The 72089-nt window shown below is 35.6% G+C and overlaps 4 protein-coding genes and 1 long non-coding RNA gene across 8 annotated transcripts; 3 read left to right on the top strand and 2 right to left on the bottom strand.

The window, feature by feature from the left end:
- The first annotated feature begins 357 nt into the window (after positions 1-357).
- LOC142615224 (uncharacterized) lies at positions 358-1038 on the top strand. The gene is made up of 2 exons (XM_075787942.1): positions 358-454; positions 539-1038. Exons 1-2 carry the CDS (start codon positions 380-382, stop codon positions 932-934), a joined length of 471 nt encoding a protein of 156 aa, XP_075644057.1. The 5' UTR covers positions 358-379; the 3' UTR covers positions 935-1038.
- A 5901-nt stretch (positions 1039-6939) lies between these two features.
- On the top strand, positions 6940-9215 carry LOC142614979 (uncharacterized). The gene is made up of 3 exons (XM_075787628.1): positions 6940-6985; positions 8699-8811; positions 8895-9215. The coding sequence occupies exons 2-3, from the start codon at positions 8725-8727 to the stop codon at positions 9111-9113; spliced, it is 306 nt and encodes a 101-aa protein (XP_075643743.1). The 5' UTR covers positions 6940-6985; positions 8699-8724; the 3' UTR covers positions 9114-9215.
- A 23872-nt stretch (positions 9216-33087) lies between these two features.
- Positions 33088-35937, top strand: LOC142617873 (uncharacterized). The gene is made up of 2 exons (XM_075790858.1): positions 33088-33468; positions 35293-35937. The coding sequence occupies exons 1-2, from the start codon at positions 33200-33202 to the stop codon at positions 35723-35725; spliced, it is 702 nt and encodes a 233-aa protein (XP_075646973.1). The 5' UTR covers positions 33088-33199; the 3' UTR covers positions 35726-35937.
- Positions 35938-37212: 1275 nt separating this feature from the next.
- Positions 37213-39757, bottom strand: LOC142614488 (uncharacterized). Its single transcript, XR_012840461.1, has 2 exons — positions 38868-39757; positions 37213-38611 (listed from the first exon to the last, which is right to left on the bottom strand). It is a non-coding gene; the product is annotated as an uncharacterized LOC142614488 (long non-coding RNA).
- A 2310-nt stretch (positions 39758-42067) lies between these two features.
- LOC142617273 (ubiquitin carboxyl-terminal hydrolase 15) lies at positions 42068-61816 on the bottom strand. Of its 4 annotated transcripts, none has more exons than XM_075790054.1 (14): positions 61717-61816; positions 59725-60155; positions 55906-56347; positions 55378-55825; positions 55143-55294; positions 54952-55040; positions 54450-54535; positions 54183-54345; positions 53844-53967; positions 53562-53719; positions 53256-53340; positions 52515-52727; positions 43960-44021; positions 42068-43367 (listed from the first exon to the last, which is right to left on the bottom strand). In XM_075790054.1, exons 2-14 carry the CDS (start codon positions 60009-60011, stop codon positions 42671-42673), a joined length of 3006 nt encoding a protein of 1001 aa, XP_075646169.1. In that variant the 5' UTR covers positions 60012-60155; positions 61717-61816; the 3' UTR covers positions 42068-42670. The 4 variants fall into 4 exon arrangements, with proteins under 4 accessions (XP_075646169.1, XP_075646166.1, XP_075646167.1 ...); XM_075790051.1 differs by having other exon boundaries at positions 42069-43367; positions 55369-55825; XM_075790052.1 differs by having other exon boundaries at positions 42069-43367; positions 55369-55825; positions 61721-61800.
- Positions 61817-72089: the final 10273 nt, after the last annotated feature.

Here is a 72089-nt window from a genome sequence, read left to right as displayed (position 1 = left end):
ATCAAAGCCAAGCCAAATAACTACCTCTTTTATCTTTTCTTAAACCTTGGGTTCTTTTTTATTTTTATTGTTAGAGAGTGTGTACAGTACATATTTCAACATGTCTCATTCTTTTCTTTATTTCTTTTCACAATATATGGCATTACTAACTCTTTGATTTCTGTACTTAGATGCAATTTAGTACAAATATGTATGAAATTCACCACGAAGAACTTCTTGATATTGGTCTGATTTTCATATTGAACATTTAGAATAATTAATTAACATTGAAGCCATTTTTTATTTTAAGATTTCGTGTGTTCTGCCATTTTATTCAATCATTATAAACAACAGCTTTGCTTATTTCTTTGAAGAATTAAAAGGAGACAGCAAACGCTCAATGGCAACAGAAAGTAATTTGTTAGATCTTGAGATTGAGAATGATGATGATGAGCATGAAGAACTTGAACTAGAAGTAAGTCTGTATCTTGCATAAATGCTTCATTATATCTTTTCCTATTCATATTTGGTTTCTTATTTTGTACTTTTTACAATTTAGAATAAATCAAAACAACTCAAAGAGCAAGCTGACTTTCTCAAAAGGGACTGTAAGAGCTTGGACTCTGGCCAGCCCTCATCTTCATCTGCTCCACCTTCATCTTCTTTTTCTAGAGTAGAGGCCACTCTAGCTACCATTCTTGACCAGCTCCAGCTTGTACGTAGTGACCTTGGTGAAATCTGGGAGACTCAGGCTATTCATGGTGATCGTCTTTACCATCTTATTGATGGAATGTGCCAGATGAACACTAGGATTGGACGCATTGCTTGCCATCAGTCTATACTTGATGGGTTTCCACCCTCTCCAGAGCGTGACTCTTCCGATGCCTCTTTAGAGAGTGGAGATGATGATGATACTTCTGACTCTTCCGGTGACTTGATGACTGCCTCACAATGATCCACCTTTGTCTATTGTGGCAAAAAAGGGGAGTAGTTTGAGAGTAGTTTGACCTAATTGATGGGGGGAGAGCTAGATAGTTAATTTTGAGGGATGTAGAGTGAGGGTTTTGATGTATAGTATAGGATTTTATATACATTAAGCTTATTGATATATATGATGATGTATGTTTCTTATCTATCTTTTCACATGTGTTGTTTCTTCTCTTCTCTCTTACACTTGTTTCTTGATTTATATAACTTGTCTATTTTTCACACATGATGTCTTGATGTATCTTGTTTAGTGATTCAATTTTAAGACAAATTGCAAAGTCTTATTCATACATTGATCTCTCTTCTTGCAAATTTTTTCAAGAGTTCAAGTATTAGAGTACACTTATTTTTTTAGTGTAATTCGCGAGTATAATGTAGTCTAGGACATTCATGTACTCTTATGGTTTTGTCACGAATTGCCAAAGAGGAGATTGTTAGGGTCATATTTTTAAGTAGTTGGCATATCTCTTGACAAAATGCACTTAACTTGTATATGGATAGTTTTAAGTGGATTCAAGAATATCATGCATTATGTTGATAAACTTTACAAGTGGTACTATTGAAGACTAAAGACATGAAGACTGCACAAAGAAACAAGTGTAAAAAATTGAAAAATGTGAACCTCGACACCTAGCTCGATACAAGTTGCTATCAAGAATTAATGAATCTTAATACCTTTCAATTTATCGAGTTTTGTAGATCCAAAATTTCTAGATCTGATTATCGGCCCATGATAACTTAGCTTTCTAAGGTTTCGTTCTCTAACCTACTAGATGATATAAAAGGATTGTATTATAGCCTTCAATACACAGAAAGACTCACACATAGAATTTATACACTTATTGTGAACTACTTCATTCTTATATGCCTTAGGGTTTTGTGACCAAGTTTCTTCCTCCTCTTTAAGTGTATTGAAAAACTTTGCATCCAACAGCAAGCTTTAAGTTTCTGGGAATCACGTACTTATTTTGGAATAAGCCAAGAGGGTAAGATTCTTTGTACATGTAATCTCTTGATTTTGATTAGTGATTCTTGGGAGTGGTTACCTAAAAATCACCCAGTGATTTTTTGCCTGAACATTTAGAATAATTAATTAACATTGAAGCCATTCTTGGTTTTAAGATTTCAAAATACGATTTCCTGTGTTCTGCCATTATATTCAAACGTCATTATAGACAACAGCTTTGCTTATTTCTTTGAAGAATCAAAAGGAGGTAGCAAACATTGAATGGCAACAAAAAGTAATTTATTAGATCTTGAGATAGAGTAAGATGATGATGAGCTTGATGAGCATGAAGAACTTGAACTAGAAGTAATTCTGTATCTTGCACAAATGCTCCATTATATCTTTTCCTATTCATATTTGGTTTTTTATTTTGTACTTTTTACTAAATGCTCCATTATATATTTTCCTATTCATATTTGGTTTTTTTATTTTGTACCTTTTACTATGTAGATTTGATGTTGCGGAAGCTACAAGAAAGAAACACATTGTTTTTAAAATGGAAAAAAGAAACTAAACACATTAGCTTCTGAATGAAAAACCCATATCCACGAGAGGTCCCTTGAATCTACAAGATGATAGTGTTCTAGAATCCACCAGAGAGAAATAAATAAAGTCCATATTTTTTATAAATCTAAAAACTAAATTGCCATAGAGATTACAGTATGTTTAAATAGTAAAAAGAAAACCTAGGGCAGCTAGGAAAATGCCCAGAAACCTTAATTCACGCTAATCACATTAGGTGGCAAATTATAATTTTTGCCAAAAATGGCAAAATCGAGATAGTTGCAAAAATTGAAAATACTATCTCTAAGAGACATCTTAAAATAAACGAGACCTTATACTGCCTTTTAAACTAAAAGTTATTAAAGGAAAAACAAATATTATTAAAAATAGCAAAAACACTGTTTTTGGGGCCTTAACGAAAGAATTCACCTAAATGTGGGCAACCCTCGAGACATGAGTCTAGATCAGAATGTTGTTTTCCTTCAACCTGCCAAACTTTATGCAATTCTGACATTGTCCCCCCGATAGACTCTATTAACACCCCCCTTGATCTTGTGCCATGACTTCTAGCACTCTTATTGCTCCAAGAAGGTATGTACTCATGGACAGACCCAATAGGGGGCCTAAGCCCCCCCTAGCCTAAAAAAATAAAAATTTTTGGGCCCCCCTTGGCCTAAAGATAAAAAGAAATTGGTTATATTATTTTATTTCTAGAGTTGCGCCCCTCTTTTTCCAAAAACTTAGACCCCTCCATTTTAATTAGCCTAACCCAACTAGCAACTATCAAACTCAAAAATTAATAAAAACAAAACTTTAAAATAAAAAAAAATAAAAAATCCTAGTCAGGAGAATATTCGAGTACTAGCATCAGGTGTTCTAAGGCATCACAAACATTACTATACGAGACATTTCAAATGCTATTAAAGTAGCAAAAGAAAATTTTGGTTTGTGATTTTCTTCTCTTTTTTTTTTGCAATAGTTGATGCTCTTAAGAAACAATATTACTTTGTGTTTTTTTTTTTTTTTTTTTTTGTCTTTGCTGGTAGATGATTGCATTTTAATGTATTAAGAAACAATAATTTTGTGTATTTATCTTGGTTGATATTTTGTTAGCATTATACAGATACCTATTTGGATTTTTTTTCCCCTTATGCTTCAGCCATCCTAGGTTAAAATCCTAGGTCGCCCCTATCTGTACTGTCTATTCTACATCAAGATTAAATCAAAACAACTCGAAGAGTAGGCTGAGATTCTCCAAAGGGGCTGTAAGGTTGGTACTTCAAATGGAGAAAGTTAAAGCTATAGATGCTAAAATCCTTGAAAGTAAGAATTCCGTTGAACTAGAAACTAAGGAAATGTTTGGTAAGGGAGTTTGAGTAAGGTTGTTTGGGTGTTTTTGATATACGTGTGTGTGAAAATGTGTGTTAGTGTATTTAAAATGTGTAGTTTTGTGTTTGAGTAGGGCTGCCAAACAGGCCCTAAGGCATTAAAACATCTTCTTTAGGCACATCAACTCTGGATCTACTTTAACAGAAATTGAAGGCATCACAAGATCTTCTTAGTTGGATCTAGACTAGAATCATGTAATAGTAGAATTTTTCTTAAGAGATACCTTCTGGGCTTTATAGATTTTGAGAAAAATGAGCATAAATGTGTCGTTTTCGTTTCAGTTTAATGGCTTTGTGCGTGTAGGATTTCTCTTGAAAATAACAGCTAACTTTTTTATGTCTTTTAATTAATATAATGTTTTGGTTAAAATACAAAACTCACTATTTAAGTTTCACCAAAATTTATTCCAATTTTCTAATTTTGCTTTCGTTTATTTGTCCTATAAATCTAATTAAATTAATATCTTGTGATCTTTCTACCTCACAATCATAATTTTATCGACATGGCATGAATTGTCCCTATTAGCAGAGAGAAGAACCAAGTCTTTGCCTTCCTTGTCGTTCATCTCTATTTTCAAATTTTGGTTTAATTTCTACCATTGACATCGCTAAATGGATAAAAGCAATGTTTCTCATCACATTTAAAATGTTCTAAACTTTAAATCTTTAATTATACATCACCAGGGACCTCAAAAAGGCTCATCTAAGGACCAACTAAGTCATATGATGCCCTCAACGCGCACCTCATTGATTAAGACCGTAAGCATCACTAGATTATTTATCTAGTTCCATCTTGAAGTATTTGAAAACTGATGATTCTAAAGAAGTTGGGGACGTGTTTCCTATCCATAATTCGTACTCCAATGGTTCAAAACTATGTCATTTTATGGATTATCCTCTGATTTCAAGTAGGAACTTGGACAATTGATCAATGCTTTCTTCGCTCCCATCTTCTTCAACCAAGCTCTCTCTCTAACCATATTCAACTTGTCCAAGTCATTCTTAGAATTATCTTGCACATTGGGATCAGCATGTCCAAGATTATCTTTTCCATTGATTCTCCTTTGTCCTCACTTTTATAGTTTCTTTACTGAACTTGTTCGAATGGGAAATTGCTTACAACTTTAGGATGCTAACCCATCAGCTTATTTGCCCTAAACATTTTGATCTGCTATAACACAAGAAATTCTAATTAATCTTTCTTACTTTATTAATATTATTTATTTCCATAGCAATAGAAAAAATATAAATTTTTTATGATCTTTTTCAGTATATGACCTTTTTAAAAAAATTGAAGTATTTTGTTTTTAAAAAAAAAATTAAGAAGGGAATTTTAGTGAATGGGCTTAAAGCCTTAAACCCTCCTGGTCTACCTTCTTCCCCCGTCCATATTCAACTCTTCTTTTGCTCACAGTGAAGTCACCATCCCCAATGAAATTTCAAGAAAATACTCCTAGATTCAGGCTCCACCATATAGTCATGTTTAGTTTCGAAATTCTTTACTTTTCTTGAATGTGGTTGCTAGACTTTTGTTATTGCTTGATGCGTTCACAGTGACTGGTTGAGAAAATATACTGAGATTTTGTGAAACCCAAAAATTGCTGAAATTTAATTGGGGATTGTTTAACAATATATATTATGGGTAATCTGAAAATAGGGGGCTGATTTATGGAATAGAAGGGAAAAGTGCATGGTTGTGTCGAAGAGTGTTGAATTTTGTGAGATGGAGGATTTTTGGAAAGGTTTCCCCTAGACCCCTCCCTTAATTTAGAAATGAAAGATGTTTTGAAATTCATTTACATATTTAAATCCACATTTAACCCTTTGGTTTAGTAGTTCCTAATTAAGGTCTCATAATATCTATAAGATTCTAAATTCGAAACCTCTTGTCAGCTTCTTGGGGCCACTTTATAGGGTTCTTCCCTGTAATAACCTAGTGTGTAGGAAAATGTTGTTAAAAGCACTGAGCACACTTAAGCGCAAAGGCCTCCTAGAGCCTAGGCACAAAGCACAAAGTACAAGCGCACGCCTGATCGATGTGAAGCGCACATTTAAAAAAAATTAATAAATTGAAAAAAAAATTAATAATGATTAATACAACAATCAAGTGATCAATTAATCATATAAATTACAATAAAACACTTTATATAATTTATATAACATTTATATAATTCTATTGTGATTTACAAAATATCTGCAACTATGATATTTGATGGTCATGATTACAAAACATGGTTGAATCAAAATAGAAGTATAGAACCCAGAATGTTAAGTAGTGTTATCTTTGTAAGTGTCTGATTTAGTGTTTGTGCGGTTATGGTTAAAAGTTCAAAAATCTCTAAAGAGATAGGCTTAAGTGTATGGTAACACACCACACTATTAGTTTTTATATATTAAATCAATGGTTATATCAAACATATTTAGATCTAATAGCTAAAAATCAAATCAGGATTTTTTTTTAAAAAAAAATTACAAAAAGCTCAAAAAACCATACTTTGCGCTTAATAAAAAAGCTCAAAAAAGCATTTTAAGCGCGCTTTTGTGAAGACACTTTGCTTTAGAGGGAAAAAGCCCCAAGGGCTCCGCGTTTTGCACTTAAGTGCGCTTTTAACAATACTGGTATAGGATGAGAGGGACTGCATACACTCAAAGAGAATAGTGAGATTCTCGAAGAGGTCTAAATATTTTTATTTGTCAAAAAAAAATCCACATTTATCATTTATTTTAAACAAAAACTAATATCATAATTAAAACTTTGAATTCTATAATGGACGCAAGCTAATACCATGAATATTCTTTAAAAAAAATTAAATAAAAAAGGTGGATAATAACTACCGGTTTGACTAAGGATTAATTTAATGTGAGATAGCAATGTGACTTAATCCTAGGTTGGATCCACAGAGATAAAATTAATGTGAAAGATAACAATGTGACTTAATCCCACCGTGGAATGACTTAAAGGCGGTTGGTTCCACTGAGAAACACCGACCTAGTTGCCTTGTAGTTCAAGAAAGGATTTTCTATATAACAAGTCTCAAACCATGGCTCTCTTTCCTCACAAACACATCAATCAGAGCAAAGCCAAAGCCCAAAGGTTTTCTTCATCTTCAACTTAAAACAGGTATATTAATTCTCAGATTAATTGTTGGGTGATCTCGTACTTGGATTCTTTTTTTTCTTTTTCTTTTTGTGTGTGTGTGTGTGTAAAGTACATAATTCAACATGTCTCATTCTTTTCCTTATTTCTTTTTCACAATGATGCTTTCCTAGTATTACAAACTCTTTGATTTCTCATAAACCACAGTTTTTATGTATTTATTTGTTTTCCTATGAGATCTGCTTTGTTGTGGAAGCAGCAAACTTGATTTAATGTAGTTTTCTTTTATTTATTTTATTTGCCTGTATAGCGTTTTAATTACTATAAAATTTATTGTAAACTAGTTCGGTTGTGAGTTCCTGTTTTTCAGTCTTTGTATTCTTACGTTCTTTTGAGAGCAACAAGCCTTTGTTTTTGTGGTACACAAATTCAAATTCACATAGAAAAACAATACTAGTTTAGTGGCAAAGATATTTAAATTGCTTTCACTAGGGTTTCCTTCCATTCATACCTTCATTGGATAAAGACATTGACCTTTGGTGGGTCTTAATTTTGAAGGGATATCATGAATTAATGGTAAATTAGATATAAGTTATTATTGTGTTCTTTTATTTTGTGCGGCTCCAAATTGGCTTATGTTTGAAATCTAAGTTACGTTAATTTAAAATATGAGTTATGTTTTTTTGTTTTTAAAAGGGCATATTGTAAAATTAACATAATAAATATGAGTTATGTTAATTTTACAATATGCCCTTTTCAAAAAAACAAAAAAAAAAACTTTTACAATATGCCCTTCAAAATTTTACAATATGAGTTATGTTAATTAGATATAAGTCAAAGAATTAATTAGGTTTTCAAATTTGTTGAAGGTCTACATCATCGCATTATTAGCTAGCTTCCTTATGTTTTGATTTTCAATTATCTCACGTCTTGCTACCACTGAAGACAGACAAAAACATGTGTTTCATTAAAGTAAACTATTAGTTTAGAAAACGGGTACTCTTGTCATCTGTGCTCATTAGATTTACAATATTTAATGTTTTTTCTTATGGGTATATGTTTTTGTAAGTGTCAATATGTTGTTCTATTGTATGTCTATGCTTTGTATTTGACATTTTATGTTCTTCGCATTTCAAAAATATTAGGTTAAGTTTCGTATTTCCGAACACCTTTTATTCTTTTAACGTAAGTTATACATGTCTTTTCTATGAGCTTTCACATATAATGTGTAGTTCATCCCTTAGCAACATGGTAAATTGTGTGCACTAAATCAGTAAATCTATAGATGGAATTGCCATGATGTGAGTAGAAGACAAACTCTCCGAAATGATCATTATGTCTAATAATTTCTCTCCTCTCTAAACTAATTGCACTGAAAATCAAAATATTACTTGCGGGTGTTTTTGTTTTCGGCAAAATTTGAACATTGAGATCTTAATTAACTAATCTCATCTTTCCCTTCTCAACGCTAATTGCCATGGTCGAAATAAAGGAAGCACTTGTTGATTTGGCTTATCATTTAAACAAATTTGTGTTGTTTATAAAGTTTACTTCACCTATTTTTTTAAATAGTTGATTTAAGAATAATAACAAAATAAAAAGGGAAAAGGGCATGGAAAACATAACATGGGAAATCACACACTTCTCTACATAGATGCAATTTAGTACATGTGAGTACATATTAGATAACTACCACAAACATCATTATATATAAAAGTTACCCTTATTTCTTTGAAGGATCCAACGGTGAAAGCAAACACTCAATGGCAACAGAAAAAAAATTGTCGGATGTTGAGATTGAGTCTGATGATGATTATGAGCTTGACGAGATTGAAGAGCATGAACTAGATGTAAGTTTATATCTTGCACAAATGCCTTAATATTCGTTTGCTATTCTTATTTGGTTTCTTATGTTGTACTTTCTACAACGTAGATTAAATTAAAACGACTACAAGAGGAGGCTGAGGCTCTCAAGAAGGAGTGTAAGAGGAAGGAACTTGAAATAGAGAAATTTACAGCTTCTAATGCTTTTTACATTGAGAGTACGAAATCCATTGAACAGGGAAATGAGGTACTAGAATCTCTTCTTCAAGCACTTGAACTTTATAGCTCCTTTTTAGGAGCAATTGAAGGCATCACAAGATCTTCTTAGTTGGATCTAGACTCGAATCATGTAATGGTAGAACTTTTCTTTAGATAAAAGTGCCCTTTGTTTTCGTTTTAGTTTAATGGCTTTGTGAGTGAAGGGTTTATCTTGAAGATTACTATTAATTTTTTAATGTCTTCTAATTAATATAATACCCTTTAAATATGATATCGCGATACAAGCTTAAAAGCATTAGTAAAAAAATACATTCATTGTGGTTTATGAGTCACGTTTGTGACTACTAGTGAGTGTCATTTTGACTCTACCACAAGAGAATCTTGATAGACGTTTGTGTGGGCAATTTCGCACTATATGCTCTAGAGTATCGAGAATGTTGAAAATTATAACTAAGATGTTGAAAACTTGATATGGGTTGTGCCTTACGAGAAGACCTATGAATCCTTTCGCCATGTCTTTTCCTCATCATTAGATTGTTTTTTCTTTTCTTTAATGGGTTTTTTTTTTTTTTAAATAGTTCCTCCAGCCCCTTGCCTACTATTTTACAAGACCATTCACATATAAGTTATGTACAAGAAAGTTTAGTTTTTTTTTTTTTTTGTTAGCAATTTTCTTTTCTTCATGGAAAAAAAAAATAGAGAGAAAACAACATGGCATTCTATATTAGCTGTGGGTAGATTGTAATGTTTGTAAGACTTTTGGGAATAAAAAATTATAATGACTAGTGAATTTTGTTATTTTATTGAGCCAACGGTACATTAATCCATGCAAGTATCAAACAGGACCAACACCATACCCAAAACCCAGAAAATAGATTTCCAACTTACATATCACTCAGATTTTATTCAAAAGCCCAACAGAAAGCAAATGGATTTATTTAAAGCACTGGAATAAAATAGGCAAGCTACCAATTGAGTTGATGTCAACTGCTGGTAGTATATGTTACGTAACATATATAACTAGATGCAAGAGATGCCTTCTATATTGGTATCTTCTTATTAAGTTCCACCACACCCACCACCACCACCATCATGGCCACCACCACCACCATCATGGTTACCACCATCATGGCCGCCTCCACCACCGAGATGGCCACCATGACCACCACCACCACCACCACCACCACCACCACATGTACTAGCTACTACTGCACAGCTGTATTATCATAAGTGGAATGCTGAGTTTCCTTCTTCGTTTTATTTCTTGTTCTAAAGAAAAGACAAGAAACTAGATAGACGGCCAAGACGATTTCCACAGGTGTTCCCATCCACGTTGGAGAAATGGAGCTATATAAATTTCTGTTTGATATAAGGAGTACAAATACTTGGTGCTAACTGTCTATCATCAAAGCAAATAAAAGCACAGAAACGAAATTTAGAATTTAGATGCAAGAATCACTTAGCTGTTGTAATGAATGCCGGTGGCATTGTCTTTGAAAGAATCAACAATAGCTCTATCAGTGTCTGTGTATTTATTGTGACAATGCCAAGGTTTAGCACATACAATTGGAGAGACACAGAGATCTTTATATGACTTGTGGAAAATATTACAACCCCATGTTCCTGTTCTTTAGAGAGACTTATCCAAAAGATACCAACAGATATAGGAGCAAAAATATCTAACTATTGTGTTGGTATAGTGGGGTGCTATTGGGCCACCACCATTAGAAGTTTCTGCAACTCCACCTTTCTTTGCTCAAAAAGGAGTCGGCATCAGCCCAGTAAAAGAGTTAGGAATGTTTTTTTTTTTGCTAAATATTCTTTAACCCTGGTTACGTCCATTATTTCACACACATATTATGTTCTCGCTCTAATATATAAATCCGTCACTTTTTTAAAGAGAGAGTGGAGTCTTGAGCTACACTATTTTGCAGATTACTCTCTGCACATTTCTCTGGTACTCCTTGTCTCGCTCTTTCTTTATCTTTTCACATGAGTATGTCTGTGATATTAATGGTGGAGAATTGGATTGAAATACTTGGTTTTCCAGACAAAAAATTTGCTATCCGTGTTTTTTATTCATTTTTTGAAGCACTAGATAAATCTTTGTTGGTTTTAGCTTTTGTTGAATTCGTTTGTGTACATGAGAATTTTTGTTGATCTTTATTAGCTAGATGCTAGTAAATGTGATTTCTATGTTTTGTAATTCACTCTATATGCTTCTTTTACATCTAATTTGAATTTTATATTTATTTTCTGGTAGTTATTTCTTTCAAATGTTTGAAATTCTAGCTCAAATGGTTAAACTTGTGCTGGAAGTTGAACTCGATTACATTTCTTTGGACTCATTAAGAATCTGTTTGGTTGCCAAGAAATCCTATGAAAATATGAGTTTGGAATGAATCTGTTTTATCTGGGATTTTTTTCTTCATTCGAATTTTAGTGTTGTCATTGCTTAAATTTCTAGCGCCAATTAATTGTTAACTTTTGCTAGAATTTGAGCCTGATTATATTTCTTTCATTCATTCAGAATCTGTTTGGTTAGCGAGAAATCGTAGGAAAATAGATGAATTTTGGATACAGTAAGCTTCTATCAAATTGGGAAAGGATAGAAAATTAGTGGTTGGACGTGGTTCAGGCTAGCATTGTTAATATTAGAGATGCTAAAATGGAAATAGTTCTAACAATTTTGTGATAAAAGTAACTGAATATGTATAGAGGTTAGGGCATACTCTGTGTTGAGCCAAATTTTTGATTTAGTAAGCTTTTAGTTTGACTTAATTTTTAATATGGAGATCTTTTTTACCAATATCCCAATTTCAGTTTTCTCCATCTTTTGCTGCAAATCTATTATGAGCTACTGATTATGTTAAATTGATGATAAATCTATTTGGATTCAATAAACAATGCTGGAAGCAGTTTGTTTACTAGAGTGTCAAGTGTCATTCAGGAATGGCATCGGAACTGGATGCCGGCCAGATCAAAGGCTCTAGTTGACATTCAGATCATAGTTCATCAGTTAGTGCTGGTTGAAAATGAAAATATGAAAAGATTTGTGAGAAACTTGGAATGCAATTAGGGAAAAAAAAACACGCACACACACACAAAACTGTAGTAGAGTTTGAAAATTAGAACAAACAAAGCTTCTTGGACACCTGAAACTTTTTTCTGTTCCCTGCTTCAGAGTGTAGGAATTGACACTGAAAAGGTAGCAGGTTTTTAACTATATAGCTACAAGCCTACAACACTATTAGCCTAAGCATTTCATCTAGATCTCAGGACCTTCCTAAGGGATCAGTTGGAGTCTGACTTCACACAAGGACCTCTGTAATCTGTATCCTTCAACAAGGATGAAAATACTATCTATACATGCATGTGTTTGCATACATACAAGAAGATGAAAATCGGATTTCTGTCTTCACCCTGAGTTTCAGTCCTGGATTAAAATGTGGTGTTAATAACACCAAAAATTTCATAACCACACCAAGAAAATAGTAATCAATTCTGTTTATAACACCCAAAATTATATACCCATGTAGTTGGGAGTAAGAACAAACAATCTTTAATGGTGGAATGACCTCAGAATTCATGACCCCTTGCCTATTTTTCTGGTTTTGCTTAACTTTGTTTATCCATAATGATAAGTTTGAAATTTCTCTTTTTAAGTTTATGAGAGCTTTTTGCTACAGCTACTTGAGCACATGTGCAGGTGTTCGATCAGTCAATTGATCGGTTTTGGAGTGTAAGTTTTTTGTATTGGGCGCTGAAATCTCTTTGTAGAATTGGCTGCTAATTGTCTCTTTTTTTTTCAGTATTATTACACAAAAATTATCTCCTTTTTTTCCCCTTAAAAAATTTCTTTTCTACATGACAATGAAATATAAAATTTTTAAAAAGAAAAAAAAAAATGAGAAGCCATCCTATGTTTGGAAGCAGCTCTCCATATATAAGCTACTTTTTTTTCTTTTTTCTTTTTTTTGTGAGAAACAAACACACACATTGAATGAGAATGAAATTTTAGCACAAAGGCATGTCACAAAATCCATTTATATGGTAAATTTTATACATTAATAACACTTTTGGTAATAAAGAAATGTAATAACTAAGGTGAAATTTTTACTCCCTCCGTCCCATTTAGTTTGTCCTCTATTCCATTTTGAGATATCCCAAAATATTGTCCTGTTTCTAATAATAGAAGTCATTAATTTATTAATGTTCCTATTATACCCCTATTTAATTTTCAAAACTACTCCATTTGAAAGGAAATTCAATTTTTTGATAAATTTATTTAAGGGTAGTTTTGGAAACTAATACATTTTTAAAAGTTAAACAAGATAATAAATGATGTTCCCTTAAAAAGTTTGACTTTTCAAACAGGACAAACTAAATGGGATGGAGGGAGTATTATTTAATAGAACCACTAATACATTTCCAACACCCTTGGTGCGGTAGTCACTCTACAAGTATAAATGTTTGTAGGGTATGGGAGGAAAGGACCGAGGTTCAAGTTTCTAAAAGGGAGCTTCACACACACACACACACACACACACACATATATATATATATATATATATATATATATATATATATATACACACACTTAGATTAGGCTAGAATAAAAATTCTATCTTATAAAAAATAAAAAAATAAAAAAATTTCCAACTCCAAACCCAAAAATAGGTTTCCAAATTAAAAAAGAAATACAATCTTCTATTAACAGCTAACAAATTCACATGCTTTATAACAGCTTACAATTCACTCTTATTTTATTCAAACCCCAACAGAATACATAAAAGCAGTATAATAATATAGGAAAGGTACCAGTTAATTTCAACTGCTAGTAGTAACATAACTAGATACAAGAGAAGACTTCTATATTAATGTCTTCTTATGAAGTTCCACAACCCCCTCCACCACCACCACACCCACCGCCACCACACCCTCCACCACCGAGATGGCCATCATCACCAGCACCATATGTACTAGCTACAACTGCAGCTGCAGCAACAGCAGCAGCTGCCCCCAAAACAACCATCCCACCATCATTTCCATCACTTCCTGCTGCATTAGTGAAATCTAGTTGCTGGGAAGCAGGACTCATATCTCTCTTGGCAGTGGAATGATTAGTTTCCTTCTCCCTTATTTTTCTTTTTCTAAAGAAAATACAAGCAAATAGATACACTACTAGAGTCCCTGCCAAGACGCCCATGATGATCACTGCAAGTGTTCCCATCTAAGTTGGAGCAATGGAGAGCTATATAAAGTTTGTTTGATATAAAGTTGGATATGTAGTACAATACTTGGGGCTAATTTTCTTTCATCAAAGCAAATAATTAACCACACTAGGCTTTGGAACAAATCATAGAAGCAAAGAGTCGAAATTAATTAGATGCAAGAGTGACTTAGCTGTTGAGGAATGCTGGCGGAATTGCACAGTGCAAATTCCAGTGTCCCAAAAGGCCAACAATTACTGTGATAGCTCCAAAAATTTAGCACAACAAATTGGACAAACTTGAAGGGCAGGTTGAAAATTTATAAGATGAAGCCAAGGTGCTGCAAGGAGAGAGAGAGAGAGAGAGAAAGCAAGAGGGGGAGAGAGATCATTATATGAGTGAGGAAATAGTACAACCAAATGTTGGTTTTGCTCTAGTGATGTACTTTCAAAGGGACACAAACTGATACAGGAGATATTGGGCCAGGATATGAGATAGTGGAGGATATTGAGGTACCAAAAATTCTAAGCCTACAAACTTTTACACATCTTTTGTCACAATCATCCTATCTAGTTTATTGTGATGTGTGAGTCATAAAGAAAAAGTATTAAGTTCATATAAAAGTGTCAAACAGCCAATGATGACAATCTACCTTATAAGATAGTTGAAGGAAGAGACAATGGCAAAAGTTGTGCTCCTAGAATACGCTTACAATACCTATGAGTGCTCAAAAAGAAAGATCGGCAAGAATTACTACTCATTACATTAGTCAATTCTAATAACTCATTAGTCACTTCAAATGAATTAATTGTCCATACTATTTTTATATAAAAGTTAAAGCTATTTATGATTTTCTAGCACTGTTATATCTGGCATTGTTATATGTAGAATAATTATACAATATTTTGAGAGTAAAAAAATGTCCTATTCCTACTACAAAAATTTGAACTATAACAGCGTTACAAATGTTGCTATGCTACAGCACCCAAAAATGTTGGTGTGGAAGCCAATTGGACTATGCTAGCGATTACTAGAACCACCTTTCAAGTGACAAAGCTTTTTTTTTTTTCTTTGGTGATTGAGCTATATTGGCACTTTTGGTAACCGCTGCTATGAATTTTTCCTTAAAAAATCTTATTTTTAAAATGAAGAAAATAGGTTTCAGGGGCAGTTGCCGGTTTGAAAATTGAAACTACCGCTATATGTATAATTTTTTTTTTTTTTTCACAATGAATATTTTTAAATCCATTTAGATTTTTTTTTTAAATCAAATATATTTTTGAGTCTAGTTTACACACGCAAACGCAATATACAACCCACAATAAAAATTGTCCAACAAATTAACACAATACAATAATAAAGGTTCCTGATGTAATTGTTATGCCCAAAACAACACGTTTCAAATGTATAGATCAAAGTTCCAAACTATTTATTAAATTCAGTACAACACTTAAAATAAATGTCCCAAGATAAACTAAATAGTAGTCATCAAAACTATCAATACCACAAGAGGTTTGTTTCCTAATGAGATGCAGCAGACAAATAATTTTGTGCCACACAAGATTTATGGTCAGGAGCAACACCATTTTTTTTTTTTAGTAAACAGTAATACTTATTAGAACACACACGAAAATAATAATAATGTTTTAAACCGGGTTTATAATACATTACATAACCAGAGTATAACTACAAAAGGACCTAATAGGTGTAGACTAGGGTTATAAACAGCGGACACTAGACACACACAACCAATGTGAGATAAACATCCCTATTTTCGTGTGTGTTCTAATAAGTATTATTGTTTACTCAAAAAAAATAGGAATATTTATCTCCCATTAGTTGTGTGCGTCTAGTATCCGCTGTTTATGACCCCAATCTACAACTACAAAGGTTAGACTCTTTTGTAATTGTACTCTGATTATGTAATGTATTATAAACCCAGTTTAAAACACTATTATTATTTTCATGTGTGTTCTAATAAATATTACTGTTTATTCAAAAAAATGAGCAATGCCATCCTAAATACAAATTATGAAGAGATCTTAAAGTTCATATAATAAAAACGATACTAAATAACGCAATAAAACTAATCCATAATCAAAGGAGTACATTAAATACATTTTCAAAACATTAAAAGTTAATACTGGACTAAATAGCTAATGAAATTGGAACTATGTAACGTTTGTCTGATGATATACAGTAAAAATACTTTGTGCTAATTTTCTTTCATCAACTAGGTTTTGGAACAAATCATAGAAGCACAGAAACGAAATTTTGAATTTAGATGCAAGGTCACTTAAGCTGTAAGAGCATTACCATTGGTGGGTAAAATATCTCAAACTCCAATTTAAGGGCCAACATAGGTGGCGCTAAAAGCAAAATATTTAGCCTTCTTGCTACGGTAAATTGCCAGAACTAGCGGTTCATTGTAGCGAGGTGGTATAAAAAAAATTATTACTTTATCACTTTTTGGGTTTGGTGGTAGAGAGGAAGTGAGGAAAAAAATTAATAAAAAAATGAATAGCATTTGACTAATAATAAAAATAAAACCATTAATGTAGGGTTTGTTATGAAATTATATGTTAAAATAGTTAGAGTATCTTTTTAATGTAATAAATACTAAAATTTTTAGCTCCAATCAATGTGGATGCTCAGAAATGCTGGTAGCATTGTCCTTGAAAGGAGATGGTATCTTGCGAAACAATGCGACATGCGCCCGTCTCACACAAGATTTCAAAGGACTAAATAATAGCTCCAAAGTGTCAGTGTATACCAGGCCAACAGTTATTCTGACAGTTCTGAGATTATTAGTGCAACAATTGGACAAGACTTGAAGGGCAGGATGAAGAAAATTAATAAGACGAAAGCCAGCGTGCAGCACAGAAGGAAAAAGAGAGAGATCTTTGAATGACTGAGGAAATATTACAACCACATGCTCCTTTTGCTCTATAGGTAATCATATCCACGGGACACAAACGTGGTTTAGTACTCAGTACAGTGGGGCGTTATTGGAGCAGGATATGATGACTTTTAGCTGAGGTTGTGGTACCATCTGTGAGTGCTCATAAAGAGACGCAAGTGAAGCATCCTGATGTGTCCCAGGATAGGATTACTACCACCAGTTGATGGACCAGTAGACTAGATGAAGATTATTGCCTCACGAATTTGAATTCAACAAGGAATCCCTTTCAGCTAAGAGAATTTTTTTTTTTTTTTGTTGGGTTTTTGATGACAAGGAATCCCCTCAAGCAAGATGTCTACACACTCCCACTGAGCAGGCATTAGGTAAATCGCAAAATGCCTCAGTTAGGAGTCAAACCATAGATGTCTAGGTTTATAGTTAGTCCAGCCACTCTCCCTTACTGCTGAGGCATCCGGGTGGGGGACCCTTCTAGCTAGGAGATTGATTAATTGTTACCTTTTATCATCTGTTGTTATTTGAATCTAGCTTAGCATTTAGGAAGTATAATTGTTGTCATATCTATCCAGCAAACTGTTTCAGCTGATTTGAATTTGATTTTCAATTCCCATAAATTTCTATTTCCTTCTTTGTTTTTGGAGATTGGTCGTCTCAAATAACTGCATGGTCTGCATTCCTTATAAACACGACAGGGGCAGATCACATTCCAACTCAATTCTTATGATGAGTCAGTTATCTATATTCATCATTAGCAACTATCAATACAACAAAAAACTCATAATGCAGTTTTTACTGCATACAATGATGCTATACCTAATACCATAAACCCCACATCTTATTTCCATACTGACATTGCATCCAATATCATATCCTATATACATATAAATACTATATAACGAATTTTTAAGGTTATGGTACAAGTAAAACAATTTTATCCAATTTCTCCAATTTACAATAACTGAAATGGATAAAGATCTAGCAAGGAAGACACTCAGATGAGTAAGGCAAACATCATATACAGCCACATAACCACCTGCAGCAGTAAGCTGGGCAGTCATGAGACAAGGATCTGCCACTTTGTTTCCTCATGGTCTGCCATTCGCATGATGATATAAAAGCAAGAGTAAGACTAACAGAAAAGTAGCAGCAAAATTCTTACTTACATATACAGAACATAACTTGGAGACCTGAATTTGTATTCTGTTTTCCTTTCGCCACATAGAAATTAAATCCTAGATGAAAAATAAAAAATATAAAGTATTAAGCACATGGCTCCATAGAATAGATATTAGTTACTAAAAACCAACTTTACATCTAGGTCCAATAGGAGATAAGTACTACCAGTGCTCCAGTTCTCAATCCTGGAAATTAGGATTCATAATGACTGAAAATTTGGATATAACCAACAGCGATAAATAATGCAGCACGAGAATTGCTTGACGCTTCATATTTAGTCAAATATAGAATGTATAAGACATCAAATTTTCAAGTAGAGCCCCACATTCTCATCACTTAAAAATTACTTAATATTAAGAAGCTAGGAGAAGGTATTTTCTGCTATGGAAATAATGGAAATCAAAACATATAGGAGTATCACTGAAACCTGTGGAGACTTGGAGTCTAAAAAGCATCTTAACTAAACTTGATATACTTTAAAATGGGCAATGGAACCAAAAAGATGAGACATTTAAGCAATCATATAGCTTTTTTTTCAATAAGTAAGCAATCATATGGTTCTTAATTCTCAACACAATAGATGAAATTTGGTTAGTTCACAGATTAATCCATCCTATAGGAGAAAGACAATAAGAGGCCAGGATAGAAAATGATGAAATATGATCCGCATGAAATCACATTGTTGCAACAAGTCAGCAAGGGGCTAAATCCTTAATTTGGCCTAAAGTCTTGAGATTAATTGCCTATTAACTGAGAACACTTCAAAAAAGAATCAAAATTTAAAACCAGCAAAATTTTAAATGACAATGATCAATCATTTTATCATAAAGAAACCAGAGTATGATGCATCAACTAGTAACCTTTCCAGAGAGTCATTTCAGAACTTGAGAGACGCTGCTTGTCTCAGAGCTAAAGATTGGGTTTTTGATGAGAAATAAAACCTTTTTTCACAATTGCAACCATATGCATAATATCAATGGTATTTTTCCACAATTCCTCAGTGAGGAGCAAAGTACACATGACATAAGAATACATATAAAAATTAGAAAAATAAACACCAAAATTACCTTTATAAGATAATTTCCATTGTAATAAATTTTTATTCCCCTAATATACAAAGATAATCAATTTCCCCCAAACTACCGCATGAGCTCTAGCTCAAATTGCAATTCCTTCATATCAAAAAAAAAATTGCAATTCCTTCTTCTACAGAAATGGGAGGATGGTGAGGTTGGTTTAGTTCACCATCTAAGAAAGTAAGAATTCATTGCAGATAACTAGAGATTAGCAAGAGAATGCCTGATAAAAATAAATGCGAAGTTTTACTTCTTTATGGCATGGTGAACATTGAAGGTAAGCATAAATGCATAAAGATCAGGAAAACACCTTGATCTTCCCAATATAATTGAGATGATGCAGTCAGGACATGCTTCAATTAATTAGTTTCCAACATATTTTAAAAGGGTAATGCTAGAATTACTACCAAGTTTACTATAAAACTGCAATGAACATGACTGTTAACTTCAACAACTTTATAATTTATAAATTAATTTCTGAGTAACCTTTTTGTGATCGATGTAACCCCAATTTTGTAAGATTTATATAGTAAAATTTGTATTATCCTTAGCATCACTTTAAAAAAATTTATATAATAAATAAAAAAGGAAACAAAGAACAAATTAGCTGCTGTAGAAAATACAAGATTGGACTTATTTCAAAAGCCAAACCATAGACTAAAACATCTAGTTAGCTCCAGCCCAATAACAACAGCACATCAAAGACATTACTGTACTCTAATAGAAGCTCCAAGAGTGAAAGTTGAGTGCATCAGAGAAGAATAACAACAAATGGGGGTATGGAAAACTGGTTAACACAAAACTAGTAGTAGCATTACTTGCATGATAAATAAATGCATATCAAATCAAAACCATCATATACTGTTAACAGAAATAAACAACCAATTAGTACAATAAGCAAGCAAGCAAGCAACTTTTATATTTGAGAATCAGAATCATAAACAATAAGAAGAACCCATCATGAATCATGATAAAAGTAATCTCTGCAATGAGATTTTTTGAACTCTCAGGTACCTATAATTGTAGCTGAAAAAAAAATGTAAAAAGTACAATCATGGAAAGGCAAATTTAGGACCCAAAAGCAGTAGACTGTGTTAAAATTTATGAGTACAGCTTAATACATACAGACAACTTATAATGAAGAATTACCTTAATTTTTGCTAAGGTAACGGAGGAGAGAATTAATGTCTTTCCAGACAACTTAGTATTCACCCATCAATATGAAATATCGATGCTTTTTTGGCGGCTCCGTTTGGGTGGCCGCTTTCCCATAATTTACCTGCCGTTTCTACTTTCTAGGGTCTGCTCTTCCTTTTTCTTTTCTTTTTTCTTTTCTTTTTTTAAATGTACTTTGAGGTGCATTTAATAAATAAAAAATGTTCAATTAAATAAGCTTTTTATAATTTTCTAATAAATAAAGTTAAAATAAAAAAACAAAAACGACCGCAATTAATTTGAGCATGCAAGCCAATGAGGTATTGACATTTAAAATATGCACTTTAATTAAATACGAATTATTGGCATTTAAAAACGAATTATGCACTATAATTAGATATTGAAAATTTATTATTCATTAACGTGTGCTCATATGGCACCCGTAAATAATTTGATCAGGGTTTGAAGTCTTTTTTTGCTCTCTTTGTCACACATCATGAATTGATAAACCTTTTTTAATGACCCAAATTAAGTTTGGGGAGTTAAATCCACTACTTGCATGCACACAAGCGATGAGGAAGGCTAATATTGTCTCTTTCAATCATGCAACCAGTGTGTCCAAAAAAAAAAAAATCATGCAAGATAGAGCTCTCACAACTTAAGGAAAGTTAGACATTAGCTTCAAGAGAATAAGGGAAATAGAAAATAATCAGTTGAAGGAGAAATGGGTATCCCCATTTGTGTGTTCTAGAACTCACAAATGCATTTTATACACTTGTTGAACGGACCTGTGTTCCAAGATGTATGAGAACTAAGAGACTTCAAGTTCAAGAAGGGGCCAAGAGTCTCATATATAAAAAGTGTTTGGTATCTCTTGAAGTTTCCAAAACATCCAAAATTTGAATGCCACATCTCTGTTTTGACAATCGAATTATCAAAATAAGGCTTCAAGTGTGTAACATGATTGTGGGAGTTCTAAAGTTTCTATTAGACGAAACTACATTATTAGTTTCTGAAGTTTTAAGTGAGTGTCATTAGTTCCTCAAGTTTTAAAAATGAAAAATATTAATCCTTATGTTAACTACTGTTAATGATGTTACTTATATAGCTAATGAAATAATGATTTGTCATTTTTTTTAATGGTGATTTTAAAAAAAAATTACAAAATTATTTTACAATAACATATTAATACCATTAATACTAAAGTACTTTTTTTTTTTTTTTGACCCGTAAACAAAGGGTAATAACAAATTAAAATTGAAATCCAAAATCAACCCAAAAAAAAAAAAAACACTCACATTTTCTCTCGCTGACGGCCATCGCTTCCATGGTCCTCCTTTGGCTCATTGCTCACCTTATTGCAGTACCTTCCTTTTAGTCACATCCAAGCAAGTATACATAGTCCTTCTTATGCCTCACACCATTACTGCTACTTTCCGGTCAATTATTTTGGTATTAATGGGTTATGACGTGTAAAATAATTTTTGTAATTTTTTATATTAAAAAATGACAAATTATTATTTCATTAATTATATAAGTAACACTATTAATAGTAGTTAACAAAATAATTACTATTATCTATTTTTAAAGCTTGAGAGACCAATAAAACTCACTAACAAAATAAACTTAAAAGATGAATAGTATAATTTAGTCTTCTAGTACCTAACCTTTTTCTCATGCCTTATGGTCCAGCCACGTAACTGAAGCCCATGGGTATTTTAATATAAGACTTGTGGGCCTAACCAACATGATTGTTATCCTCGTCCCCGTTAATAATAATGCCTATTTGTTTAGACTTTAGACTAAACCAATTCAGGGGCGGCAAAATTTGCCAAACAATAACATTTCAGAAAATTGTTAGGAGGGTGGCATGCATTTAAAGTTATTTAGTTAGTTGGACTCTTTTTAGAAGTCGATTTTACCAAACTCGACTTTCGGGCAACCTCAATCCACTCTCAACTCTAACGTGGATTAAAAAAGGAAAAAAACACCACATGGAAGTCGAGTTCAGTAAACTCGATTAAAAGTCGAGTACACGGAACTCAACTTCAAGCTTACCTAAAAAGTCACATCTACCATATAAAATCGAGTATGATATACTCGACTTTCACTAAAAGTCGAGTTTACTATACTCAACTTCCAGGCTACACCACCTACCCCACCTAAGTCAATTAAGCGAGCACGGTAAAAAAAAAATTTAAATGGAACTCGAGTTTGATAAACTCGAGTTCCAATTAATTTTGCAACCACCTCAACTGTCTCAGATATAATACACTTAATCTCTTAATCCCTCGCACTAATTTCATCTCACAACTCTCACTTCTCCCAGCTCTCTCCTATGTCCAATTTCTCCCTTTCACCGCACATTGATCATTCTACAAATTAAAAGCTTTTCTTCTTCTTCAATTTGTAGGTAAATTATTCAAACCTTTTTATTTATTTTTTTTTTTTTTTTGTTTATACCTAGTTAATATTCAAACCTTCTTCAATTTTTTTTAAAAAATTACTCACTTTTTCATTTTATATATATATATATATATATATATATATATATATATATATATATATTGTTGATGATGTGCTGTTTGTAATGATAATTTTTTCATTTGATAGATAATATATATATATATATTGTTGATGATGTGTTGTTTGTAATGGTAATTTTTTTCATTTGATTGAGATATATATATTGTTGATGATGTGCTGTTTGTAATGGTAATTTTTTCATTTGATAGAGATATATATATTGTTGATGATGTGTTGTTTAATGGTAATTTTTTCATTTTATATATATATATATATATATATATATATATATATATATATATATATATATATATATATATATTGTTGATGATGTGCTGTTTGTAATGGTAATTTATTATCATTATCATTATCATTATTATTATTATTATTATTATTATTGTTGTTGTTGTTGTTGTTGTTGTTGTTGTTGTTGTTTTTGGCATTTGTTATTTGTGTTTTGTAATGGGTTGTTATTTGAAATATGCAATGGATTTTTCGTTGTAATGCGTTGTTGTGTATAATGCGAATGAATGGGTAACATGTTATATATTTGCAATGTGTTGTAATGTGTAATGGTTTGTTAGTTGTACGTATTAATTTTTTAAGGCTAGCGACCATGTACAAATTTATTTGAGTTTAAAATTTTGTTTATGGTTGTTTGGTGGACTATACAATGTTATCTTTATATTTGCCTTGAGGCAATATTTTGTAGTTCATATCGAATAAAGGTGTTATATTTGTCACTAACTTTTAGTAAACTTATTTGACTTATAGGCTTGTAATGAGTTCAATTGATTTATATCTATATTATGGTGGGCAGCCCTGTAGTGATGTGACTTATGGAGTGACATATGAAGGGCCTGGTCAAAAGTTAGAGATTATTCAACTAAAAAAACGTTGGAGATCAATATGAAGAAGTTGAAAAAGAAAATTATGAAAGAGCTGGATTTGGACCGTCGGTTGCATGACATATAAATTACATATCATGCTCCTCATGCAGTGTTCAGTGACCATATTGTCTTCACACCTATTGAAATAAAAGGAGACAAGCATGTTAAGATTATGTTTGACAGGATAAATTCTACGCCCCAATTAAAAGCGACTGAGTTGTATATAAGTGTGGAGCCTCGTATAGAAGTTGGCGGTGAAGATGTGCAACAAACAACTTTGGAGGGTGGTGGCGGGGAAGAATTCCAATCATTACATGCAGATAGTCATCCGACTCTTACCCCGTGCACTATAGTTGGGGGTTATATAGTACCATGTCAAGAGACACCAACTCCAATGAAGGCTTGCAGATCTAGTTATCAACAAGAATATATTCAATCTCTAGGGGGGGAAGACGAAGACGAAGATGATGTTGATCATGGTAGAGATGAGTATGAAGAGATGATTGGGAGAGATGACTTTCTTGAGAATACTACAAACTATGAAAATGTTGACAATGTCCGTCATGATGCCGTGGATGATCATGATGATGATGCTATAGAGTTTCAAGATGATATAGGCGATGGTGATCATGCTACAGTCCCTACATATGAAGCTCATGGCCCGTCATTCCATGCAAACACTTAGGATAATATAGTTGATCCTTCAAATGTCGAGATACCATTTTCATCAAGTTGGGAGCGGGGAATGAATTTTAGCAAAGGGTTGATTTTCCCTAATAAAGAGGCTGTGAAACAAGCATTAATAGTTTACTCTTTAGACAACAACAAGAATTATATGACTGAGTGGTCCAACCAGCAAAGATTGTGTGTGAAGTGCGCAAATGAGTCATGTGCATGGAAAGTTCGAGCATTCTCGCAACCGAAGCTTAACGAATTATGGGCTGTCAAAGTATTCGGCGGTCCTCACACTTGTCCATCAGTTGAGGTGAACAAAGATAGCAGAATGATGGATTCGAATTTTCTTGCCAAAGAACTTCATAAATATGTACTTGAAGTCACACCAGCAAAATAAAGGATCTCCAAAATCTGATGAAGGAAAGGTTTAACCACAATATATCGTACTACAAGATATGGGATGCGAAACAAAAGGCTATTGCAAACATACACGAGAATTGGGAAGAGTCATACCAAAAGTTGCAGAAGTTGTTGTTGGCATATAAGGATAGCGATCCACGTACACAAGTAAAGTTTTGGTCGATCAACGGGGACATACCAGGTACTATTATATTCAAGTATGTGTTCTGGGCTTGCGCTCCTTCCATTGCTGGATTCGCACATTGTAGGCCAGTGATTAGTATTGATGGAACTCATCTTTATGGAAAATATAAAGGAAAGTTGTTGATTGCAATGACTACCGATGCTAATAATGAGATTTTTCCGCTTGCCTTTGCGGTTGTGGATGATGAGACGGGGGTCAATTAGGGATGGTTTTTAGAATGCCTGTGGACTGCGATACGGGATGTGGTATCCAATTCTGGCATTTGCATAATATCAGACCAACATAAAGGTATAATATCATCCATTGCACAATGGCCCAATGATTATGTTTCGGTATATCATAGATATTGCATTAGACATGTGGCCAGCAACTTCAACACTCAATTTAATGACAAATTCTTAAAGTCTTTGGCCTTGAAAGCAGGATACGAGCATCAAGATCGCAAACTTGAAAAAATATTGGATTGCCTTAAGGAAGCTAAACTCAAATTCAGTAAGGATCTCAATCCCAATATAGCAAAAAAGAAGTCGTACTCTTATCTAACGAAGGAGGGTTTGGAGAAGTGGACATTGTCACATGATGGTGGACGCCGTTATGGGGCAATGACTACCAATATGTCTGAGTGCTTCAATGGAGTTCTAAAAGGTGCACGTGGACTACCCATATCTGCATTGGTTAACTACATTTGGTGCAAACTTGTCGCCTATTTCAATGATCGACGCACTAAAATATTGGGTGATATTGAACATGGTCAGAAGTTCAGCAAGCATGCCATGGAGAAATATGAAGCAAATTACGAAAAAGGGACAAGACACTATGTGAGGCCATTTAACCAGCAGAACAATGTATATCAAGTTTGCACAACACATAATCCACACAGCTCTGATGGGGGAGACCATAGTCATGAAGTAAGATTGCTGGAGAACACATGTACTTTTGGCAAATGGGAAATCTATAAGATCCCTTGTTCACATGTGATTGCAGTTTGTATCAGGAAAAATGGCAATGCAATGAGGTATATTGACCCATGTTATACTTTACAACAGCAACTTGCCACTTATTCACATAAGTTTTGTGTGCCCAAGGATAAATCATTATGGCGGGAGGTTGCCGGCCCAAAGTTGTACCCTGACCCTAAAATGTTGCGAAACAAAGGTCGACCTATGTCAACAAGAATAAGAAATGAGATGGATTGGAGGGAGAGTCAACCCAAGCCAAAATGTGGAGTGTGTCATGAAGAGGGCCATAACCGCAAAAGATGTTCGAATGTGATTCGCGCATCAACAAGCAGCCATGTTCCGAACTAGGTAAGCAACACTGTACTTGTTTGCTAAATTGTACTTATTTGCTAAATATATTAGTTGAATTTGGAGAGTGCCAAGGGGTTCACAGTTTATTCTAAAATTATGGAAAATATCTTCTAATGATGAACCCTTTGTTTTCTTGCTATTGAAACTTGAACATATGCATTCCAGAATTTGAATGTTAAAGAAGCATATGTGTCTTTTAGCTAATGTAGTAATTCATCACATTTCAAAGGACCATTTGCATATCATTTGATTGTATTGTTGTTCATTAGCTTCTCAAATATGGCTTGACAAAATATAAGAAACTTGCAATTTGGCACATGTTGGATTTGTCAGCAACTAGGCTCTAACAAGCTTGACAATTTAATATACCTGTGGATTTTGGTATGCTTTTGTGACAGTGAAAAATTAGTGGGGCTGATCAAGTAAAATAACATGATTGTGTAGATTTTTTTTTTTTAATAAGTAGCATGATAATCTTGATTCAATACTATATGTGTGTGTGTGTGTGTGTGTGTGTGTATGTGTTTCTTTGTGCTTCTTTAGGGATTCCATATAAACAGAATGATCCTTTAATTGCTCCACATAGATCGTTGTCTACATTATTTATTTCGAGTTTAATAGCAAATACAAGAGCCCTTACATTTAAGAATTACTAACATGCTAATAAGCAAACGTCTAATGTAGTTATTGGAATATATGAAGCATAATCATACATTAAAAAACAATACTGGCCATATACAACTTTTTGGCATCAATATTGTACTTGGAAACATATATTAAAATTTTAGAAAAATTTACTTGAGACATGTTCATTGATACACCTGAGCTCATACATTACTAGAACAACCAACAAACAGACCCAAAAGACAAAAGAATTGGAACTGGAATTGGAGGAAAGAATCACATGAGCTCCCTTGCTAGCCTCACTAGTTTTTCCTTAAGAAAAGCCACATCGCCATTTGGTGTGGTTAGGAGATGATGATTTTGCTCCCCTTCACTCTCTACTGTGCATATGTGCCTATAATATCCCCAACAAAAGAATTAGCACATGGTACAAGTAAGTTTGTTGACATAGTAATCCACTAAAGAACCACTGAAAAAAAAAACTGCACCAATTAGACTCAAATCAAATGGGTTGATGCTTAAGAACAGTAATTCATGCAAATTTTCAAAAAATTTAAACTAGAAGACGCATATAATCTAACTCACTTTTGTTGTTGCAGATTTGAGATTATCAATCTTGAAATTTTCATTTAATATCTATATAGATGTGAATCATGTTGTGGGATTAGCAAAAACCCATCCCACCCTGCTGTGGCCTGCCCTACCCACCCTGCTGGTATTAGCAAATTTTCAAAAAACCACATTCATTTCTCTCTTTTCCACAAGAACAAGATATAATACTATCTCCAAGCACAAAAATTAGTAATAATAATAACAGAAAATTCAACTACTCCATCACCCAAAAATAAAGACCAAACATAGGAAACTAGGAGAGCATAGCAGTACAAATCAAATTCCCAAAATACAGAGCATAGGAAACTACTTTATCTTCTTTGTCAACAGTCCTTTTGCTCTACTTTGTTTGCAGTTATGTAGGATTTTTGTATGTTGAAATGATTTTAGGGGCTTCAAGTGGATTAACACCAATTGATATTCTTTCACTTGTAATGGCTTGATCATAATATAATTGAATTCTTCTGAATTCTTGGATGTTTATTCTAGTTGAGGTTTGGGATACTAAAACCTGATAATACAGATGCTAGTTCTATATCTACTTTTGGTTATTTCTCATTCATGTTTTTATATCTGCAGTGATTGTCCTAATGTTGATTTCTCAAAGCTATCTGAACTGGCTCACAAAGTAGATGAGAGAAGCTTGAGGTAGCATGATAGATTAATTTATCAATTGCATTACCTTAATGATATTCACTTATGTCTGGTAAATGGAGAAACTCTGTCAAGGTTCGTAATGTAAACATATTCACAGGCTGCTGATATTGAAAGCTAATTCAGATCTATTTGGGTATATTTAAAAGCTACTTCTAACATTGTGTAAAGGACAGCTGGTTTTTATAAAATGTCTTGCCTTACTCAAGAGCAGGAGGCTTTGATCAAAGGTTTGGGACTTGACATCTATCTTAGTGAAAAGCATGGCAAACTAAACACATGCCGTTCTCAACTTTTAGTAGTAACTTGTTCTGTTTTAGCCAGGCCTTTTTCCTTTGGCTTTACAATCCACCCCACTGAATATATGCATATAGATTTGGATAATTTTTTCTCATTTCTTTTCTAGTATTGAAAGATTATTTAGTATTTTATACATTTTTTTTTCTTCTTCTAGTAATAGTTTTTGCTTTAGTTATGTTGTTCTTCTTGACATTGTTTATTTACAAATAGTAATTACCAGGCAGTTTGATCATTTTTCTCATCAAGTAAGAACACATATTGAGATTTTAATAGCACTGGAGTTTATCATCAAATTTTCTTAATTCTAATAGAATGCTAAGATTTGTTTTTTCCTCCTTTGTAGTAAAAGTAAGAAAGCATTGTCTATCCTTACCACCTGTTTCCCGAACCTGTTTTTCTAGCACTTATATCTCAGCAGTCTAAACTATGAAACTTTTATAGAACATGGAATAGAAAATGTAATTTATTAGCTCCTTTTTCCTACTATTACTGGAAATTGCTGTAACTTTTTGGTAGGCAATAAAAAATTGTATTCAAACAAAAAATAATTAATACATTGAAATTAAAAAAGAATTAATCCTATCATCAAGTTATCATCATAAACCCATTTCAAAACAATGAACCTAAAAAGCAAATCAAAACCCATTTCAGCCAATAATAAAGAGAAAGAAATCGCATTAGAGATAGAGAGAGAGAGAGAGAGAGAGAGAGAGAGAACGAACCGGTTGGTTGATGATGGATGGAGACGGCATAGGAAGAGAGAGACACCAGAGAGAAAGAAGACTGGAGGCTCCCTCAAAATCGATTATAGAATACTCAGATTGCTGTTTTTACCCCATGAATTTTTTTTTTAATCATAATAGAAGTCGAGTATAGTATACTCGACTTTTAATGGAAGTCAAGTATACCATACTCAAGTTTTTGCAGTTCTACGTGGCTTTTTCCTCTCTTTTTTAATCCACGTCAGAACAATTTTTCAATAGGAAGTCGAGTTTAGTAAAATCAACTTCCAAAAAGAGTTCAACTAACTAAATAACTTTGAATGCATGCCACCCTCCTAAAAATTTTCTAAAATGTTACTGTTTGGCAAATTTTGCCTTCAGGGGCTATATTAATGGGCTTTGTCCCATTGATGAGTTCTTGGGCTAAATTTTGGAACTTTTTCTATTAGTAAATTCAGTGGGCCCTGGAGGTTAATTTTGTAGGCCGAGCTTAACCGTTATTTTAGGTGCTCAACTTTATAAATAGTGCTGTAGAAGTAGGCCTTGGATTGCATTTTTGGGCCTTAGGCTTACTAGTCTGTTGTCAAAAGTAAAAGCCTCTTAACGATCGGCAAAAATAAATGAGTGATAATTGAACCATTTAATCCAAAATTTCAAAGCAGAGAAGGTTGTGAAAGCCCAGTACCAAATAATAGGGACAGGTGATCAAGATTCAAGACGAAGGATAAAAAGAGTGTAAGCCTTGAGAGGAATCGTCAGCTCAATCCAATGGAGCAAGTAAAACCTATAAAAATAAAATAAATAATGAAAACCTATTTCGAAAATGATATTTAAAGGGTTCTATTCTTCTTCTTCTTCTTCTTCTTATTTTTATTCTTTTTTCTTTTTGCAGTACTTTAAGCAAAAATATCAATCATCTTATTTTATTGGGGTAATTACATTCTCCTACCTTAAGATTTGGAGAAATAACATTTTACCTCAAACCTGATAAGAGAAAACACTCCCCTTTTTAAAAATTTGAAGAAATTAACACTCTGCTCCATACTGTTTATATAAGTAATATAATATTCTAAATTTTTATATAAATATTTTTACAAAAGTTTAACCATGATTAATAAAAAATAACTTATAAATTTAGAATAAAAATGCAAATTTTACCAAGCACCATAACACTTGCATTGGTAAATCTCTCCATAACCTACTTTAAAAAAAAAGTAAAATTTATACTAATATTTTAAAATATAATTTAATTAAAAATTTAAAAAAATGAATTTTAATTTTGAAATAGATGATAATTTTGTAAATCTGCTCTTAAGCAAAGGGCATTTTTAGTACACAATATGTTTAATATTAATGTAAGGACACGATTTTAGTACCCAAGCCCAAAGTAAAAAAGGGAGTAAGCCCAAAGAGCCCAATACAATAAATTTGTAGAGAATGAATTAGAAAACTAAGTTCTAGTAAGCTTAGACAGTGATCATAGTGAGTAAATAATGACAATAGAATAAAAATTAACTGATGTTATCTAAAGAAAATCGTCCTTGGACACGATTCGAGGTAGTTCCTTCTTATATTTTATTCTTTTTAGACTGATTACAAGTATTGTTTTTCACTCTACAGTGTTTTCCTCTTTCTTTTTCCCGATCTTCGACCCCTTTGTAAGGGGCTTCTTTCTTCGTTATATATCCCCCTCCTTTTCATCTCTATCATCTATGTGTAGATCAAGTTGTTGGGCTTGATCCCTGTCCCATCAACATCTTCCTGAAGTTTTTGGAAGTAGCTGTAAAGCTGCTTACCACAATTCAGGTATCACCTCCATATTAATGTGGCTAGAGAGTTAGCTGCAGATCATTCAATACGGTGGTAATAGCTTTCTCTTAGATATTTCACAGCTTCCCTTTATTTTATGCTTTCATGACAATTATCCTTATTAGAAGAACCTTTTGGAATGTTGCCCTCAAGGGCAGACCAATCTTCCTCACCTCTGCTTTGATTAGACGAGGAGGCATTGCTCCTCATTCTGTCTCCCATAACTCTTGTAATTACAAATTGTTCGTGGTGCCCTATCTCTTACGTCTTCGCTTTTGTCTACCTGTTCTCGGACAAGGCCCATAGCCCAACATACTCCCCTAGGCCTTTATCCATACAATTAATTTAACAAATTCTCAATCGAATGTCAAGAGGGAAAGTTTTTTTTTTCCTCTCTTCAAGTTTGAGGTGAAGTGTCATTTTATTTAGCTTTTATATGCACTACTTCTAACAAAAAACTAGATATGCTATTCTAAAATGAACACTATATATTTATTTATTTGATAGTTATAACAATACAAATGGGTGAGGCTGAATTTAAACTCTTGATGTCTTTGTGAGAAACACTTAAAAATACTAATTAAACTACAAAACCCTTGAAAACACAGTATATGCTTAAACCTTTAAGTACTTGAAAGAATATATTTTAGGTATATATGGTAAGAATTTTGCAACAGCACAACATAAAAGAAAATTACAAATTCTATGATATCTAGACAAACATAAAATTAATATAAAAGAATATTTTCGTAAGTAATAGTTGATGGGATTAAATTTATAAAAAAAAAAATAGAATGATAATTTTTTCTGATGGTGCTGGAAAATGTATAAGTTTAATTAATATAAATATATGTAATAAAAATTAATATAAAAATATTATTTTTGCAATTGCTCCATGAGTCATGGTAAAATAGAACCCGACCCGACCCAATGGAAGTACAAAGTATAAAGGGCCCCCGTTTATGTCGTCAACTTCGTAATGCCCAGCAACCATTATTCATTATTGCACAAAAGTACAAAAAGAAAAAGTTAAACGAGACTTATACGTAATTTGGAACAGTTGCGAGGTCTTATGGATTGGATGCCGAAATTGAGATAACCTTTCGACCACGTGCACTCAGGTGAGCCTTTCGCATATAAATGCCACTACAACTTCCTATAGCCACATAACATAAAAGTGCCATTTTCTTTTCTCACCAAATTCAAACTGCGACTTTAGACATGTTTTCTTAAAAGGGAAGATACTAGTATATAGTTTAGTATTAAAATTCTATAAATAAAATCTTCAAATTTTCTTGTGTTTAATAGCAGTAAATAAAATGGGTCCAAGGAAAATTACTTTTGATAAATGAAAAACTTATAATTGCATTTTTGAAGTTATTTTTTCTTAAATTTTCTCAAAAAAAAATTCTATCTCACATTACATAAAACAAGAGAGCAAAGATTTACGTTTTCAAACTTATTTTTAATGTTATTATTAAACATAGAAAAATTAAATATTTTTTTTAGATAATGTTTTATAAAATATTACTCATTTTTCCTTAATTTTTTTTGAAAAGTAACTCTATCTCACCCGACGTAAAAGAATGAAATGAAAATTCACATTTTAAAGCCTATTTATCCTGTTGTTATTAAATACCAGAAAATAAGATATTTTTCTAAAAAATGACTATTTTTTAGAAAATGTTAATGTAAAAATAAACATAGAGTTTGTAGTTTCAAATTTTCAATTGCAATCTCCTAGAAGGTGGTATGCAATGGATATGAGTTGGGATATATAGCATATACCATGCTGTATTTCTACATGTTATCTTAATAAGTCCACATGTATAAAATAAGTGGCTATAAAACATTCATATTCTCTTTAAAAGCAACCATTCGTTTCATCTGCATTTATTTTTGTAGGCCACAATTAAGAACTCCAATTCCATGGCTGCTTTCAACTTGTTCAAGCTTTCAATCCTCTTGAGCATCCTCTTAAATTCACACTTTGGTCTTTGTTCAGAGACTAATAATAAGCAAATAAGCAAAGGGGTATCATCACCACCGACATGTAGCCGCATAGAGTGCCCCAGCTATGATGTGATTCATGTTGGCAATGGCTATGAAATTCGTCGCTATAACTCCACGGTGTGGGCGTCAACCTCTCCCATTCAAGACATTTCTCTGGTTGAAGCTACCAGAACTGGCTTCTTACAGTAAGTTTGGATTATATTCCACCTTGTATGTTTTTGCTTCTTGCATTAGAATCATTTTCTTATATAACTTTATTCATTAGGTGACTCTATTGAATTGCATCATACATGGTAAATTAATATATGATTATATTCACTAGTCACAGCTTTTTTTTTTTTTTTAATAAGAGATAGAATTTTTACTCTAGCATAATTTAAATGTATACATGTGTAAATTTTCTTCTTAGAGCATTGAACTCTGGCCCTTACTCTACACCTCACAAATATTTATTCTTGTGGAGTGACCACCGCACCAAAGGTGCGCGGTAGTCAGTCACAACCGATTCTTGAATGGCATGTCTTTTGATGTAATCATAACCAGAATTATATTTTAATCATTTTCTGGTTTAAAAGGGGTCGCATTAATAACAGTTGAGATTTCAATTTCCATTAAGTAATTTCAAAACTAGTGATTTTTAACATCTTTGTATATATAACACATGTTGCAATGAGTTTTGAACTCACAACCTTATTCTCCACTTTTTTTGAACGGGGAGGAACTGCCATTTGAGTTCACAACAAAGGAAAATATTTTATTTATTGATTTTTTTAATTCTAAATTACAACTATGAATTTCAGTTGATAAAAAACACAAAAATCTTTAAACCCTATAACATACGCATCAATTTAGAGGCCTCACAAATTTTCACGTCATAACCATTTTATTTATTAATTTTCTATTCCAAATTACAACTGCAAATTTCAATCTGATAAAAACACAAAAACCCTTAATCCTAAAACATGCGCATCAAAATAAATAAATAAATAAAACATGCGCATCAATTTGAAGGCCTTACAAATTTCCACCTTATAATTATTTTAGCTTTTAATTTTTTTATTCCGAATTACAAATTCACCTTTAAATTAAAGTACAAACAAAAAATCGAGTTTTTTTTTTTTTTTTAATATATATAAAAGACGATAGCTTTTCGTATTAGAGGACTAAATCCCATTCGGATTCAGATCCTCTAGAGTTCTTAGGGTACTCTACCAGTAGAGTTCATTAAATCCTAACCACTCTTTAATGATTTAATGGTTTAGATTCTGCCATGTCAGCATTTCATTAATAATATTCTTGAAATAATAAAATAATGTTGTAAACAAAACAATTAAGATGATTGTTAATGAAATGCTGACATGGCAAAATTTAGATCATTAAATCATTAAAGAGTGGTTAGGATTTAATGAACTCTACTTGGTAGAGTACCCTAGGAACTCTAGAGGATCTAAATCCCATTCATGGTTAAAGTTTAAAGACCAATAGTGTCTTTTGGCCCTCATTTAATAGCCTCGTAACAAAACCAAAGTATTTGCAGACTTGTTCGCCTAACAAAGTTGTTATAAAAGTGTGATCAATTAATTTGGTTTAGGATATGAATAATGAATTTAGAAACAGCACAGGAGCTGTTCTGTCATTTGAGAAGTTATGGCTCTAACTACTAATAAGGACTAATGACAAGTATACTGTATTGAAACATGTTCCTGGTCCTGGCATTTTTTTGTTTCCGTTTAACATGTTCTTACAAAGATTCACCACTAGTTCAACCTGTCCTCATCTAATTTGCATTACTTTGACCTTTCCAAAAGTGTGAATAGAAGCTTAAGCTTAAAATTTAGGTAATCAACATTTACATGATCGGCTTCCATTAACCTCGCCCTAGAGAGAATAGATTTGTTTAGGCTTTTACCATGGACCATTGTTCCTTAAATTGCTCTAATTGTATTCAATTGTCACCATATTGTTAAACCAGATTAGGAAATTGAAGTCTTGTTTCTGTCTTCTGGCAGGCTATTTGACTATATTCAAGGAAAGAACAATTATGAAGAGAAGATAGAGATGACAGCCCCAGTGCTCTCTGAAGTCTCGCCTAGTGATGGACCTTTATGTGAGTCCTCATTTATTGTTAGCTTTTATGTACCAAAAGTTAACCAAGCAAACCCACCTCCAGCCAAAGGCCTTCAAGTCCAAAGGTGGAATCCTGTGTATGCAGCAGTGAGACAATTCAGTGGATTTGTGGCTGACTCAGATGTTGGAGTGGAAGCTGCTGCCTTGCAAGCCAGCCTTGTTGACACGGTTTGGTCTGCTGCCATTGAGAAAAGCCATGGAGCTGATCACACATCAGTCTACACCGTTGCACAGTACAATTCCCCATTTGAATTTGATGATAGGGTGAATGAGATATGGATGTTGTTTGATATGGAAGGTGATTTTACAGAGTAAGGAGAATGTCTGAAAAGATGAAACACTCTGCTAATTACATCAATTTGAAGAGATGTACTCTTATGTAGAGGAAAAATGGTTAAGCTTAATGTGGGAACTCAATATGCTAAATACTAAACTTTTCAGTAAGGAGAAATCTTGTATGCCTTGATTACAAGTTACTCGAGTTGTGTCTGACATATTGAATAAAGTATGACTTACTTTTTATGATAGTTGTTCTGATTTCTATTTTTAATCAAGTTACCCGGATTCTTCTATACAAAACAATAAGATTCGAGTTGCAAGCATCTAATTTATTCTGCACGGCAGTTGGGTAATTGTAACTCATGAAATTCATGGTAAAGTTTACCATATCTTGGACCATAAAGGCATTTTAAGCAAAACAATGCAGACATTTTTTTTTATATTAAAAAATTTTATTCATACAACACAATGAAGCAACAAATATTCAAATACAAGCAGCACTAGCTGCAGACCTGCCTTATCAGGCAACAAACTGCTTCTATACATTCAAGATTCAAACACAGAGAAGAGAATTCTCCACAAGGAACTTCTATACATTCAAGTTCACATCTTGAACTACTACCCTCGAGTCAGTTTTGCAATTCACACAATAAATTCTTGAGTTTATTTTGATCCCCACATGGTAAACTGCTTCCCATCTTACTTTTTTTTTGAAACCAAACTGAAACTTTCATTCATAACAGTCAAGAGAAAATACACTGCAAAAACAGAGCATAAACTACAGAACAGAGCATAGCAAAAGGAGGAACACAGCAACAACCTAGACCACAACTTAGACAAACTTTTAACCTGTTCCTTCAGCTCTAGCCATGTCTTCAATCCAATCAGGAATAATTGAAGTCCATACATGTTCCTCAGCAGATTGTTTTGCAAGTTGTGCAAGTTCGTGGGCTATTTTGTTGCCATCCCTACCAATATGTCTGACTTTTGCCTCCTGGAAGCTGGAAAGATTTTGCAAAATACCTCTCACAATATGGCCAACCATACTTCTCACTTCCTTAGTCTCAATAGCTTGAATTGTCTGCATCGAGTCCCCTTCGAAAATGGTCTTTTCCAAGCCCAGATTTTTTGCTAGGATGATTCCCTATTCCATAGCTATGGCTTCTGTTTCCTCCACAGCCATTCGACCCGATAGAGGAATGCATTTTGCTGCCACCACCTTCCTTTCCCAATCTCTGATTATAACTCCCACACTGGAATGGCCCTCAACAGAGGGAACAGCCCCATCCACGTTTATTTTGAAGAAACCCACTGGTGGGGGGCTGGGGTGTCCATGCTTTCTCATTTCTCTGAGGATTGTTTATATCCCAGTTCCTGGTCCCCTTGAAACCCTTTATCATTTAGACTGCTGTCTCCCAAATGTGATCCTCAGAAACACCATTTCCCTCATGAACAATTTGATTTCTATTGTACCATATCATCCAGGCTACACCAAAGAAGATCTCCATGTCCCTCTGAGTTCCTTTTTCTAACAAATATAAGGCCAAATCCATTATCTCCCTGTTGCTTTCATTCAAACAGATTGGGCATTCATTCCATTTGCTCCAAACTCTTTTAGCAGCTTCACAGTAGATGATTGCATGCTCAGTTGACTCAGGTTCCCCAATACAGATAGGGCAAGTAGGATCCACTTGGATTCCCCTATTGCAAATATTCAGCATCATGCATAGTCTCCAGGCAAAAATTCTCACTTTGGCCAGGATGTTTAGGTGCCACATCTTTTTCCAAAGGGGAGCACATATGTCTCCCACTGAGGATTCACCTCTTTCAGGCTTCTCTACTATTTCTCTAGCCAAAAAATATGCACTTTTCACCGTGAAGATTCCTTTTTTATTTCCCACCCATATTAATTGGTCCTCCTGTGGGTAGTGAGGGATTGGGATGCTGAGAATATTTTTCACTTCAAAACCAAGAAAAATTCTGTCAAGAATGTCCTTTCTCCATCTTCTAGTGTCTTGGTCAATTAAGGCTGATACCATAGGGAAGTCTCCAAAATCTTTCCTTGGGGAAATGACTTTATAAGTTATTGGCGTTGGCAACCATCTATCATCTCATATATGAATTGTCTTCCCATTTCCCACCCTCCATCTTGTTCATTGCTGAATAATCTCTATGCTCTTTTGAATGCTTCTCCAAGCATAAGATGGGTTGCTTCCTATGCAGATAACTTTCTGTAGATTTTTGCCTTTCAGGTGCTAACCTGTCTGGTTGCAAGGCATCTATTCAAAACTGCCATATTCTTCTGGAAATAGGAAAACCAACATAGATGTGATCTTAAGACATTATCCCTGTACAGAAATACATAACTGATCTCCTTGATATCCCCACTTAGCCAATCTTTCTCTATTCAATTATCTGTCTTTCATAGCTAGCTGACAGATATAAGCATGCTTTACTATGTGTTCAGATCATCTCATCAACTCCCCTTATCATCTCATCAATTGCTCTATGACCTTTTTCTCAACAAGATCAAGTGAGTTGAAGAGTCTCTGCGCAGGTGCTAGGGATGATAAGATTCTCAAGCAATACAGCACCATCAGTTGTGTGTAAGGCACCAGAAAATGGAACTGATCAGCCGAGATTGGAATTGGAGATGGAGAGATCAACATATCACGCCTGATTTTAGCAGCATTTACAGGAGTAACAGGACTCCCAAATTGTTCTTCTCGAGATGAGAAAAACGAAACTGGAGTAACACCACTTACAGGAGTTTTGGGACTCCCAATTTGTTGTTGCTGAGAAGAGGAGTAAGGAAAGAAACATCTCTTCATCACAGTCAGTTAGATCATCGAAAAACATTCCCCCAAGCCTGCTTCTCACCTTGGTACTGCATATACCATTAACAGTCTATACAGGGCATAACTGTCAATTATTCAATAAGTTTCACATGTAAGATAAAAGAGAGCCAAATTAGTTGTAGAAGATCACTATTATCCTATTCAACCAATGAAAACATACAACCAACAAAGAAAACTGGAGTAAACAAGCCTGCTCTCTGATTTAAAGATTATGTTAACCATGAACAAGAGAATTTTGCTGATCATTTTAATTTTGAAATCAAAGCCTCCAAGGGCAGACCAAGCTAGAGTTATCAATGTCCAATGTTTGGGTCACTCACTTTGAATTTGGTATGTCCAAAATTGGCCAGTGCAACCTGCCCCATAAAGGGTTAGGAAACCTGATCCAGAGCCAGAAATAACAAGATAATAAAACTCACTTTAGATTCCTAAATAACTCAAGAGATGAATGTAAACTCACAAATTTTATAAGAACCCATTATTCAAAATGTTATTTATGTTTCATAATAAAGTGATGCATATTTGAAGTTAGTATTTGATGGGTTTTTTTGAAAAAAAAAAAAAATCCCATTTTGGTAAGTGAATTATGGTACTGTTGGTGTAGTGTAGTGTGCGTGTGCGTGTGCGTGTGTTGTAATAAGAATTAAGAATTAGCGCATAGACATCAAAGCTTTAATTTTCTTATCTCTGACCCCCATCTGAAAAGTGGGGGTCTGTTTAATTCTGTCCAATTGCCGCGTGATCTTTTTCTGAACAAGATCGAGTGAGTTGAAGAGCCTCTGAGCAGGTGTTAGGGTTAGGGATGATGGAGAATTTGATTTCATAATGACAGAGCGAATGATGTGGATAAGATTCTGAAGCACTACATCATCATCAGTTGTGTCAGGCACCGGTAACTGGAACCGATCAGCAGAAAAGATTGGAGAGATGGGGTTGATGATTTTAGGAGCATTAAGAGGAGTCCCAATTTGAATTTGTTGTTGTTCTCGAGGTGAGAAAAACGAAACAGGAAGAACGCTCGTCGGACTCCCATATTGTTGTTGTTGTTGTCCTTCTTCTTCTTGAGATGGAGAAGGAGAAGTGTAAATGAAAAAGGAAAGAGGAGACCCAGTGAATCGAGAAGCCATGGATGAAGAATGTCAATTCAAATTTCAAACCCAGAGAGAGAGAGAGAGAGAGTCGGTTGCAGAAGAATGCGTAGTAGAGGAAGTGAGCGAGTGAGTGTAGAAAGAAAAGATTGATGCATTGGAGTGAAGAGTGAATTAAATAGGGGCAGAAGGCGGTTTACGGCTAGCGTTTGCGTTAAGCTAACGCGTTTTTCTTAAACGATGCCGTTTTTTGTTTTTTGTTTTTTTTTTTAAACCCTTGTTCCACTGCTTTCATTTTTTTTTTTCCAAAAAAAATTTATATATATATTAACTGTTATTTTCTAGATTCTAAAATAAATAAATATGAATTCTACACCACTTTTCAATTAATTAAAATTTAAAAATAAGTAAAAGTTTTATGATGTTTAGAATTAGGTATATGGTTCTATAGTTTGATGGTTTTTGTGTTTTTGTGTTTTTTGAAATTCACAGTTGTAATACGGAATAGAAAATTAATAAATAAAATTATTATGATATGAAAATTTGTAAGACCTACGAATTGATGTGGCATTATATTATGAACTAAAACTCAAATGTTTTTTATTTTATATTTTATAGTATAATTTAGACAAACAAAAAAAAATTTCAAATTTCTTGATGAATTATATACTTTTTTTTTTATAGAAAAAACAGTAATACTTATTACTTATTAGGACACACAAACACAAAAGTAGTATATAGAGTTTTTTTATACAAACTTGTAATATATTACATGACCAGAATACTATTACAAAATGACAACTTTTGAATACTAAAACATCAAAATTGGGAGCATCTCATCGTTGACATGAAGAGCAAGCAAGACCCCCTCCCCCCCCCCCCCCTTTTTTTTAAACGGGATCCCTAAGATGCCAATTCTCATTCCATAGAAAAATCGGCACTTTGGCCCACTTTATGCCTAATCACATGTCTAGTGTCCTGCCTTAGTTTCTCTATTGTACAATTCCACAAAAATAGGCATTAATATTTTTTTTTTGACAAGTAAATAGGCATTAATAATAAACCTTTAATACACCATTTTGATTGCTCTGTTTCGTAATATGAATAGGCTGGTCTAAGATTAGTTTTTTTTTTTTTTAGATAATTATAATATGCCGCTAATCTTACATTTTAAATCATTTTTCTTCTAAACCTTCAAACACTTCGTACATAAGGAGGTACCAATTCAGATACAAGAATTTAAAAAATTGTACATAAATTAATAAATTAAATTGCAAAAAAAAAAAAGCATTAAATTAGAGGTGTTTAGAATGCCAACATTGGATTCTACTACTCTATTAGTGATCTTCTCAACTAGTGGTTTACAGTCCTGCATACTAAATCGTACTTCATTGGAAGTCTTCCTACTCTAAATTACAGCTTGGCAAGAATCTAATTTTTAATCTCTTCGGTACCCAGTAAAATAAATTTAATGTTGCTAGCATTAGTTTTTTTTTTTTTTTTGATAGTTAGCATTAGTTGATTAAAGAGAGGTTTTGAAACTCTTCAAGAACTTAGTGTACTTAGAATTAAAATATTAAAAATAATAAATAAATAAAAATTCAAGGATTGGCCTAGTAGTGTCTAAGGCTTCATAAGATCCTAGGGTTGAAACAAAAAAAAAAAAAATATATATATATATATATATATATATATATATATATATATATATATATATATGTCCCAAGGACTTTCTCATTTTAATTATTATTTTTTGTTTAGAGAACCGCAAATCCAAAGAAATAATTAGATATTTAAAGAGTTCCAAACACTGTAGTTAACCAAAAAAAAAAAAAAAAAAAATTTTGAGGTGCTAAAAAGAGCATAAGCAGAGTAAAGGTGAGTGAGCTAGACTATCAGCATTTAGGTTGGAACTTGAATCTACCACCTAAAGTAGCCCGCACTAGCTTGAAAAAGGCATCCATTCCTATTTCCTATTACAAAAAGATAAGAAGATACAGCTCTTCTTTCTTTAAGCCTTTTCTTCCATTTAAAATAACCGATAGGCAGACAAAATCTCTATTTCTTGGACTTCTCTAAGCCTCAAATACATTATCATTTCTGCATATTAAGCATGGTCTGGGTCCTATCAAGTTTTACCTCACAGATAAACAATACGCAAATGACAAAGCAAAGGTAAACAATAGGCAAAATGCAATTGGTAGTGCTATATGGAAGTGAAGTAAATGGAACACAACAGGTGGAATGAATTTGGTAATTTATCACATCCTTCAAAAGCCAACAAAATCATAATCCTCAAGGGGCTTAGAAACATATTCCTACAACTCAAATGAGAAGCACCAAACTAAAACCAATTGATCCATGTTAGCTAATACTTGAAGCACTTTTCAGCTTCAGTTAGTGAATAATTTACGGCTACATTAAGGACAAAAATTTGGGATTCAGGATTTCAATAAATAAATTTGATTACAGTATATTTAAACTCAATATAGCAGAGCCCTTAACCCATTAGACTGATTCCCCCAGGTTTTAATTGATTGCTAAGAAAAATGAAGTGAAAAGCAACAATTGTTTTAAAGATCCGGTGGCATATAGAACAATTTGTTATTGGTCCCTCTTTTACAAGCTTAGATGAGTCCTCATTTACAGCTGAGTACTAAAGACTCATTCAGTGCTGTAGATTATGCTGATTCATGCAATATAGATGCAATTCAGTCAAGCTTCAACAAGTTCTATGCTCCAGAATACTCTGCAATTTTGTTTCTTGTAGAAAAGTTACAATACTAGGTTTGTCTCTGAGCTAGACATGAGCAAACCTAATGAAAATTTTAATTTCTGACAGTCAACAACTTACACAAAAACAGGACGGTTTGTGAATTGCTAGCTCTTTTCTCCTAACAACAATTTCAATGCTAACAAGAATAAATTTTTGTTATTCTAATATAATCACAAGCCCCAAAAACAATGTACTAAAACCAAAAATTTTGAGGCAACTCCCTAGCTAACTTATCACTATAGTAGTTAAATTTCATGGACTACAGTTTACAATGATCAGAAGTTCGTTCAAAACCATGTATTGGGTTAATCCCATATTTTACAAACATGTTGCAGTTACTGTCAGAAGGGAATTGGCTTGAAGGATCACTGAGCTGTTTTGAAAACACTCGTTTCTGTACTTTGTCAAGAGGTTGTGTTGACAAATATGAGTCCAAAATATGGCCCTTTTGCTCAGAAACGAACCTCGTGTGTGGTCTACAATTTGAAACTTTTCTGCAAGAAACAGAATTGCGGGAGTATTCTGGTGCATATAATGTATTGAAGATCGACGAGATTGTATCTGCATTGCATGTATCAGCATAATCTACAGTACTGAATGAGTCTCTAGTACTCTCAGTTGTGAATGAGGCCTCATCTGAGCTTGTAAAGAGGGACCAATCACTTGATGTTGCATTAGAGAAGTCCATGCAGACCGGTTCAGCATATGCTTCCATCACTGGCTGGACATTTCTGCTAGCACTCTTGAGGATGCCATTTGAAGTATGGTTGGTAGAACGAGGAGGCATATCTGGTCTTGGATTTGTTGAATCTTGTAAGCCAACAGATTGGCTGCTAGGTCTGCTTTGACTGGTCCTTGCAAGCTTCTGAGCTTTTGATATGCAGTTCCTTGCAGAGTCAGGAACTTGCTGCTGGATGGTTTCCTCAATATATGTTCTTTGAGGACGAGGGCAAGACCTAAAACAAAATCATAGAGCATCTACAATCTGAAGAGCATATAAATGAATTGCAAAAGAATATATACAAAAAGACATGGCATAAAGATACAGAGGAGGGATCCACTGAAATCCTTGTAAGGAGACTGATATAAAAGAAAATTAAAAAGGGTCATACCTAGTGCAAAAACTCCCACTTTTGTGGGTCTAGGAGAGGTCATGGTAAGCAGCCTTACCCCAACTTATTAGAGAGGCTAATTCAAAAACTTGAACCCCCAATCTATTGCTTTTGGTGGATGGCACTTGCCATCACACCAAGGCTTGACCTTTGACATAAGTGATAAAAAAGAGAGGTCCAACATTCACTTGCCTATATGATGTAATACTAAAAGTAGGACTGATCTCCCTTGAAATGCCCAAAGTATCTACATCGCTATAGTTTGGGAAGTACTTGTCATTACTTATCAAACAAAGTACTTCTGAGTGATATAGATATACAGGGTTAATTTAGTCAAACATATAAAAAAGGGCAAGAGTAACCAAACAAACAAGGAAAGAAAAGGGAAAAGAAAAAAAAAATTAAATGAGGACTTTTAGCCCCAGACAATGCATACCTCATGTAAAATAAGATATATGCTCCTTCAGACATCACCTGGCTCATTAGCACAGGCTGAACCTGTCAATGCAATTCATTAAACCAAAAAATCATAAGAAACAATAAGAACATCAATGCTAAATGTTGTCCCATCCTTTTCAACCATTAATATTTGCATTGAGAGGAACCATGTCAAGCATAAAGGGGGAATAAGAACATGAAGGCTGACTATGACAGTTGTTTCTGATCTGCTTATGTGAATAGGAGCTAGAACCATATCAAGTGAATCATATAGTTTCACATCCATAAAATAAGTCTAGAGGATTCCTCACTTTTTTCACTCATTCAAAACCATAATGGACACAATTTGGATATTTCAATTATATATATATATATATATATATATATATATATATATATATATATATATATATATATATGTCAATTTAACAATTCATAAATGCATAAATGCTAATTATACAGAGATGTCACATTTGAAACAACAAAATTTAGCTATCTCAACTAGCACTCTCCTACAGCATCTCAGATTCGCATATGTATATCAATCATCCAAGAAATATAATCTCCTAAAAGTAAATATTTTTGCATTTAATCCTAAAAATGTATGTTGATTAAAGACGTTTTCCAGATAAATCTCAAAACATGATGCATTAAATGACAAGGCTTCCGACCTCATTGCCATAGCATTTAGTTGACTGAGCAAAACTCTGAATTCACAATTATCATCAACCCCTTACTGCTCACTTAGCTTATGAGGGCCTAGTTGTAAACACTGGATTGGGTCATTTAGATATTAGTAAACTAAAGAAGCAATTTTGAACCATATGATTATAAGTAGTACAACTTATTTTTGCATAAAAAGCTCTCTTTACATTGCCTCAACTGCAATGCAAGAGCACTTAATTTCTATTCTGAGAAAAGTTTCTCTTGGTAGGTGAATATATAGAATGCACTGGAAAATCTGTAAAAGTGAGGTTTTCTGAAACTCATCTAATACTATCACAATTTATTCATAACTTAAAACATTCATTGATATTATATACTAATCAAAAAAGAAGAAGAAAAGACTCCTCTTTTTGCAAGACAAGGTCGTGCTAGAAGGGAGTACTCTATAATTGGAGAATAGGTAAGGGCACCAATCATCAAGAAGAGAACCATGTCTAAGCATCTACGTTGGTTGTAACGTTATAACCAAAAGGAGGAATAAGCAATGTGTCATCAAACTCAATATAAAAAACATAATAAAAAATTTAATGGAACATGCAGAGTTTACGATATATGATAGATATCACTTACAGCTTGTTTGGAAGGGTGGAAAGGAATGGATAGAAAGGGATCTTTTTGGAATATTCTATCTATTCCCTATTTGGGAATGTAGTAGGAAGGAATGGAATGACTAGGAGGGAATGTTCATTTCATTCCCTCTTAAGCATTCCTACTAAAAGTGGAAAAAAATATGCATTCCTTTAATGAAAGGGAGTTGAAATATTGATTGTATCTCTAGTATAAGAAGATAAATAAAAGGTGATGGATATATTAGTGAAATTAAATATTTCTTTCATTTCTATTTCTTCTCATATAAACTCCCAAACATACTAAAGAAAATAAATCATACTCCATTCCATTCTTTAAACTCCCAAACCTAATGTTAGATAAGGTAGATTTTCACATTCAGTGACTAAAGAAATTAAGACTGATATTGAAATTTCTTTCATTTTGATATGAAACGCTAAATATTACATAAATTAGTTAATTCAATTGAACTTCTATAAAGAGAATCTAATTATGTTTAGCCTTGCCAAAAATTGGATGTGAGGTTGTCTACCAATCATCCACCTCTCCAAGACCTTGCATAAGTAGGAACTTTACGCACTGGGAACTTTACGCACTGGGTATGAGGAGCTGTGCTGTGCTGTGAAGGTGATCTATAGCTTGAAGATGTAATGTACAAGGTGAAGACAGAAGCTTAAACTGCAGAATCAAGTGCTGCATAAACTACAGTTGTCTTTGCTAGAAACATCAGGAGATGCCAGTTGAGCTACAAGGCTCTTGGTGCTAAGTGTTTATATTTGAACAATCAAAGGTTTAGGAAGGTTAAGGATTATGGGGGGCTTTCACAATTTCGTCATCGAATCCAAGTTTTTTCAATTAGTTGTTGAGGAAGGGGGGCGTTATTTCTTGTTACAGATTTATGAGAGGGGTAAACATTATTTGAGATCAGTCTTCATGGGTAAGAATGCAGCATTATGGCTGATGAAGAATATTGAACACACTGTTGTTGGGGCTAGCTCTCAACAGTTCTTTACATTCAGGGATGGTGACACTGCCTATACTCTCCAGCGTAGCACCAACTCCTTTGGTCAGTTCTTGCTTCTGACTGAACTAAAAGTTGGCGGGTGTAGGAGGTCAATCATTATCCCTGAAGGCAAAGAGAGATATGGTTGGAAGGCTTTTGGCCTTAAACTAAGAAAGGTGTTGTACCCCTCCCAATATGCAGTGGGTGGAACAGGTCTCCCAACTCTTATTCCTCAGGTGCATAGGCAATATTTGGAGACTCAACACCCTAGAACTTTTCTTTGGTATGTGCAAGGCATTCATGGAAGGGTAGAGGATAGAAGGCAGCCAAAACACGTAGGTTCCATTGCCAAGGGGATGAAGATGCATTTAGGAGGGGAGAAGATGGAGGGCAACCGGAGTTTCACAGGTGCTAAGGTGGGAGTTTTTCCGGTAGGTAAGTCGATAAGATGGTGGTGGGAGGAGGTGATAGGAGGGAGAAGTGCATTAATGAGAAGTCGGTGGCGAGAAAGTAGGATACACTCCCCGGTGCAGTTTGAATTCAAAAGCCTATGACAATAGGAATAGGAGTGATGTAAGGAGACCATCTGGGCGGGGAGAGGTCTTATCGGTGGAGGTTGATGTGATGGGGAGGAGGCGGGTTTCCTGGATAGGAAGAAAGGGAGAGATCGAGAAACACGAGATGGGTCTCACGAGGTTGGTAAGGAGGCTGCCTCGAGGTAAGTTGGAGTTGCAGGTTTGGGCCCAAACAAGAGGGTAGCCCAAAGGACAGTTAGTGAGATTTGTTTAGGCCCACAGCTCACAAGCCCATCGTCCTTTGAGCCTGGGGAGTGCTCCGATAAGTGGGTTGAGCCCTTACCTTCAGCCGATACGCATGAGAAGACTGGGGAATGTCTAGGGGTGAGGCCGACGAGTTTTGTGACGCCGTCGCAGGTGGCCGGAGGTCGTGAGTGGTCTCCAAAGGTACGGGCTCAGGCCGATAAGGGTGGCCTGTGCTTGTCGGTGTCTCAAGAGTCTCCGACGAGCTCTGCTCTGTCGTTTCCGGCGACGCGGAGCACCGGGGATCTGGTGGGTTCGCCTCATCGGCGTCGCGCGCTATCGGTAGGGGCGGCGGAGTGTGCCGAATCCCCTCCGGCGATGGTTTTCAGGCTGGAGCCCCCTCCGGCGATGGTTTTCAGGCTGAGCTGGGGCCGGAATGACTTTCTCGGTTCCATTTCGCATCCGAGGGGGTCGTTTTCTGAAGGTAAGAGGTCAGTGGCTCTCACTTTTGTGCCACGGTCGTTAGGACCTTTTCTCCCTGACCTCTTTCTGGAGTTGGTGCGAGCTGGACCAAGGGGTTTGGGGGTAGTGGGTCAGGAGGTTAATCCTTTTTTTTGCAAGGAAATTTGCCTTACTGGGGAGGTTATGATTGTGGAGGAAGCAGCTGTGGGTGAGGCTGCCTTTCCTCTGCAATTCTTTGATCCGAGTGGTTCAACAACCTTGGCAGAGTTGGAGGAGGTTGATGAGGTTTTTAGTATTGAACCTAACTTAGATATTTCTGGGTGGGTGAAACACAGAATTCCTGGCTTTAGTAAATTGGTTGGGTTATCTATGACTCGACATGAGAAATTGTGCATCGCTCTGTTACAGAGGCTTGAATCAGAGATGGAGGCAGCTAATGTGTTACACAGGAAAGTTATGGGCAGCAATAAGGTGGCTAAGTCCAAAAATAAGGGTTGCAGGGAGCTGCAAAACTTATTTTCTTCGGTGAATTATGACAGAAGATAGAGGGTGGTCTCGTGATGGTGTTTGCAGTTGGGGATTCCTTAGTTTTTATGAAGATAAAAATGATTTCGTGGAATGTTAGAGGTTTAAATGAGCCTCGGAAACGTCTTGTGGTGAAGAACTTGTTGCGGGATTGGAAGTGTGATGTTGTCTGTTTACAAGAGACAAAGATTGCTAGTATGAATAGACAGCTGGTTTGTAGTTTGTGGGGCTGCCCATATGTGGACTGGGCTGTCTTGGAGGCTGATCGGACGGCTGGTGGTATTTTGCTTATGTGGGACAAAAGGGTTTTGGATAAGGTGGAGGTTATGGTTGGTTTATTCTCAGTGTCGGTAAAGTGGAAAGGGGTGGGGGATGGGTTTATTTGGGCTTGCTCAAGCGTTTATGGCCCAAATGAGAATGTTGAGAGGGGCCTCATGTGGGATGAGCTAGTGGGAGTTCAGCAGTGTTGGAGGATTCCGTGGTGCTGCTTTGGGGACTTTAATATAGTTCGCTTCCCTAGCGAGCGTAGGGGAGAGACTCGTTTGTCCACGGCTATGGAAAAATTTTCTGAATTTGTTGAGGATCTCAACTTGGTTGACTTGCCTTTGGAAGGAGGTAGCTTTACTTGGTCCAATGGTTCTGATCAACCAATGATGTCTAGGATTGATAGAGTTTTGGTCACTTCCGATTGGGAGGATCATTTCCCAGATGTTACTCAAAGGATCTTACCCCGTACTGTCTCAGACCACAGTCCAATTCTCTTGGAGGCAGGGGGAATGGCAAGGGGGAAGAGTCCTTTCAGATTTGAAAATATGTGGTTGAAGTCGGAGGGATTTGTGGATAGAGTTCAAACTTGGTGGAATCGACATTCCTTCGTAGGTACTCCTAGCTTTGTGCTGGCGAAAAAATTAAAGGCTCTAAAAGAGGACATTGTGCAATGGAATCGTCGAGAGTTTGGTAATATAGCGCGTCAAAAGAAACAATTCCTGGAGGAGTTGATAACCCTAGACGCCAAGGAGGGGGATGTAGGTCTCTCTGATGGGGAGATTGTTCATAGGGCTGGTTTGAGATCCCAGGTGGAGCATCTTCTTTCATTAGAAGAAATATCTTGGAGACAAAAATCTAGGATGTTATGTATCAAGGAGGGGGATAATAACACCAAGTTTTTTCACAAAATGGCTAACTCCCATAGACGTTCTAATCATCTAAAGACTTTGGAGGTGGATGGGGTGGTCTTTGAAGAGGCCTCCGAGGTAACTTTTCAAGCTGTACAATTTTATATAAATTTGTACAAGGAGACTGAGGAGTGGAGGCCTTTTGTGGAGGGTTTGGAGTTTGATCGCATTGACAACAGGGAAAGGGTTTGGCTTGAAAGGAAGTTTGAGAGAGAGGAGATTCTTCAAGTTGTTAGGGATCTGGAAGGGGACAAAGCTCCAGGTCCGGATGGGTTCACTATGGCGTTCTATCATCATTGCTGGAAGGTAGTGGAGAAAGATGTCTTAGCGGTCTTTGAAGAATTTTTCCATCATTGCAAGTTTGAAAAATCCCTTAATGCGACCTTCATTGCTTTAATTCCTAAAAGGAATGGTGCTTCCAACATCAGAGACTTTCGTCCTATTAGTTTGGTGGGGAGTGTGTATAAAATCCTAGCTAAGGTCTTGGCTAATCGCTTGAGAGTGGTTTTAGATCAATTGATTTCTGAGAATCAAAATAGCTTTGTGGGTGGAAGACAAATCCTTGACTCGGTTCTCATTGCGAATGAGTGTGTGGATAGTCGTGGGAAGAGTAAGGTCCCTGGAGTCATTTGTAAGCTCGATATGGAGAAAGCCTACGATCATGTGAATTGGGAGGCTTTGTTGTATTTGCTGAACAGGATGGGTTTTGGAGTGAAGTGGTGTAAGTGGATCCGTTCTTGTATATCCACAATTCAGTTCTCTGTTTTGATTAATGGGTCTCCAGCTGATTTCTTTGGTAGCTCTAGGGGTTTAAGACAGGGAGATCCGCTATCTCCTATGCTATTTTTGATTTTGATGGAGGTGCTTAGTAGGATGTTGAGAAGAATGGAGGGAGCTGGCTTGATCCGTGGTTTTAATGTTGAGGGTAGGAGGGATGGTGGGGAACGTGTTTCACATCTACTATTTGCAGATGATACTATACTCTTTTGTGATGCAAATGTGGAGCAAATTCTTCATATTCGGTTGTTGCTCCTTAGTTTTCAGGCGGTAACAGGTTTGAAGGTCAATGTGCATAAGAGCGAAATGGTTCCTATAGGGGAGGTTGGTGATGTGCATGCTCTGGCAGATATTTTGGGCTGCAGAGTTGGATCTTTACCTATGTTGTATCTTGGCATGCCGGCGGGGCTCCTCACAACTCCCCTTCAATTTGGAACACAATTTTGGAAAGTATTAACCGGAAATTATTGGATGGAAGAGGTTGTACTTGTCTCAGGGGGGTCGTTTGACATTACTCCAGAGTACGCTTTCTAGTCTTCCGACTTACTTTCTATCGTTGGTCTCTATTCCTACTCATGTGGCTAATAAAATTGAAAAGATGCAAAGGGATTTCCTGTGGGGAGATAGCAAGATTCACTTGGTAGGATGGGACAAAGTTTGTGCGCCTATAGCCAATGGTGGCTTAGGGATAAGGAAACTCACTACCTTTAATAAGGCTCTTTTGGGGAAATGGTTGTGGCGGTTTGGTACGGAAGAGGGTCGTTTATGGAGGCGGGTAGTAGCTTCAAAATATGGGGAAGAGTGGGGGGGATTGACCTCACAGCTGGGTAGGGGAGCTCAGGTGTGGTTTGTGGAGAGCATCCGTATGGGTTGGGAGGATTTCGGTAAAATTGTCAATTTGTGGTTGGGTTGGGGAATAGGGTGAGGTTTTGGCGGGATGGGTGGCATGGGGATCAACCTTTTCGAGTTGGCTTTTCCTAGTTGTATGGCATTGTCATTGATAAGGAGGATTATGTTGAAGTTTCTTTTAATAGGAAGTGCGAGGAGGATAGAAGATCTTGGAATGTTCGGTTTAGTAGATTTTTTAATGATTGGGAGATGGATGAAGGGCTGCGGTTTCTTCGTATGTTGGGTGCTATAATCCCTCCTATGGATGTTGGTGACCGGATGAGATGGAAATTGAAGCGTAATGGGGCTTTTGACATCCGGTCGTACTATTACAAATTAAGAAATTCTCCTTCAACTATCTTTCCTTGGAAAGCTATTTGGAGAGTTAAGGCCCCTAGGCGAGTTTCTTTTTTTGTTTGGTGCGTAGCTTGGAATAAGATCCTAACGGGAGACAATCTGAGATTGAGGAGATTGGTTTTTGTGGATTGGTGCATTATGTGCCGTCATGGTGGAGAGACGATAGATCACCTTCTTCTTCATTGTGAGGTGGCCTATCGGTTATGGAGCTTTGTTTTTATAACTTTTGGCTTGGCTTGGGTTATGCCTAGTTCGGTTCCGAGACTTGCTTTTTGGATGGTGGAATTGGCTGGGGAAGCATTCGTCTCAGATCTGGAATTTAGTCCCGCTGTGCATCCTTTGGTGTATTTGGAAGGAGCGGAACCGGAGGACTTTTGAGGATTTGGATAGTTCTAGGGATCAGTTGCTTGCTTCTTTTTGTGGAACTCTTTTTGATTGGTCTCGGGCGTGGGGACTCACGTCTAGTGATTCCCTCCCTTCTTTTCTTTGTTCCCTTCTCTTTTTGTAATTCTCTGTTGTTTGGTTTTCTCTCTTGTTTCTCTTTGTTTTCTTTTTCTTGTATTTCTGGGTTGCTCTGTGTTTTTCAGGCATAGAGTAACCTTCGTATATATATCATTCTTACTTATCAAAAAAAAAAATAAACCTTTTGGTTGACCAACATGGCTGATTTGCAGACTAAGAGATATATTTTATGACATTGACAAATGGAAGTCTTCATTCATGTTTTTATCGTTAGCTTGAAAAGGCGTCTTTGGCATCGATGCATCAATTTTAAGGTTAATGTGACAGTATCATATTTTTTTTTTGATAGGTAAATGTGACAATATCATATATTTAAGGGAGTATTTAAATCTTGTATTAAAACCTGAAGAATACAAGCAATCTTGCAAGAATATATTTCCAAAGTCAATTTTTGTTGTTCACCTGATTCTCTTAGATAAAAATTTACCCAAAAAAATACACCCAACCAGACAATCAATTCTTAAAGTTTGGAACATAATCATAACATAAATATAAATGTGTTCCATTATTTTGAACAAAGGATCAACAAATGATAAGAGCAAATCATCAATTAGAAACAACGATCACTGACCTTTCCATTTTTTTTTTTTTCTAATTTTTATGAACAACAGAAGAGGAAAAACACCATCCAAAAGACTAGTGACATGCCTTGAAAAAATTTGTCGAAATGAACCATCAAATGCATCTTTCAAATGGTCAAATGCCCAGACAAAAATTCTTAAAAGAAAAATAAAATAAAATTTGAAACACATAATCAATGTATCCCATAACACTTATAAGGAGAAAAATTTACCTCAGTGTCATCTATCCTGAACCAATTTCCACGCATATCTTTCACATATGACACATAATGTCCAGAGAAAGATGCATTTAATGTGTCCAAATGCACAACAACAGCATAAAGCATGTAAAGTGGTGGAATGTCTTCGGTCCCAGTCATAAAGGGAATCATATCCAACAGGTCAGGAAAAGTGATCCACTTACTTATTTTCCCATATCTTCCCTCCTGATGAAGCAAAATCCAATATTGAAGATTCCAACAAGTTTTTTCGCAAGCATAAAACATATAGATATCTATTAGAAAATGTGCCAAAGCCAAACCCAGAAATCATTTAGTGTTGTAAAAACATGAAGGTGTCCCATGTTTCAACTTTCAAGTGTTGACCCTTGTGTAGGTTCTAAAAAACAGAGAAATGGCTCATGGCTTCACCTTTGATAATATTATCATTGGGGGAGGATCTCCATTGGAAACACCGAGAGGAGCCAATTGAGAAATAATTTCTCATTACTAAATCATTTTTTCCTTGATATTACCTAATGGGTAATAAAAGCAACTTATGTAGCTACAAAGCAATTTGTCAACCACTTGTAGACAACTAAATAATTTAAATTAAGACTCAAATATAATTCTGTCTCAATCATGATCTCATGCACTGATGTTTAATGTCTAATTAAAATTAAAAGAATATCACAAAGACACAGCAACATATGGCAGGACCTCCATCTCATCACTAATGCAGTTGCACAGTGGTACCTGAAATCTCTTCAACACAATTGTCAGGATATTTGGAGCCTCATGTATGCTCAATTGCTTCCTAGCTCGAACATATGTAGCACATCTGTACATCAAAATATATGAACAGCTTATAAGCTATTTGAGTTGAAACCCAAAACTTTAACTTCTACAATACATGGTTACGCTAAGAGTTAATAAACTCATCAAACCTTCCACATCTGTTCATCAAAATATATGAACAGCTTATAAGCTGTTTGAGTTGAAACCCAAAACTTTAACTTCTACAATACATGGTTACGCTAAGAGTTAATAAACTCATCAAACCTTCCACATCTGTACATGTTTTCTCCATCCAAATCTTCAGTGGCTGTAAATTGAGTCAACGCATCTTCCAATGATTCAACCCAACCATATATCTCTAATGTGAGATCCATGATGTTTTCATATCGTTCTGATTCTTGATGACATATCATACACTTGACCTAGTAACATTGATATTAACTTAATAATGATCATTGTAGGTAAGAAAACCAAAAAAAAAAAAGCAACCCAATAAAGATTTCACAACCAAGCTTTAAGACAAAAGTTAAAAGAAGAAATAAACACCTTTGATCTAAGACGGCCACCAAAAATATGTTGTATAAAAGTAGTTTCTTGCAATATAGGATCAACCTTGTTCTCGCCACCTAGTCCTTCCAAGCATATAGATTGCATTGATGCAATAATAAGCCTGGATAAGACAGCATTATATAATTTTATTTAATTAAACTGATGTAGAACATCATCAACATAAGATACTTCTTTAATTCAAATTTGACTAAGTCTTTTCCATTTTTGCATATATAAGGAAACAGACACAACAAAGAGAACCAAAACCAGTGTTAACAAGAAATAAATTGAAAAAAAAAAAGAGAAGACAAAATTGGTTACTAAATCTTAATAGACCTTAAAAATTCATGTGCATCTTCCTGACTTCCATCACCAATTTGGAAATTAATACTTCGGATATGCATAAGGATCCTGCTCAAAGACAGAGGGCCCCCACTTTCTCTTAACATCACTACATGTTGCTCTAGTTCACACATGAGACACCAACCTTTTACACAACCTAACATGAATAAAATAAACCAGAGTAAGTACAACATCAAAACAAAAGTAAAGCTCAAAAATTTGACAATCTAACAATGAAAGTAAATGAGAAGACTTGAGTACATGCTCTTGAATGTGATCTATGAATCAGATAGGTGATGAGAGGCTTTGTGCAGGTCAAACACTGCAAGACGGCATTAGCATAGCAACTGCAAAATAAAAAATAAACAATAAAGAATAGAATGAAAGATTCTCAAATGTCTTATACATTAGAATTGCCCCAATAAAATTTTTCTAAAATGTGTACTTTCATTCATGGATCTATGTAGTTGATCAACCAACTATTTACATCTGCTTTCTTTTTCACATTTCATCTACCTTGTATGTTCACTATGTCTTCAATAAATTCTATAGAGTCAAGCAAAAAGAAAACAAAAGCAAGAAACTAGTGACAGAATTGCATGAAGTACAGCAAATTCTAGTTGTCGCTTAAGTTTATAAACAAAAGCACACAATAGGACAAGAACTCTGATTCTTATTGTTTTTGCTTCCCAGTTTTGTACTTTTAAACTACATGTGCTAAACATAGTCTTCATTTCTTTTAGAAAGTAAGATGTGGTAATACCTGTTACCACAATTTAAAAGGCCCCTAGGTGATAGGTCAAAGACTTCACACTGGAAGAACTTTACAAATTCCTCATAAGGAAACAGCATCTGATACAGAAAAATAGCAGATAATATGTGAGAAATTCCATTTAATTACTTAAGACAGAGGAAGCAACAAAATCAAATAACATAGGGTTAACCAGAATTGACCTTTAATTTTTTGTTTCTTTTGCCATTATTTATCGGAGCATCTTGTCTGGTAAGTTTGGTTGACTTTCTTAGACCAACCATCTTCATAATTCCCATCCTTTCAACCCCATTGCTTCCTTGTGCAGCTTTGATATCTCTCTTTCTGGCAACATCTGCAAAATGCATACAGAATTAGGGGAACAATTAAGTGCAAGGTATATAAAAAATAAATAAATAAATAAGTTACCAGTCTGACTTGATTCATTGGCAATATGTCCTTTCCTCTCTAATTCTGAACAATATTTCTCTCCAGAAACTTTCATTGTTGATTTTGGCAATTTAGAAATTTTCTCCTGTAAAGCTTGTGACCCACTTTTAGCATTTACATTTCCATTAGTTGCAGTCATTTCATAGGAGCCATTGAAATTTATTTTTTCAGCATTAGTAGAATTTTCCCATTTAAGTAAATCTCCTTCATCCTGATCATACTCCATTTGATGTGCATTTGTTCCATTTCTAGTCAAACATGATGAGCTTGAGAATCCACAACTTTTTCTTGGTTCAAGTGTATTCTGAGGTGGGGTAATATACTTATCACTCCCATGCATCGTACCTCTTGAAGCAGCTTGTCCTACATTAGAGCTATTGACATTGTGCTTTCTTAAATTTTCTACATCTGACACAACAGAATCACTCTTTCTTGACTGCAGCCAATTAGAAATTATATCATAAGCAGAGAAAAATTATTGCTAAAAATAAAATAATAAATTCCAAAGATACTGACCCTATGCCTTGTAAATGCCTCCTTTGATGAAATAAAATCAGAAGTCAAATGGGTAGCCCTACTTTTGGAGGCATCTTCACAAGAGTCAATTACATCTTTATCCTCTCCTCTCAACATTTCATTCTGGGGTTTATGAGACACCCGTTTGTTCACTGTTCTTTCAAGAATGGGGATTTGAGAGTTACCAATTGCAGAGCAATCAACAACAGCAGGAACACCAAAGCTTAATGAAGTTAAATCATCTGTAGAAACTTTTTCTCCCTGATCATTATTGTAACCAAGGAACTGTGAGTTCATGTAGTCCTTAAGTAAAACCCTGCCATGAAGGGATTCGTCGACTGAGACAGCCTTAGGAGATGAGCTTGAGCTGCTAGTAGTTTCCAATTGCTGGCACTCTTGCTTGTGAGCTTGCCTCCAGTGGATAATTTGACACTTTCCAGAACTGTAAAAATGTTATCAGTTCAAAATTTGATAAACTTTCAGAGTCCAAATCATTTCAAGAATGCTATTGATTCTCAAAAAACAGGATTTCTTTTTTGGCTCCTCTCAATAAGATAGTGAAGCAAATCTACAGCATGTATAATTGTGCAAAGTTCTTTCAAAAGAAAAATGATAGGTAAACATTTCAATCAAAGAGAAAATACATACAAATGATGATTATAATACATCCTAATGTCAAATTTCAATTTAAAAATTCATGAATGCTATAAATTCTAAAAAAGAATCGCAATGCTAGTTTCCAAAAGCGCATAGTCAATCATATAAAGTGCTTTAAAAATACTTGTTAAAGAATTCCTGGTCTACTCTGTACTATTGAAGATATGATTATTCCTCTCTCTGGATTGTTCACATGATACAAAGAGGGGAAGCCCTGCAAATCTCACCCTTCTCACCACAGCAGACCTCCCTTTCTGGGATACAAATACATCCTTCATCCTTCAAGGCATTACCTAATGCACTCCAAACAAAGTGAAGACTTAAGGACCAGAACTCATCGGCCACATCACAATGTTAAAGAAGATGATCTACTGATTCATAGCTACTTTTGCTCATACACAATTTATTCATAGTAATTATACCCCTATGGTTATTCAAAAAAACCACAATGAAGAACATTGAGAAATAGACTGTGCTAGAGCTGGTCAAGGTAAAGGTAATAGGTTTAACAGGAGACAATAAGCCTGCAAGAGCAAAGTGGGAGGGTTCAAAGAAAATGCATGAGCAAATGAAAGTAATAAATATGAAGCTTCTCTAACAACAGTTTTGGGTTTTTTACTTAGAAAAAAATTTTAAAAATTAAAAAAAAAAAAAAAAAATTGGGTTATAACTTTTAAATTTTGGAGCCCCCAAAGTTTGGCCCAAAAACTCTTGAATTCAGTACTTTCACTCCCCATGATGGTGAAGTGATTGCTTGAAAGACCTTGATAGTTAACATCTCTAGAAAAACAGGCACCAAAATACTTATTAAGTAGGGGGGAGCAATTGAAAGTGCTTCTTCCTTTTAATTTTTAAATCCACAAAAAGCCAACAAAGGATGATGAATGGATATTAGATTGTTCCAAGAAATTTTTCCAATTGCTTGGCCATAACCATTATAGGCCAGTGTTTCTACAAAACACTAACCAGTACAAATTAATAACATTGAATAAGAATAAAGATACATTTTTGAAACTAGATTACTAGACCTCCAATTAAACCACAAAAATGACCAGTGAAATCAATGGCTGCACCATGGAGTCAACCAAGAAAAACCACGATGCCACCATGATGTAAAAAATATAAGAGAATAATTAGTTATATAAAATAAATAAATAAATAAATAAATAAAAGAACAAGATTAAATAAAATCCAGGACAAATTCACTGGAAAAAGGATTTGAAAATTTTTAAATGTTTTCTAACAAATTTAACAATTAAGTTACTATAAAACACCTGCAAATGCACACTAGCTTTTATTTCTTTTGTAGGTGAAACAGATATGTTCAAATAAGGGGGAATTCCTAGGATTCTAATGCACTGTGTATTTATACAAAAATACTGTGTAAATTTCTTCATTTCCTTCTTATTTCTGTTTCAAACACAATCCCTTTTTCTTTTGATTTTAAACCACATGATCCTTCATACCAAGAATCGTGTATCAAAGAAGATTCACTTTCTGGAGTTCTAAGTGACATGATTCCTTCAGAAGCTAAAGTTGAATGATTGAAGTCTCCTCCAGGTTCAGTCAAAGAGATCAGAGTGAAGTAAAATCAACCAGCAACTTGTATCCCTCACTCCCTCTCCCTCATACCAAATTCAACACCAATTTCTAAAGCAGCGGCAAGAACTCATGCCAAAGTTCCATATGGAGCTGCCATTGCTGCTACTTGTTCGGTTTTTTTCTCTATTTTAATCTCCTTCCTGTTTTCTTACCTTTGACTGTCAGCTTTCTGAGAAGTGTAAAAGGAATAGAATAGGCTGCTAAAGAACTTTGCTTGAACTCTAAAAATCTTAAATTTGAGCTCATTAGTCATTTTCAAGTTGAGTGGAACAAGCCAAGTTGAGCTCAAGCTTGGAAATATTTGTATAAGCCAAGCACAAGCTGGCTTGATGAAGCTTGTTTGAGCTGGAAGCATGCCAAGCTCAGACACACTAGTATCTGGCTCAGTTTGGCTCATTTGCATCTAACAAACCTATAGAATGAATATTTATTTATTCAAAAAAAAAAACACATTTTTCATAAGCCATGATTGTTCAGTTAGAGTGCAACCAAGGCCAATTCAAATACATACTAAACACTACCATCAAAGATTAATAGAAAGCGAAAGTTGGAAAGTGGTACTAGTCAGAGTATTATTCAATTAGGGTATCAGTATCCAAAAAAGTCTCTACATTTCAGTCAAACTAGCAGGTATATATTTAGCATTTTAAAGGAAACAGGTTTCCAGAATTATTTGGAAATTTGTAGTCCGTTCCCTCAGCATACAGAGTATCATGCTTATTATTAAAAGTTTAAAGCACACACTAACATGAAGCAATGGTATTAAAGAAGAACAAGAGGAAGAGAAAGATTATTTTATGCTCAACACAGCTATATTTGTCTTTCCTAAGTAATTTTTTCATTATTAATAAAAATTTTAATTGCAAAATAAGTGGGGCTCCCACATCTCAGTTCTCTATTTTATTTTACACAAAATAGCTAAGTTTAATACTGTAATCATTCTATTACAAGAACAAGACTCATAATTGTAGTGGTATCTGGTATGTCGATATCAACAAAACTATTTCAAGAATTCAAGTAAAAAATGTATAGTAAAGCCAAAATGATTTATATGAAGTAACCCATTCAAATATTACTCCTAAAAGATTCACATCTAGATTTTAATTGCCAAGTTGGATATATCCTATAGCTCACTTTTGTATATTACTTCAGGCAAAGACTTCCAAGAGTCTTCCAATATTCCTATACAGTGATTCATTCATAACTATATACAGTGACAAGCTATAGAGAGGGAGGACATTTATTGAGTGACCAAATAGACAATTCCTAGGTCAGAATCAAGGAGATAAACACACATGTCAGATGAAGGGCAGGGGCAAGGCATAGTTCATCAGGAACTGGCAATTATCACCATCCATGATCAGAAAATTTTTTACTTCTTCACAAGTGAAGTAAAAGTTCTACCAATCAAATCTGGGGATGTAAAGATTTTGACGCTGTTCTTAATCTTATTGACAATATTTTTCCTACTTTGTTTACTTCATCGAATTCCTACAACGGCAAGAATACAGTACTCAAGAAAATAGTTGTTGCAATAAAAGTACAAGGAATAAGACATACCAATATCTAATAGATTTGCATCTGGAGCAGCGGGTTTTAGCAGGAGCAAAGCATCTCGCACACACATGAAGTCCACTCTTTGAAGAAGACACAAGAGGAATAGCATTACCCACAGCCATTGCTTCTGCTTTAAAAGCTTCTTCAGCAGCCAATTGAGCTAGCAAACTTATTCTTTCTCTCTTCTTTGTAACCTCACTCCATTTTCCAAGTAAGATGTAAGCAACCAAAGGGAGCACAACCAGGACAAGAAACAATACAGGTATATCAGCTTCCCTTGGTTCAAGCATGTCACCACCAGCATTCTCATGACCAATATTCTCTCCAAACCACTATCCTGGAGATAGCTTATTAAAGCTAAACAATTCTACGTAAATTAACATCCAGAGGCAACAACATGAATTGCAACACCGAATATGATCCACCAAGAATACCTGTCAAGTTTTTTATTCGTAAAATTCACAATGTAACTAATCAAACTTAGGGAAAAAAAAAAGAAAAAAAAAAAGAAAAAGAAAAACTACACCAGACTTATTTTAGTACAAAAGTATGCAATTATTTACATCAACAGAAAACAAGCTATTTCAAATTCTGAGTTTAATTTTTCCAGCAGTGTCTCCTTTTACAAAGAAGTGATTCTCTATCTCTTTCCAGACTTGAAATAGGATTATGGAAAATATATATAACTGCAGAACATCTTCCAAATATGAAAAGCTAATCCAAAAGGAAAATAAAGAGATAAAAGAAATAGAGCTATATCTCTACCATTGAATTCATCGAAGCAAAAATGCCTAGTTGTTTCCTCCAAATCCTATTATCACTATAGGAGAACCTAATAAACTACGCCATTAGGAAATCACAGTAGTGCCTCTATTCAATATAAAGACAAATCAGAACATCAAATAAAAGGATGCAGCAACAAACTATGATTTCATGATTAAACTACTTTTGAGATTTTATCAAGAAATATGACTTACACATAAAAAATCAGGTTTTGAAATCACGATTTTATGAAGAACTTGATTGTGACATCGAGAGCCAATAACCCAATTTCATCATAGGCAGGAAGCGTGAAACTGAGCTTTTATCATGATCAGAAACCAAAACATAGCTAGATCAAAAGTATTAGTTTTTTCCTTACGTATCTTTTTTACTCAAGAGGATCATGTAACATGGGAACAATCTACTTAAGGAGAATATAGTGGCAGGGTGCAATTAGAGGAACTCATCCTAAAGTGCCATGGTGGAAAGTAATCTGGTTCCCTAAGAATGTACCTCAAGCATAGCTTTATATAGTGACATGATATCCCACATCAATAAATGCAAGGAATCTATTATAAAAAATAAAAATAAACAATTATTTAGTATTCACGTTGCTATATTCTAGGAGTACTAAATAGATTCAAAAAATAATTCTTGTATCAGGTTTATGCAGAGTGCCGCGTCAGCTGTATTCCGGAAGTACCTAATAATTATTACTCTTTACCATGTCATTAAAAAATGGAGACCCCATTTTCCACTTTAATGTGTACACTGGGAAAGACCCACTAGCATGTGAGTACAACATTATTGTACTCCCAGGTACTGTATAATTAGTATTCTGCAGAAAGAGTCATGAAAAAGAAAACAACAACTTGTTTACTAGAGATTTGATTGATAACTTGCAAAAAAGGGTAAAGGGTTTTCTTCCTATGACAGAAGATTGTGCATCAATATAGGCATCTCTGATTCAAGTCAGTTTTTACTTTTTTATGTGGATGAAAAAAACAAACAAAAACATAGGAAGCTGAGAATATGATTCTTAACCCAAAACGAAAGCTAAAAAAATAAGGAACAGAGACAGAACCTAATAAAGCTTTGTGGAAAAAAATTTTAGGGGTTACAGTTTTAAGAATCAAACGAAAAAAAAAAAATGCCCTGAAATTTACACCAAATTACACCCATTAACTTCATTGTTTGAAGTGCAATGAGAGAGAGAGAGAGTGAGAGACGTACCTGCCTGAAGTGAAACGGCGTCGGAGTGAGAGTGTGTGGGTCACGTGCAGTTCGCAACTGAGAGTGAGAGTGAGAGTGAGAGAGTGAAAGTGGATTTGGGGAATAATAGAGTCTAGTAGAGAGGGGGAGAAGGTCTTTAAGGAAGACAGAGACAGAGAATGTTGACTTTGATTGACCACGATTTCGTGAATTCGTATGTTGAAGATTCGGTTTCGTGGGTTATTTCATTTTTGGAACTTTTTTTGTACGAAGAACTCGGGACTTATGAACGCGGTTTCGATGGATTTGACTCGAATGTGACTTATGCCATGGTAGATGCGGACATAAGTTTTGAAATTTTGACGATGCTGTCATTTTCACGATCCGTGTTTAATACTCATTAAGGCACGAATGAAATAAGAGTATCGTTAATGATTAGTGAACAGCTACCTTAGTCATTTGTGAATAAATGATTGTAGGAATATTTTGGTATTACTTTAATGAAAAATATTAAAATTTGTTAAAATTTTATTTTTTTCTCATAAAAAGTTTTTATAAATATTTCTTAAATTAATGTTCACATGGCATTCGTTAACTTTTCTCATATAATAAAACTAAATTGTAGACTCCAGTTAGCTTCACTGAAAAAATTTATTAGTCGAATAGGATATTTGGGATTTCAATCCTAATCTTAAAATAAATAAATAAAAGCTAGACAAAGAAATGGGCAAACAAAAAGAGTGATTTATGCCGAGAGTTTTGTATTTCAACTTATTGACACATCTTAATATTTCCAATATAAACATTTATGATTCGAATTACAAAGGGTAAAAAATAAAAATAAAAAAGGATCCATAAACAAAATCTGGAACAAATAAGATGCGAATCAATTTTCATAATGATGATGATGATGAAAACCGTCAGTGAGCTACACGATCCTCACATACCCTAGACAAGACCTGCGCAACACAAAGAAGAAGAAAACCATACGAAGGGTATCAGTGTGGTACGGCCAAATACCCTCTGAAGGTCAAGTCAGAGAGTTTTCACAACTCTAGAGTGCCAAAACTGAGATGAGTTATGTGTTCCTTGTTTCCTGGGGGTTTGGGCTTTTATAGTAGTGTAAAGTTGACTTTTATTTCTTGGGCAAGAGGATTTTTCCTTGTGAGGAAGATCTTGATAAATGTACGTATTTTACGGGATTCTTCCTATGTAGGGATCCCATTAATCGTAGGGCACACAATATTTCATTTGGCATTCCTTGGAGTTTACTCAAGTCATGGGGGGTGCCACGTGGCTTTAATGTCCGTCAATCTGGTGCCCATGTGCCTAGAGTCCGTCCACCGTGGAATCATCCGTCCACTATGGAATCTTCTGTCCACCATGGAATCGCTCGCTACGGGGTACCATCCATCGTGATCTCTTCGTCTGGTGCCTTAATCCGTCATCTTGTTTATATGTTTTGAAGTCCCATTGTTCTGGCACTGTAGCCTCTAGTAGGCTTGCTTGAACGGGTCTGTCTGGCTAATTTTTTACCCCCTTCAAGTGCCCCCTCACTTTATGTGTTTGTCGCCTATTTTTTAGACGGGTCCATGGAGTGACGGTCTAACCCTAGCTTTAGGAAGCGCATTTTGATTGACAGGCTAGCCTAGGGCCATTAATGCAATAGGGGCACGTGGCAAGTTTTTAGTGGTTTGTTGCTTGGACCAAAGTGTCCCTTCGTCTTCCGTGCCATTCCCCTTATATATATGCTACTCGTCCCTTTCATTTTTTACTTTGCGCAACCTTCTTTCTGATCAAAGTGCTACGGTCCACTCTCTCACGCCGTCGTTCCATCTACCTGGTGTGACCGTCCTCTACACTCTTCCCCTCGCCTTATTTACGTCGTCAAGTTTGTAAGTATTCTTCCTTTTATGCCAAGTTTTTCCTTTGTCATTTTATTCGCCTATCCATCTTCTATGTAGACCTATAGAGTCTTAAGGTTTTATCTGTCACGTGTAGGTAACAGATATCTAGTGAGGCGTAGAGTGAACAATTGTTTGTCCGCGATGGAGCGGGCTACGATGAGGTGTTTCCGTCAGGTTAGGGAGACCCTAGCACCTTCAACGATGAAAGGGTTCCGTCAGCCTACTCATCTTCCACAGAGGGGGATGAGGAACGAGATACAGACAGGTCAGAGAGTGATTCCAATGATGATCTAGATGGTGTTGAACCCCCCATTCAATCTGTCATAGGTCTTGGTGGACTTAGAGAGTTCATCATGCTTCCCTTGTGGACAATCAATGACTTCGTCTCTTCCATCAAACAAACACACTTCAATACGCTTAGGGCGAAGTACTAGATACCTGTCCACATACCCATTCGTCTACCCTTCAAGTCGGAAAAATGTTACTAAAAGGGTGTTGAAGACGTCGAAGTGTATGAGTAGATGTTGAAAGTTGGACTTCGATTCCCATTGAGTGCTCTTCACAGTCGTCTTCTTCAATATCTAGGACTGGTCGTCACCAAAATCTCTCCAAATGCATGGAGAGTCTTCCTAGGTGTGGAAGTTTTATACGGTGTGATGTCTGACCGGGCGTGTAGGTTAACAGTGGATGAGTTCTTCCATTGTAACTATCCGTTTGAGATTACCTAATCAAAGGGCATGTACAATTTCTTGCCAAGGAGTCTATTACTTAGGCTAGTATGCGAGACCCTAGACTCCAATAGGAACTAGAAGAGTCGGTACTTTTTCATCCAAGGGAACGATTGGATGTGTCACCCCGATGAGCAAGAATACATGCCTGTAGACAAAACCTAGGGTATAATGCCCCCGTTTGGTAGCTGTCCGTCAGTCTAAGGTTCAATTCTTTAACTTTGTTTAATCATTCTAACCGTCTCTTATTACAGCTCAAGATCGTCCAGAAGTCACCCTTAAGCAGTGGAGTTTTTTGGAAAAAATCTTTAAGACCACCAAGTTGTCAGAGAGAACGTGGGCTAAGTTGGTCACTTTAGACCCTCTCTATTGGTACTGTGACGGTCCTGAATCCATAGCTGCTACCCGTCGCTACAACAGACAAGTGCGCCAATGTAAGTCCATTGCCCAACATTTGTCTTGAAGCATTTTAGTAGCTTTTTTTACTCCTTTCCGTCCATTTTTATGCAGAAATGGAAGATAGCAAGATGAGAGCCTTCCTCCTAAGACGGGTCAGGCTCACCCGTCCACCAAAAGGAAGCCGTCTAAAAAAGTGGACAGTCAGGCTAAAAAGCCCAAGGTGGTGACGGGACCAGCTACTGGTGAAACTTCTAGCCCCTTCAAGTTGCCCCCCAAGCCCTGTCTAGGGAAGGGAAAGGGTTTGATGGAGGGTCCCGTCAAGGAGAAACTACCTGTCCTCCTTTGCGAGGATTCTCAATATGCCTTTAAACAAATTACATCCATTATTAAAGATGAAGATTATGAGGATCTGGGCAACCACGCCACCGAAGTTATGGGGAGACAGGTCTTTTCAATCTTGCATAGCTTTGTATCCGTCCTAATTTCTTTCTGTCGTATTGATTATTATCTTTCTTACCCTTGGTTTATGGTTACTGTAGGGAGTCCTTATGATGAAAGGGTTGATGGAGCATTACCTGTCCCAAGAGACAATGATAGAACGTCTTAGGGCAAAAGCGAAGGCGACGGAAGCGGAGTTACCGAAGCTGAAGGCCTGAAAGGTGGTCTAGGAGGACAAGCTCACTGTGTCAGAGCAGCTTCGGGGTGAATTGGATAAGCCAATTGAAGTGCTAAGAAAAGTCCCTAAGGATAAGGAGAGGGAGATCAAGGACATTAAGGATAATCTTCGTCAGGCAAGGGTGGACGCTATACAAGAGTATCGTGATTCCAATGCTCTTCTGAGTGAACTAGGCACCTCCTTTGCCGACGGTTTCAATGACTGCCTTCATCAAGTCAAGGCCTCCTTTTCGGACTTGGACCTTACTCACATCACCATAGACCCTGAAGGCCAAACTCCAGCCCGCCCCGTCTACACTAAGGGAACAGGCGAGCTTTTTGGTGATGATTCCAACCCTAACCTTCAAAGCAATGGAGTTAATACCGTACCGGAAGTTGTATCGGTTTGGTCAGCGGTACGATATATTTCGGATACCAGTCAATACCGGTGTACCGTTTCGGGTTTACCGCAAAATTATATATATATATATATATATATATATATATATATATATTCATAACATTTAAAATAAATAAATTTAGTATCCTTTTAATAATTTTTTTACTAGTATATTTTTTTGTAATTACTAATATACTAATTAAGCTTATAAGTTATAAGTAGTAGATAAGAAATAAAAGGTACAAAATGAAGTTATGGTGATGTCACTAACGTGCTGGGACCTCTAGGTAGGGAAGTTGTCAAATGTGAAAAAAAATAATATAAAAACTATAGCTTCAAATGAAAGAATCAAGAAACAATAAATACATCACCTGTTTTCTTATCTTTTCACTCATTGGTACTGCTGCATTTTTACTTTTTCTTCTCCACACGTTTCTCTCTCACACAGTCGTTGGTTTTCACATCTTTCAATAATAAAATTATTGATATAGGGTGAGTTTGGCTCAGCTTTTTAAAATTTGGCTTTTTGAAAAAATGGGGTTTTTAAAAAGTGCAGTATGAAAAAATGTTTTTTGAAAAAGCTGAGTGTTTGGTAAAAGCCGTTAAAAAAAAATTAATTCAATTTTTTTCTTTCTAAAAAAATTATTTTTTTCTCACCAATATTAGCTAATAATAACCTACCACTTAAGATTTATTGTGAAAGTATTGTGATAAAAATTGATATTGATTTTAATTTTAACATACTATTAAAATTACTTTTTTCTCTTTCTAAAAAATTATTATTTTTCTCATCAATATTGTAAAAGTATTGTAAAAATATTGTGATAACATTTCCTTCTTCTTTTTTCCTTTTTTTTTCTCTCTTTTTTTATCCTCCACACACGGCATTTCTTTCTTTTATTTCCCTACATCATCTCCACGTGTCCCACTCACTACCAAATTTTTTTTCCTTCCCTTTTTTTCTCATCCACCCGTTTCTTCCCCCATTCCCATCAAATATCTTTTCTTTTCCTCCGGTCACTATCTTGTCTTTCTCTTCTTTAGGTCTTCTTCCTTACCCAAAATACAAACACAGAGAAAGCAACCAAAACATAAACACATACACAGAGAAAAAAGAAAAGAGAGAGAGAGAGAGAGAGAGAGAGATTTGGGGATGAAATCGATGAAAGAGCCATTGATTTTAGCATGCACATACTCTTTTACAATTTCTTCTCCACTTTCAAATTTCAAACGATTTTAGCTCTCTCTTCTTAGCTTTGTCTTTTGAGCTTTCAGTTATGTCTCGTTTCTCTCAGTTTTGCAGTTTCAGTTCTAAGTTCATATTGCTGCTTGTGTCACTGTCCATCGCCACTCAAGATTTAGTCAGAGGCCGTTGGCTTTAGTGAAAAAAGAGACGGTGAGTGCATGAGGGATGAATCCATTTTTGGGTTACAGGTCGGTACCGGACTAGTATCTATTAACCGGCCGAAATTCGGTATTTTTTCCGGTACGGCCGAAACAACTCCAGTATTGCCGGTATTTTTTCTGGAACGAAATTGATGCGTTTCTGTACCGGCCAAGCTACCGATACGGAAAATGCCGGCGGTATTGGCCGGTATGGTACGAAATTTACTCCCTTGCTTCAAAGTGATGGGGAGGCTCAAAAAGCTGATAAGGAAAAGTTTGTCGAGGATTGCACCTATCAACCCAAAGTTGTTCAGATGATTAAGGAGAGGGAAGAGGAGACCCACGTTGCCCAGCAGTAGTTTCTTTTTTTATTTTTTTATTTAGCTTAGTTTTTTATTTTTTGTTCAGATGTAAAGATGTTTTGAAGAACAGTATTTTTGTCAATTTAATCGTTGTCTATCGCTTTGTAGGCTTTTCATGTAGATATCTCCCTGTATGGGCCTTTATAACATTTTGATTATATGTTTTATAGTATGTATTTGCAATGTATCCATCTATTTTGGACTTAATATCTCCAGATCAACTCTTGGAATGAACCCGTCGACTTTGAGGATTAAACAAATATAAATCATCCTTTTAAGATGGACCCGTCCACGTTGTGGTCTAAATATAAGTCATCTTCGTCCACTTTGTGGACTTAAATATAAGTCATCCACTTCGGATGAACCTGTCCGCTATGTGGACTTAAATATAAGTCATCTATTTAGGATGAACTCGTCCACTTTGTGGACTTCAATATAAGCCATCCTTTTAGGATGAACCCGTCTACTATGTGGGCTTAAATATAAGTCATCCCTTTAAGATGAACTCGTCCACTATGTGGGCTTGAATATAAGCCATCCCTTTAGGATGAACTCGTCCACTTTGTGGACTTAAATATAAGCCATCCTTTTAGGATGAACCCGTCCACTATGTAGGCTTAATAATGATTATGTAGAAACGCAGATAGCATATATGACATTTCTGAATAACTCCTCTTATTGTATGATAGATATGCGTATAGAAATTGTTCTTTGAAAAAAAAATTGCCTTTCGGGCTTAAAAGAAACTGCAGATAATAAAATTTTAAAAAAGCAATAAACTGGAAACGAGGAGTATTGTTGTCTATGCTGATGATGTCTACTGGTAGTATTTCTTCAGGTGCTCCGTGTTCCAAGGGTGGTGCAACTTTTGCTCGAGTGTCTACAGGTGGTAAGTTCCTTTCCTTTGCCACGACGTAATCCTGTAGGATCCTTCCCAATTAGGTCTTAGCTTTCCTTGGGTAGGGTCTCTTGTCGCCCTTGTCACCTTTCTCAAGATGAGATCTCCAATTTGGAAGTCTTTACTTCTGACTTTGGAGTTGTAATGCTTCGCCATGAGGTCTTAGTACCATGCTAACCTCTGCTCAACCGTCGCCCTAACCTCGTCCACCAAGTCAAGTTCAAGGCTATCGCTTCGTCATTCTTACTGCTGTCATAGTTTCCAACTCTATAGCTTGTGAGTTCGACCTCGGCCAGGATGACTGCCTCATTCCCTATGCTAGTCGAAACGAAGTCTCCCTTGTAGGTGTCCTTGCTATTGTCCTGTAGGCCTACAAAACACTTGGCAACTCCTCTGGCCATATCCCCTTTACCCCTTCAAGCAAAGTCTTAATAATTTTGAGTAAGGACCAGTTCGTTACCTCGACCTGTCCGTTGGCTTGTGGGTGGGTAGGAGATGAATAGTGATTCTTGATTCCCAACTGTGAGCAGAAATCTCGGAACGAATCATTGTTAAATTGTTTTCTGTTATCTGAGATCAATACTCTAGGTATACCATACCGACAGATGATATTCTTCCATACAAAACTTAGTGCATTCTTCTCCGTGATGGTGCCCAAGGCTTCGGCCTCCACCCATTTAATGAAATAGTCGATACCGACTACTAGGAATTTCAGCTGCCTGACTACTGTTGGGAACGGTCTCATAATATCCAACCCCTATTAAGTGAAAGGCCATGGGGTCGTCATTGGGGTGAGCTCCTCTGTTGGTTGCTTGATGTGGTTGCCAAACCTCTGGCATTTGTCCCAAGTTTTGACGTATACTTGGGCATCCTTCTGCATAGTAGGCCAATAATACCCTGGTCTAATTAGCTTGTGCACTAAGGATCGTGATCCTGAATGGTTCCCACACACTCCTTTGTGGACTTCTCTCATGACATAATCTGCTTCTTCGGAGTTGAGATACCCCAGGCATGGATGGGAGAAGCCACGTTTATATAAGACGCCTTTTATTAGTACATACCGTACTGCTTGTGCCTTCATCTTCCTAGCAGCCTCCTTACCGTTGGGTAGCACACTGTCTCTTAGGTAGGAGGTTATGGGCGTGGTCCAGTAGCTTGTGGAACCTATCTCTTGCACACTTATGCCGTTTATTAAGGGTGAGCTTTGAACAAAGGACAATACCTAGCTAGGGATAAGCATGTGTTCTACTGATGCAGCCCTAGCGAGGCGATTAGCTTGCTCGTTGTCCTCTCGTGGAATTTGAACGAACTTCACTTGGAGGTCATTCACCCAATACTTCACTTGCTTTAGGTACTTCATCCGTTTGCCTTGCATTCCTAATTGCCAGTTACTTGGCTTATAACTACCTGAGAGTTGCAATACATGACCACATTCATAGCTCCTACTACTTTGGCTAGGTCTAGCCCTGCTATTAAGGCTTTGTACTCCACCTCATTATTGGTCATAGGAAAGTCAAGCCGGATCATGCACTCGATCTTGTCACCTTCTAAAGAATGAAGCACTATGCCAACCCCGCTTGCCTGTTTATTGGACGATCTATCCGTGTGGATGCTCTGTTGCGTCTTTGCTCCTGCCCCCTTGTCCCAAAGGTTGGTGAATTCCATGATGAAGTCAACGATGACTTGACTCTTGATGGCAGTCCATGGGCGAAACTGTATGTCAGATTCACTTAACTCAATCGCCCATAGCGGCATTCATCCAGCTACCTCTGAGCTGCTTATTGCTCGTCGCAGAGGTTTGTCTATCAATATAGCGATAGTGTGGGCCTGAAAATATGGTTTGAGCTTACGTGTTGTAGTTACCAATGCAAAGGCGAGCTTCTCCATAGGGGGGTACCTCTCTTCTACACCTCAGAGCACTCGGCTAGTGTAGTACACAGGCTTTTGTACCTTATCTTCTTCTCTGACCAAGGCCGAGCTAACAGCAGCTGGGGATATGGCCAAGTAGAGGAACAGTTCTTCACTTGGTTTAGAGGGACTTAGCAATGGTGGGGAAGAGAGGTAGGCCTTCAGGTCCTCGAATGCTTGTTGACATTTGGCAGTCCATTCAAAAGACTTCTTTAGCATGCGGAAGAAAGGTAGGCACTTGTTTGTTGCCCTTGACACAAACCTATTCAATGTGGCTACCTTGCCGTTGAGGCTTTGTACTTCTTTCACATTCCTTGGAGGTGCCATCTTTACTATGACCTAAATCTTATCTGGTTTGACTTCGATACCCCTCTGAGACACCATAAACCCTAAGAACTTTCCAGCCGTCACCCCGAACGCACACTTGCTTGAGTTGAGCTTCATGTTGAAAGAGCGAAGGGTGTCGAAGGTTTCTCTGAGATCATCCAAATGATCGTCATCCCTTCGACTTTTTACCAGCATGTCGTCGACGTAAACTTGGACATTTCTTCCAATCTGATGTGCAAACATCTTCATGACCCTGATATGTCGTGCCCGCATTCTTGAGGCCAAAAAGCATCACTCTATAGTAGAAGAGACCCTGGCTAGTGACGAAAGAAGTCTTCTCCTAGTCAACTTCATCCAGCTTGATCTAGTTGTAACTAGAAAATGTGTCCATGAAACTTAGCTACTGGTGTCTGGCCATTGAATCCACTAAGATATCAATCCGAGGAAGTGGGTAGCTGTCCTTGGGGCATGCCCTGTTCAAGTCCGTGAAATCTACACACATCCTTCACTTCCCGTTGGCCTTTTTGACCATCACCACGTTGGCCAGCCAGTTGAGGTAGTATACTTCTCGTATTAATTTTGCTTCTAGTAACTTGCAAACCTCTTCTACTATGGCCTGGTCTCGTTCTTGAGCGAATACCCACTTCTTCTGGCAGATGGGAGAGAAAAAGGGCGATATGTTTAGCTTGTGGACTATGACCGAAGGATCGATTACGGGCATGTCTTCGTGGCTCCAGGTAAAGACATCTTGGTTTTCTCTTAGAAATGATATTAGGGCATGACGGACTGGCAGGCTAGCAAGAGTACCTATTTTTATTGTTATGCTTGCTCAGGCTTAGGGTCATCAAGGAGCACCTCTTCCAACCCTTCTACTGAATCTGCCACCGTTCGCTGTTCTTCTATACACATTGTTGGTAAATGGTCGTCCATCTTTAGCATGGTGATGTAGCATTCACGCGCCGCTACACGGTCCTCACGTGCCCTAGACAAGACCTACGCAACACAAGAAGAAGAAAACCCTACGAAGGGTACCGGTGTGGTATCAGCCAAATACCCTCCGAAGGTCAAGTCTGAGAGTTTTCACAACTCTAGAGTGCCAAAGTTAGGGTGAGTTATGCATACCTTGTTTCCTGGGGTTTAGGCTTTTATAGTAGTGTAGAACCGACTCTTATTCCTTGGGCAAGAGGATTTTTCCTTGTGGGGAAGATCCTAATAAATGTATGTATTTTGCAGGATTCTTCCCATATAGGGATCCCATTAATCGTAGAGCGCATGATATTTCCATTTGGGATTCCTTGGAGTTTACTCAAGCCATAGGGGTGCCACATGGCTTTAATGTCTGTCAATTTGGTGTCTGTGTGCCTAGAGTTCGTCCACCGTGGAATCATCTGTCCACTATGGAATCCTCTATTCACCATGGAATCG

The sequence above is a fragment of the Castanea sativa genome, chromosome 11 (genome assembly GCF_040712315.1).
Source record: "Castanea sativa cultivar Marrone di Chiusa Pesio chromosome 11, ASM4071231v1".
In the NCBI taxonomy this organism is placed as follows: domain Eukaryota; kingdom Viridiplantae; phylum Streptophyta; class Magnoliopsida; order Fagales; family Fagaceae; genus Castanea; species Castanea sativa.
This window is presented reverse-complemented; position numbering and strand designations above follow the sequence as displayed.

Bases quoted from the DNA above. Each gene is read 5' to 3' on its own strand.
- LOC142617273 (XM_075790051.1), bottom strand. From the start codon at position 60,011: ATGCTTGAACCAAGGGAAGCTGATATACCTGTATTGTTTCTTGTCCTG. The intron at 54,346-54,449 runs GTACTCAAGTCT...TATTCATGTTAG, and splicing joins TAGATCACATTCAAGAGCAT to GTTGTGTAAAAGGTTGGTGT. The intron at 53,341-53,561 runs GTTTGATGAGTT...TTTGATGTACAG, and splicing joins AACATGTACAGATGTGGAAG to ATGTGCTACATATGTTCGAG.
- LOC142615224 (XM_075787942.1), top strand. From the start codon at position 380: ATGGCAACAGAAAGTAATTTGTTAGATCTTGAGATTGAGAATGATGAT. The intron at 455-538 runs GTAAGTCTGTAT...TTTACAATTTAG, and splicing joins ATGAAGAACTTGAACTAGAA to AATAAATCAAAACAACTCAA.
- LOC142614979 (XM_075787628.1), top strand. From the start codon at position 8,725: ATGGCAACAGAAAAAAAATTGTCGGATGTTGAGATTGAGTCTGATGAT. The intron at 8,812-8,894 runs GTAAGTTTATAT...TCTACAACGTAG, and splicing joins TTGAAGAGCATGAACTAGAT to ATTAAATTAAAACGACTACA.
- LOC142617873 (XM_075790858.1), top strand. From the start codon at position 33,200: ATGGCTGCTTTCAACTTGTTCAAGCTTTCAATCCTCTTGAGCATCCTC. The intron at 33,469-35,292 runs GTAAGTTTGGAT...GTCTTCTGGCAG, and splicing joins ACCAGAACTGGCTTCTTACA to GCTATTTGACTATATTCAAG.